Source organism: Lampris incognitus, chromosome 3, assembly GCF_029633865.1.
Source record: "Lampris incognitus isolate fLamInc1 chromosome 3, fLamInc1.hap2, whole genome shotgun sequence".
Classification (NCBI taxonomy): Eukaryota; Metazoa; Chordata; class Actinopteri; order Lampriformes; family Lampridae; genus Lampris; species Lampris incognitus.
Genome location: NC_079213.1, coordinates 111743834 through 111815040, shown reverse-complemented (window position 1 = coordinate 111815040; position 71207 = coordinate 111743834). Strand labels below are relative to the sequence as shown.

The 71207-nt window shown below is 45.5% G+C and overlaps 4 protein-coding genes and 1 long non-coding RNA gene across 6 annotated transcripts; 3 read left to right on the top strand and 2 right to left on the bottom strand.

Annotated features, from left to right (window-relative positions):
- The first annotated feature begins 18203 nt into the window (after positions 1-18203).
- meltf (melanotransferrin) lies at positions 18204-38088 on the top strand. Its single transcript, XM_056276202.1, has 16 exons — positions 18204-18663; positions 19208-19362; positions 23374-23479; positions 24679-24864; positions 25484-25634; positions 25854-25921; positions 26877-27061; positions 30447-30612; positions 30736-30887; positions 31079-31175; positions 31888-32082; positions 32391-32544; positions 34194-34261; positions 34392-34579; positions 34772-34964; positions 35964-38088. Exons 1-16 carry the CDS (start codon positions 18615-18617, stop codon positions 36029-36031), a joined length of 2181 nt encoding a protein of 726 aa, XP_056132177.1. The 5' UTR covers positions 18204-18614; the 3' UTR covers positions 36032-38088.
- Positions 38089-38452: 364 nt separating this feature from the next.
- Positions 38453-41613, bottom strand: LOC130108993 (uncharacterized). The gene is made up of 3 exons (XR_008809956.1): positions 41594-41613; positions 39886-40031; positions 38453-38616 (listed from the first exon to the last, which is right to left on the bottom strand). It is a non-coding gene; the product is annotated as an uncharacterized LOC130108993 (long non-coding RNA).
- A 6214-nt stretch (positions 41614-47827) lies between these two features.
- ncbp2as2 (NCBP2 antisense 2 (head to head)) lies at positions 47828-49748 on the bottom strand. Its single transcript, XM_056277515.1, has 2 exons — positions 49601-49748; positions 47828-49441 (listed from the first exon to the last, which is right to left on the bottom strand). The coding sequence occupies exon 2, from the start codon at positions 49377-49379 to the stop codon at positions 49071-49073; it is 309 nt and encodes a 102-aa protein (XP_056133490.1). The 5' UTR covers positions 49380-49441; positions 49601-49748; the 3' UTR covers positions 47828-49070.
- A 2513-nt stretch (positions 49749-52261) lies between these two features.
- fkbp2 (FKBP prolyl isomerase 2) lies at positions 52262-53770 on the top strand. Of its 2 annotated transcripts, none has more exons than XM_056277321.1 (2): positions 52262-52848; positions 53631-53770. In XM_056277321.1, the coding sequence occupies exon 1, from the start codon at positions 52386-52388 to the stop codon at positions 52800-52802; it is 417 nt and encodes a 138-aa protein (XP_056133296.1). In that variant the 5' UTR covers positions 52262-52385; the 3' UTR covers positions 52803-52848; positions 53631-53770. The 2 variants fall into 2 exon arrangements, with proteins under 2 accessions (XP_056133296.1, XP_056133297.1); XM_056277322.1 differs by having other exon boundaries at positions 52262-52835; positions 53631-53768.
- Positions 53771-56717: 2947 nt separating this feature from the next.
- Positions 56718-66155, top strand: ncbp2 (nuclear cap binding protein subunit 2). Its single transcript, XM_056277474.1, has 5 exons — positions 56718-56864; positions 59000-59086; positions 60410-60504; positions 62484-62622; positions 65557-66155. Exons 1-5 carry the CDS (start codon positions 56790-56792, stop codon positions 65653-65655), a joined length of 495 nt encoding a protein of 164 aa, XP_056133449.1. The 5' UTR covers positions 56718-56789; the 3' UTR covers positions 65656-66155.
- Positions 66156-71207: the final 5052 nt, after the last annotated feature.

Sequence of the window (71207 nt, the reverse complement as noted above, 5' to 3'; positions counted from 1 at the left end):
CAGAGGATCCTCCTTTTGCTCATGAAGATAAGCACGACTCGAGGCGTCTGCAGTGTGGAGCTCTTTCCCTGGCTTGTATGTCACAGAGATGTTGTACTTCTGAAGATGCAGCAGCATCCCTTGCAGCCTCATGGGAGCCAGATGTAGCGGCTTCTTAAAGATGCTTTCTAGTGGTTTGTGATCACTTTCCACCTGGCTCTCCCTGCCATATACATACTGATGGAACTTTTCACAGCCGTATACAGTAGCTAGCAGCTCTTTCTCTATTTGAGCATACTTGCATTGACAAGCCGTGAGTGCTCTTGAGCCGTATGCCACAGGGCATCGATCCTGCAGCATTACTGCTCCGATGCCCTCGTAACTTGCATCCACGGACGGCGTCACATCCTGGCTGACATCATAGTATTTCAGGGTTGGAGCTTCGGTGATTAGCTGCTTCGAGCTTTCATAGCTCCGTTGTTGAGCCTCCTTCCAGTGCCATTCTCTCTCGCCATAGCGTGATCCTCCCACGCGCTACGTCTCCCTGGCGAAACTCCTCACTGCCAGGTGAAAAGAAGTGGCTGGTGACTCCACATGTATTGGAGGAGGCATGTGGTGGTCTGCAGATTAGAGGTTTATAGGATGGAGTCACTACCAGTGAGATGTGGTCTGATAAGCCGAGGTGTGGAGATGGTGCGGCTTTATATGCTCCCAGGATGTTGGTGTAAACTTGGTGGAGAGTATTTTTGTCCCTGGTTGGGAAGTCTATATTCTTGTGGAGTTTGGGCAGCACTGTTTTTAGTTCTGAGTGGTTAAAGTCTCCTGCCACAATCACAGTTCCCTCTGGATCCACATTCATATTAGATCTAATGTTAACTTTTGATCAAGAAATCACAGTTACACAACGTGCGATTTTATTATCAATATAATTATCTGTTCAAATAAACTATCACTTATATATTTATAAAATTAGGGCTGTCTATCAGTTTAACAAATTTACTAATTAATTGCACAATTTGTTGTGATTAATCGGTTTTTTTTTCTTCTTAAGACTGACGCTTTTAATAATGGATATTTAAATGTAAAATCGTGGAATTAATGTAGAACCGAGACAAAGGAAGTATATTTAAATTCAAACACTATTGTTAAATAGCATCTTTTCAAGTTTGAACACAGAGCCTCTCCTGTGAACTACAGATTTCCAATAAAACCATCAAGGCCATGCACTAACAGAAATAATAACACAACCCAGGCCTATATGTTAAAGTGCCAGTTGAATTTAAACCATCATAAAGTTGATCAGCCACAGCATGAAGATTTGGGAAAGAGTAATAGAAACCAGGTTAAGAGGAGAGGTGACGATCAGTAAGCAGCAGTATGGTTTCATGCCAGGAAAGAGCACCACAGGTGTGATGTTTGCTTTGAGAATGTTGATGGAGAAGTACAGAGAAGGCCAGAAGGACTTACATTGTGTGTTTATGGGTATAGAGAAAACATATGACAGGGTGCTGAGAGAGAGGAGGTGTGGTATTGTATGAGGAAGTCAGGAGTTGCAGCGAAGTATGTAGGAGTGGTACAGGATATGTATGAGGGCAGTGTGACAATGGTGAGGTGTGCGGTAGGAATGACAGACGGGTTCAGGGTGGAGGTGGGATTACATCAAGGATCGGCTCTGAGCCCTTTCTTGTTTGCGATGGTGATGGACAGGTTGACGGACGAGATCAGGCAGAACTCTCCATGGACGATGATGTTTGTGGATGACGTGATCTGTAGCGAGAGTAGGTTGCAGGTGGAGGAGAGCCTGGAGAGGTGGAGGTATGCACTGGAGAGAAGAGGAATGAAAGTCAGTAGGAGCAAGACAGAATGTATATGTGTGGATGAGAGGGAGGACAGTGGAATGGTGAGGATGCAAGGAGTGGAGGTGACGAAGGCGTATGAATTTAAATACTTGGGGTCAACTGTCCAAAGTAACGGGGAGTGCAGAAGAGAGGTGAAGAAGAGAGTGCAGGCAGGGTGGAGTGGGTGGAGAAGTGTGTCAGGAGTGATTTGCGACAGAAGGGTACCAGCAAGAGTTAAAGGGAAGGTTTACAAGATGGTAGAGACCAGCTATGTTGTATGGTTTGGAGACAGTGGCACTGATGAAAAGACGGGAGGTGGAGCTGGAGGTGGCAGAGATGAAGATGATAAGATTTTCAATGGGAGTGATGAAGAAGGACAGGATTAGGAACGAGTATATTAGAGGGACAGCTCAGGTTGGACAAGCTCAGGTTGGAGATAGGTTGAAGATTGAGATGGTTTGGACATGTGTGGAGGAGAGATGCTGGGTATATTGGGAGAAGGATGCTGAATATGGAGCTGCCAGGGAAGAGGAGAAGAGGAAGGCCAAAGAGGAGGTTTATGGATGTGGTGAGGGAGGACATGCAGGTGGCTGGTGTGACGGAGGAAGATGCGGAGGACAGGAAGAGATGGAAATGGACGATCTGCTGTGGCGATATTATAATGATATTATATATTAATATTATACCTTTGACATTGAACTTTCTGGCTGGTTGCAGTTGGGTGTTTGTCCTCTTTGGCTTTCTGATGCAGATTTCACTCAGTCTGGCTGGCTGCACCTCTCTTTTGGGTGTGAGGAGCCACTTGTTTGTCCCTGAGGTACAAGACTTCACGTTCTTTCCATATCTGACCCAAATTTGAGCATAAGTGCAGCAGCATGCCTGCAGCATGCCCCCAAGCTGCAAGAAAACAGTGTAGAGATTAATTCCTAGCAATCCAATGTATTACACACATTGGTTTAAATGGTGTTCAGGCTAGATACGCCCCCTGCAGGCACAGCTGTATAATTGCAGCAAATGAGCGGTGACATTTTGTTTGCTACATTAACGACAGTGACTGAAGAGGTTCAATAGTAATGGAAAGCTAAGAGTATTTAGTAAATTAACTTAAGTTACATACCCAGCCATACAGGTGCAGTTCGCGGTCAGAATACAGTTGCTTCTCTTGTTCACAATAACCCAGACCTTGTATATCTCCATGTGTTGCCCTGTCTGGCTAGGCAGCACCCCAGTCCTCAGAACTAAGGTTTTCAACTCTGTAATCATGAAATGCTATGTCCTGGACATGACCGCTAGTGACATAGTTGTATGCATCCAGAGGCGTGCACGCTTTCAAGTTCTCCTGGGAATAAAGACTTGCTTAATCCACTGACCTGCGCCCAAAGCGTACGGGTCTCCAAGACGTGTCCCATTCACCAAGGTTAATTTCGTAGCATAACTGGTCTTGTTGCTGGCTGACAAGCTGTTGTAGTAGGTGGAAAACATTTTAAAACTTAAAGCAAAACTGTTGTAACATATGGGAAGTTCGCTAGCCGTCTTCATACCAAGCCGAGACGGTAATCAACGTTCTTCCTGCAGCCAAGCTGCGCGCGCATCCCCAGTGTCTGACAACAAGTAATTCCTCTACAGTCGCTCCACAAGTGGGCAGTATAGAGGGGGGTACAGTAGGCCCTAAGAAGAGCAGTTTTAACAACATGTGACATTTGCGTGCCAGCATGTTGGCTTGTGCATACTGGCGCTGCACATCATCGTCGTCACATAGCTCATCCCTGATGATGTGACCCAGATATCTTACTTTGTTCACCACATTTACTGCTTGTTCTGCCAAGAAGAATGAGGGAAAATTTTGCTTCTGATCCTCCTTGGTTTTAGCAGTCATGACAACACTCTTTTTAGAGTTAAATGTGACGTCATGCTGCACACCATAACTTGAGCAGACTCTGAGCAGTTGCTGTAAGCCAGCACTATGAGGGGACAGTATGACTAAGTCATCAGCGTACAGCAGATGGTTAATAAGACTATCCCCCACCATACAGCCAGACTTACACTCTTTTAACTTTTTGGAGAGATCATCCATATACACACTGAAGAGAACAGGCGACAGTATTCCACCTTGTCGGACCCCATTGGTCACTGGGAAGGGTGCAGATATACTCTTACCCCATCTGACTTGCATGGTTTGGTATAAATACCAAAAATGTAAGATCCTTATCAAATAAGAGGGGACCCCTCGCTCTTGTAGTTTAGCAAACAATTTACCATAATTAACTCGGTCAAAAGCTTGCACCCAGAAAACACCTAAATACTGTAGTGTTACGTCTTCTATACTTACTGACAACTTCCTTCAGTGCATAAATGCACAAATCTGTGCCGTGTTTATCCTCAATAACAGCATTTGATCTCACACAACTGGTACCTTGTTATACAGCATCTCATTACAAATCCAAAGCTATCAAGCAGTATACCTTCATTGTGGTCGGCAACTGTAATAACACATCCAAAGCAACATTTCAGAGCAGGGAAACCAGTTTCGTTCTTGGCTTTAACCTACAGCCAAAATAGCACGCCTTGTAATAATGCAAAGTAGACTCACCAGTGATGTTCATTGCTTAAAAAGAAAAGAAAATGATCTTTCATTGTCAATAATGTTCTGTCAAAGTCCACCAGTCCATGGATGAATTCATTTTCAGTTGATAGCATAGCAAGTACCTTTAACCCCTGTTGCCCCATGGTGTCAAATGCTGCTGCATGTCGCTGCAAAGCAACACCGATGCCAGAAACACTGAATTATTGATCATGTCATGCACTAGTGACATCAGGTTGGGTCAAGCCCCACTGGCCCCTAATGTAGAGATGCCGTTGAAAAGATAAGACCTCTGTTTGAATGCCATTGGATTGGTCTCAACCGACTTTGAGGAAAGCATGTCAAATCTGTGCTTTCTCCAAGGAATAATGTGATACTGTAGAATGTTAACAGGGCCCATGTCATTAACATAGTGTGTGATAATCTCAACATCAAGGTGGGCATAGTGTGAGTATGGGATAGGGTGGGGTGGGGCTGCCCCCTTTTTTTTTGTTTGAGCCCCCTGCCCACCAAAATATGTTTGCATGTTTCTGCAAGAGGGCACTTATCTCAGTTCATACAATAGGATAATAAACTCAGGGGCATTTCCAGATTCAGAAACAGCAGCACTGGTCGGCAAGATGGCAGCGTGAACTCACGTTGGCAGTGGCCTCGCCCAGTACCAGTGTGGGAGGATGGCAGTGCGAACTTACGTCCATACAGTGTCTTTGTTCACGTCTGCATCTCAGTTTGGGTTTTTTTTTTATGGTTGGGAGAGCTGGCACTGGATCGGCTGGGAGAGCTTGGTCTGCTGCATCCTTTAGGCCCAGGGACCATGGTCCTGTCCGGAGCTGAGCCCGAAGAGGAAACACCGAGGGGGGTCTGACAGGACGCAGAAGCGGGGCAGGCTAATCTAACTGCTAGCCAACGCAGACCGGCAGTTCCGACAGTCATCCAGGCTGGCATTCGCTCTCTTGGTCAGTGATTTTTTTTGTTGCTTAGTTTGGATATATGTGTTCTTAGTTTGGATATGTGTGTTCTAGTTTGGATATATGTGTTCATAGTTTGGATATATGGGTTCTTAGTTTGGATATATGTGTTCATAGTTTGGATATATGTGTTCTTAGTTTGGATATATGTGTTCATAGTTTGGATATGTGTGTTCTAGTTTGGATATATGTGTTCTTAGTTTGGATATACATGTTCTTAGTTTGGATATATGTGTTCTAGTTTGGAATTACGTGTTCTTAGTTTGGATATATGTGTTCATAGTTTGGATATGTGTGTTCTAGTTTAGATATATGTGTTCAAGTTTGGATATATGTGTTCTTAGTTTGGATATACTACGTGTTCTTAGTTTGGATATGTGTGTTCTTAGTTTGGATATACTACGTGTTCTTAGTTTGGATATGTGTGTTCTAGTTTGGATATATGTGTTCTTAGTTTGGATATACTACGTGTTCTTAGTTTGGATATGTGTGTTCTAGTTTGGATATATGTGTTCTAGTTTGGATATATGTGTTCTTAGTTTGGATATGTGTGTTCTTAGTTTGGATATATGTGTTCTAGTTTGGATATATGTGTTCTAGTTTGGATATATGTGTTCTAGTGTGGATATATGTGTTCTTAGTTTGGATATATGTGTTCTTAGTTTGGATATACTATGTGTTCTTAGTTTGGATATATGTGTTCTAGTTTGTATATATGTGTTCTTGGTTTGGATATATGTGTTCTAGTGTGGATATATGTGTTCTTAGTTCGGATCTGTGTGTTCTAGTTTGGATATATGTGTTCTAGTTTGGATATATGTGTTCTAGTGTGGATATATGTGTTCTTAGTTCGGATCTGTGTGTTCTAGTTTGGATATACGTGTTCTTAGTTTGGATATGTGTGTTCTAGTTTGGATATACGTGTTCTTAGTTTGGATATGTGTGTTCTTAGTTTGGATATGTGTGTTCTTAGTTTGGATATATGTGTTCTTAGTTTGGATATATGTGTTCTAGTTTGGATATATGTGTTCTTAGTTTGGATATACTATGTGTTCTTAGTTTGGATATACTATGTGTTCTTAGTTTGGATATATGTGTTCTTAGTTTGGATATACGTGTTCTTAGTTTGGATATACGTGTTCTAGTTTGGATATACGTGTTCTTAGTTTGGATAAATGTGTTCTTAGTTTGGATATATGTGTTCTAGTTTGGATATACGTGTTCTTAGTTTGGATATACGTGTTCTAGTTTGGATATACGTGTTCTTAGTTTGGATATATGTGTTCTTAGTTTGGATATACGTGTTCTAGTTTGGATATACGTGTTCTTAGTTTGGATATACGTGTTCTTAGTTTGGATGTATTTGTTCTAGTTTGGATATATATGTTCTTGTAGTTTTTGGATATACGTGTTTTTGTCTTTGTGTTGCGCTGTTGTGGGCTGGGGGAAACGACATTTTGTTTCACCTCATGTACACAAGTACATGAAGTGAAATGACAAATAAAGTGTTCCTGATTCCTGAAAGCCTACTGCTTTATTTTCCTGCACCAGACATATAGCTATACAGTGTGTGTGTATGTGTGTGTGTGTGTGTGTGTGTGTGTGTGTGTACATGCATAAGTGCACATTTGTGGGTGCATAACTGTATACACGTTGAGCTGAACAAAAACCAGGGCTGCATGGTAAGTAGAAGTGTATTTGTAGTGCCTATGCAAGAGTTTACAAGTGGTTGCATTTTGAAGGCAAATTTCTGATATGACAAAGAGATGATGTAACAGTCTTTAAATCAACAGAACACATAGGAAGAAAGAAATGATGTAGCCTTTGCTAAGCTCCTCTTTCCATGCTTGTGTCTGTGGGTCCATGAAACTGAATATGATGTAGCATGCCACAGTTACAAGTCTCATGATACCATGGAATTTAGACATGGTCCCACAGGTATTAAATTTGCCCATTCTTTTATTTTTATCATCCAGGCAGCTGGATGAGTCTGTCAGTTCTGTCAGTGCTCCTTGGATATTGTCCTGTACTGTGTTCGTACACTCTGTCTCACCGCGTTCAAAACATGTTTAAAGCCGGTTCATAGGTTGTGCGGTATCACTCTCTCAGATCACCGGGTTCATTTAGCTGCATCCCTGTTATCTCCGTAGGCTTCCTGCAGTAAAGTACAGTCAAGGTAATAGGTGTTATCATCTCAAGCTTATAAATTTTTTTAAAGCGAACCGGTAATTAACTCCCAAATGTAAAGATTAAAACATATTTTCTGCTGTGCAGAAGGAACTGTCCGGATCTCATAAAGCCGTGCTTTAATGGGTTCCTTATGTAATGGACACGTTATGGAGAATGTCCTGGATCCAAATGTAGAACTGAGAGTATTGGCCTAACCTCCTACAATATACAGGTCACTTAAATGTCACACAGACGTAGCAGAAGATCGAGCACGAGAAAATCTGCTGCCTTTGCTGAGACCTCCACCTCAAATGAGATGATGTCTGTGCATCGTGCTTGATTATCATCGTGCGAGGAAAGAATGGTAACTGTAACGTGATGTTTGACCTTATCAGAGTAATTTCATTGTCCACAGTAAGCACCACCATCATTCCTAACTGTAGTAATCATTTGGGTTGTAGTACTGCAGTACGGACTCAGTTCTTGCGCCTGAATTTGAAGGTCCGGTCTCGGACTTCACAGCATGATGACTAAGACTCGATTCAGTCTCAGAACGGACTCGTGATTATTTTTCAGGACTGGGCGAGTACAAGACTTCAGTTTACTCATTTCAGACTTCCCCTTGAGGAGAGCAATAGAATGCAACGTGACATAATCTGTTTACTTATTATTATTAATTTACGTCTCTGAAACATGGGAAAATTGGAATCTGAGATAGTTACAGTTACAGTTACAGTCTTGGTGTTTAACTGGGCTTGTACTGTTCTGGTATCAGTCTTCTCAGAAGTTGGTCTTGAGTTGGGCTCGACGCCTTAAAGACTCGGACTTGACTCGGACTCTGATATCCGATTTGACCTGGACTCGCCTCCCAAAAGACTTGGTCTGGACTTGGGTGGTCCACAAGGCTGGTAATCATTATGATTATCTGACATTAACTTGGGACAATTAGCTCTGAATTTCACATTTATGATCCAGAAACCAAAGACTCTGGGTCATATTTTGTGCCCTAAACTACATTTTTTATGAAGGAATTTGCCTTTTTGCAATGATCGATATTGAGAAATGGAGGAAAACTATTCATCTTGTGTGGTGATTGGCTTTGAGCGAAATATTGCTTGTGCAGAGTTTTGGCACCATCCTGACATGACAGCTTGACTTGAGATAACAGCGCTTCCGAGGCCGGTCTGGCGGGACGCGGTCACGCAGAAGCGGGGCAGGCTAAGCTAACTGCTAGCCCATGAAGACCGGCGGTTCCGATAACACTGAGGGCGGTGTGGCGGCGGCCTGGCCTAGCGTTGGCTGTGTTTCAGTGTCGTCGTGTGGAGTGCGGGGAGGTGTGTCGGGGGCGCCTGGCTGGGAGAGCTGGCGTTGGATTGGCTGAGGGAGCCTGGTCTGCTGTTTCCGGTGGGCCCAGGGACCACGGCCCTGCCTGGAGCTGCACCCAAAGAGGAAGCACCGAGGGCGGGCGGTGCGCCCTCGACAGCGGGGCAGGCTAAGCTAGCTGCTAGCCCATGCAGACCGGCGGTTCCGATAACACTGAGGGCGATGTGGTGGCGGCCTGGCCTAGCGTTGGCTGTGTTTCAGTGTCGTCATGTGGAGTGCGGGGAGGTGTGTCGGGGGCGCCTGGCTGGGAGAGCTGGCGTTGGATTGGCTGAGGGAGCCTGGTCTGCTGTTTCCGGTGGGCCCAGGGACCACAGCCCTGCTTGGAGCTGCACCCAGAGAGAAAGCACCGAGGGCGGGCGGTGCGCCCTCGACAGCAGGGCAGGCTAAGCTAGCTGCTAGCCCATGCAGACCAGCGGTTCCGACAGTCATCCTGGCTGGCGTTCGCTCTCTGGCCAGTGATGTTTTGGACTGTGTTGATAACTGTTTGTGTGTTGTTGTTGTTGTTGTTTTGTTGATTTGTTCTCTCTGTATGTTTTGGGGGGTGTCGTTTTTATCTTTTGTGTCGCACTGCTGTGAGCTGGGGGGAAATGACAATAAATTGTTCCTGATCCTGATCCGGATCCTGATCCGCCAATTCAAATTCTGTATTTCAAGGGTGATCTCGCAGGCCACGAGGGCAAGCTGTAACTCCATATGGGTGAAACGTCCAGGTTCAAATCTTGTGACTGGGGAAAATAAAGCAACAGCACCAATAAAAAGGATTATGGGGGGATGGTGCCGGACGTTAACGTGGTTTATGGTAAGGCTGTCTTCCTGTGTTTAATCTTGTGGTTGCAGAAAAGTTTTATGGCCACAATTTATACCTCCATATCCTGCTGTGCTATTCTTTAAATTGATATGATACACAGGACACCCTTATCATATCTGGCAGGCCTGGCCACTGGTCAGCAGAAACCACGCAGGACCTGCTGTGGCGGGGTCGGGACAAACTGAACCTTGTGACACACACGTGTGTCGTGTCATCGGAAAAAACAGGAGGCAGCCGAGCGTCATAAAGGTGTTCCGTCTCTGATTGGCCCCCATCCTCTTCGTTTCTTGTCACGACTCCGCTGAAACTGATTTTAGTGTTGAGATGAGAAAGTAGTCCCCCCGTGATAAGTCTGACTCCAACAGCGCAGTCAGACGTCTGTGTGTTTCTGGAGGAGAGTCGGGTCATGTGTCTGTCCGCCGTTTGATAAGAACGACCCTCTTTATTTATTTATTTGTTTTTATTTATTTTTAAGAACTTTATTAATGTAACCGGTTATTTTCTTGCCCGGTGCGGGATTCGATACGGGGTGTACTGCACCACAAGGCCACGTCACTAACCGCTCGGCTAAAGGGTCAGACCCGTTAGTTAGGGGCTAACGTGTCTTATTAGCAGTTTACATTAACAAAAGTGTACAAAAATAGTATACAACAATGTCAATCAACAATAGTCACATTACCAAATGTATACAACATTAACACATATATGATCATAAACATTAACATGGGGGATTGTATAAAGTAAAACAAATAAATTACACACTTAACTAAATATTTTGTAAATCATAAAGTGCTTATATGTTTTTACGGCTTTTTTTTATTTTCACTATCAGATATTGATGAAATATATTGTTTGATATAGGCAGACAGCTCGGGAAAATTAGGTTTCTGGCTAGAGAATTTAGATCTGTGAATATAAAATGTCGTTCAGATAACTGATAAGAACGACCCTCACCTCCTAACGCTCCTAACAGGCTGACGTGTTCAGAGCCCGCCATTTTCCTCTGCGGAACGGAAGGAGCCATTGACCTTTCGCAAAGTCCCGCCCCCCTTAGTTACTGTTGCTATGCCCTTCAAGCGTTTCAGAACCATCCGGGAAGTAGCGGGAAAACACCAAAACACGAAGGAAGAAATCAGCGCATTCCCAGAGAAAATAAGTGCTGTATTTTGGGGTAATTCATCCTTAATATCACCCCATGAGAGGCAGGGGGGGCTACAGTATGCGGTGGTGGGATACGTTCAGAATATTAACAGTAAAACTGACTTGCCTGGCCTCCGGGCTGCCGGGGGTGACTGTAATGGAGGGTAAAGCTTACCGGTCGCAATCAAAGAATGAGAAACCCCACCAACTAATCCTGAAACACACTGGGGACCAGCTGTGCTCTTGCCCTGCAGGGTAAGTTACATATTTCAGCTGTTATCGGTATATTTTTAATAATCCACTGTCAACATCCCCGTATTATGGTGTTGGTTTTGGCCAAGGTTCCCCGTGGCGTTCTTTTATCCAGGCTTTTTCGGGGGTCCTGTATGGGCTCCTGGGGGTCGCAGGGCGGCCAGGGACACGCCCCGGGGCCGGGGGAACCGCCCCATGATTTATTACCTTCGGACCAGAACCGGTATGACTTTTCCGAACAACGGGTCCCCACCTGGAGCTCCCAGAGGGGGAGAAACGTTTAAAATAGGCCGGATATGGGGAGGTCAGACTGGCCAGAGACCATCCCAGCCCACCCTCCCCGCGGGTCTTGATGCTCTGAAATGAAAGGTGGAACCTGGCTAACCTGTGACTAGCATAACAAAGCTATGTTAGTGGGCTAGCTGTCATTAGCTATCATTAAATTAGGTATCTCTGAACAGAGACTAAGCTGGTTACGTTCATCAGGTACATTAATAATGTTATTTTGTTAGTCAGTAACACGTTGATATGCTGATAATGGTAATAATCATTGTGTGGGTAAAAGTAACAGTAATAATACGTTAGCTGTATTAGCTAGCAATAATAGCTAGTAGTTAGCTTAGCTTGGAGCAGACAGGTATTTGTGTTGATTCTGGATGGATTAAGCTGGCCATGGGGTCTGCTATACTGCCACATCCATTGCCCACATCGCGCTTCTTGCAGTCAGGGTTTCGGGAAGGGAAAGAAAATTACACCCCTCCAAACTTTTCACATATCTAGTCTCCGATCTGCAGATCCCATAGGCACACCGTTTCAGCATTTTGCTGTGTGTTTGAAAGCTTGACGGACCTCCCTCACATAGAAACCGTTGCTAAGGTAGGATTGGACAAGCACCGATCTGGGGCGGTACTTTGCGAAAGGTCAATTGACAAAAAGAACCACTTATGAAGTAGTGATACTGTAGCGAATTTGGGGGTGGGGGGGCAGCCTGGGACCTGCCGCAGCCGGGACGCGAACCCGGGTCTCCGCACCACGGGCGACTACGTTAACCAGTCTCGGACCAGCGAGGCTAGTTATACTGCCCCCGCGCTTCAGCACATCACCTTTCTCACGCCTCTGGGCGCACGCGCTTCCGATTGGCTCACGATCTCACCATCCCGCTTCTGACACGAATGCAGCGAATTCGGGGTGGGGGGGGGGGGGGACCGCTGCAGCCGGGACGCGAACCCGGGTCTCCCGCACCACGGGCGACTATGTTACCCAGTCGACTAAAGGGTCCGAACCGTTAGCCAAGGGCCAGAGAATCTAGTCATCTGTGGTCGTTACCCCACCCCACCCATTTGTGATGTCGACACTCAACTGTGTTTACCTTTTATATTAACTTTTGGGGCAAAATAGGCAAACATTTTCAATAAGTGCCTTTAAGTCTAGTTTGGAAAAAGAAAACCATAAAATCCTCTTTTCTTTTCTTTTTGTTGTTGCTGGTAAAACCTACCTCGCACCGAGGAAGACGCTTGTTTGGAAGCTGAGTGGTGCAGAAAGATACCCGAAATAAACAGCTGTCTTATGTCAGCTACACCTCTGCAGGCCTTGTTTCATCAGTGAGCGGCAACAAAGTAACAATTATTGTAACAAGTGTAAGCAGTTATTTTCTTGCCCGGTGCGGGATTCGATACGAGGTGTACTGCACCACAAGGCGACATCACTAACCGCTCGGCTAAAATGCCAGGGGGCCAACAGGTCTTATTAATAGCTTACACAAGTATTGGTAACCTCCAAAGTAACAGGAAAATCACAACTTACTCAGGAAATTAAAAAAGGCGAGGTGTCCCCAGATGTTTGCCAGGTAGGCAGCGGGTTAGCTTAATGGGATCAGCTAATCCACCAGCGAGGACCACGTCGCGTTTCAACCATTTATCAACCATAAATGGTGTGCAGGTATTCCGCTTTCTGGCTGCGCCGTGGGGAAGCCGCTGTCACTGCCCGATCCGTACCGGAAACCCAATTTCTTCAACGCATGCGCGATACGACGGACCGCCTCGGGACCCCACGAAGGAGAGGAAGTAGAGGAAGAAACAGTAAAAGAGGAATATTTTTCTATACTAACTTTATTTCACACCATTAGCACACATTGTATAAAACCCCCTCAGAATGTGGTACAGAAAACCAAAAGCAAAGCGGCGTCAAAGAGAAGAAAAACAACACCCGGAACAACGTAACGTAAAATAAATGCGCAAACAAGCTGCGCAGACTGTGAGGCAAAAAGGGGCCACGAGTCTTGAGTTCGGAAGAGGTCGTCGCGGAGAAACTGATTTAAAACGAGACGAAATGACCCACAGTCGAACAACGAAGAAGACATGCGTGGATCCCTGCCGTCCGTCGGGAGGACCGGAAGACGTTGTCAGAGGAGCAGACATCTAACCCGAAGATGTGCGGAGAACGTCTCGTATCTGGTGTGTATCCCAGACATGTCCACAGACATGTCCTGGTGTGTACCGTTTCTCAAGCAAACAAGTGTTGTGACTGAACAGCCGTAAGTAACAGGTCGACATGTGATGCCGTCCTAGTAGAGCAGCAAACCACAGTCTGAGTGGTTGATGCCTAGCCTTCCTCAAGTCTGACAACGAGTCCATCAGCTTTCTTGTGTCGTGGTGTTTGAGGTCATAATGTGACTCCAGCCTCGACCCCATAACCGTACAAACACTTCACCCTAAGATGCTCTAAGGACGATGGGTGATATTTTTTCTGTCCTTTGTGTAAACTTACACGTGTGGCCTAAAAGGACCGGTTAAACTACGAGGGCTTGATGGAGCAAAACTTGTCTTCCTTCGGTAATGGACGGTAAAAGCAGTCTGGACATGTCCACCAGCAAAGTAATGGCATGCTTCTGCAGCAGGGGTGGCTAACTATGTGCCATGGAGAGCCATGTGTATGCAGGTTTTCATTCCAGCCGGACTCTACAAAACCACGTGGTGTGGAGTCCGGCTGGAATGAAAACCTGCATACACCCACGGCTCTCCATGGCACATGGTTAGCCACTGCTGTTCTAGAGACTCGTAAGCCTTCATTGGTTCTTTGGTAAATATACTTGGTGTGTCTGTGAGGTGTACGGTCACATCCCTCCAGCCGATGTTGGGCAACTTCGTGACGTCATTTGTCCGCTGGGCTTCATCAAGCAGAACCGGATCGGGAAGTTCTTCTCCAGTGCTTAGCGCAAGTTTGGGCTCGTAATGCTTTCTGTCTCCCTTGCTTACACATTCGCGGTATTCTGAGATTTCCATTTTCTCAAATTTCTAACTGTTCTCCGTTGGAGTTTTACACGCTTTCGTCTGCGGGTTTCATAGGTTCGCGCCTCGTTTCTCGGCCATGTTTTGCCACACGTCCTGCGCGCGCATCTTGTTTACAACGCAGCGTTTACGTCACGCGGTAAGGGGTCTATAAGTTCGCTTGCAAACTTTTAAAAAGATTGCAAACATCCATTGTTTTGGCATTGTTTTTGTTTTGTGGGGGGGGACTCGTTGACACGTATTGTTCCATTTCCTTCACAAATGCAAAGAATCGAGTTTGTTTTGTAAATTTGCATTGTGGTGACCCACATCTATATAACTAGAGACATTCACCTAAGAGGACAGTGTACCTTTAAGGGAAGAGGTGAGGGGTCAGATAATGCACTTCCGCTTCCGGTACACAGTTCAGTGTCGTTGTCGAACGTATGACATGCAAAGTTGGAGCTAGTAAACTACCTCGACTACGTCTACTCTCACGTCTCCTGTCTCGTTGTTTTCTAACTCCACAGCATATGTGAATGTGGAATTTCGCGAGAAGTGAAATTAAATCAGTAAGGAAAAATGCATTGTCATCTTTGTCACTAATAATCAATCAATCAAGTTGCATTTTATGAAGCGCTTTTCTAGCTGCAACAGCAACTAAATATATTTCTATTGTAAGAAGCAGAATCTCAGAAAATATTGAAATGACTAGCATCTTTGCACAGCACGTGTAACATTACAAAACCAAAGTAAAGTTTCAAATGTATGTAATTCACAGTAGAGCAGTTTATATTAATGTCCCTCTACTGGGTAGAACCTATGGGTCAACTTAAATGAAGCCTCTTTCACCTTATTTGTTAGAAGGAGCTATTGTGGTAAGAAGAACGAAATACGGCGGGGGGGGGGGCCCAGAATAGGAGACCGGAAGTGGTGCATTGAGACGTCATCCTGGCTCCTGAAGCTTCTCCAGGTAAATGAGGAACTCTGTTGTAATGTAATTCTGTGTCAAGCAAAACGTTTTATCCACAAGAATCTTGAAACCATCCCCCAAATGTGTCACCTCCCGAAACGAATTTGAGTTACACTTGAAGTCTTTAAAACTTGTACGAGGAACAAAAGCACAGAAATGATATGATGTTTTAAAATGTTCCCTTGCCAGATTAGATAACTAAGATAAAACTGAATTTCCCCTTGTCTGATAGTTTATATATTTTATATATTTATCCTACTTTGTCTTTTTTATGTATTTTAAGCCAGTGGTTCTCCACCTTTTTTGGGTCCTGGACCCCCTGCGTATTTTTGATCTACCCTGAGGACCCCTCCACCTGATCTTGGGGGAGGGGGGTTGCAATTTGATAGAAACAGTAGAAACTGCATTTTAAATTGCATTATAGCATTTATTCACTCTCTGGGGCAAAGATAAGAGCTTTCAGTTGTAACTTAGATATAGTTAACAAAACAGAATTCTTATGCAGTAACTTTCAGATATATGTAACAAAACAGAATATGTATTCAGTAACTTTCAGATATATGTAACAACACAGAATGTGTATTCAGTAACTTTCATATATATGTAACAAAACAGAATATGTATTCAGTAACTTTCAGATATATGTAACAACAGAATTTTTATGCAGTAACTTTCAGATATATGTAACAAAACAGAATATGTATTCAGTAACTTTCAGATATATGTAACAAAACAGAATATGTATTCAGTAACTTTCAGATATATGTAACAACACAGAATATGTATTCAGTAACTTTCAGATATATGTAACAACAGAATTTTTATGCAGTAACTTTTAACAATGCAAACGGGAGCGAGATCTCTTATTAAAATACAATAAATTACACTTGTGAAACAGATGTAATTAGAGAAAAAAGTCCTGTTACCCTTTATAGTTTAGGTAGATAAAGGTCTCAGTCACATTTGAGTAAAATAATCCTATTTCTATAAATGTCATAGGATCTTTTTTTTAAAAGATATTTTATTTTCACGGACCCCTTGCAATTACACCACGGACCCCTAGGGGTCCGCGGACCCCCGGTTGAGAACCACTGTTTTAAGTCATATTGTTCAGAACTTACTCGTTCAAAGCACCTTCTCTGTCTATGTGTATGGGTTTGGTTATGACTGTTTGCTCGGTTGTCGTTCCATTCGGCAGTCGCTTTGTCATTTTCAGATACCTGTTAAATGTCGTTGTTGCCGTGTTTGTTGTTGTATATTTTCAATTAACGAAAAAACAAAAACAGTCGTTTAAACGTGATGTGTTTTTCAGTATTGGGACAAATGTAAATACTGCTCAACTTGTCACACCGGTGTGATGACACATTAGTTATGAGCCAATGTGACAGGCGTCGATGGAGAGACTCAAAGAAGCAGACCCCTTTGAGAGTCGCCAGGTTGTCGTCTGTGTGGAGTTTGGATGTTCTCCCCTTGTGGGCAGTGGGGTTTATCCGGCTGCTCCGGTTTTCTCCACCATCAAAAAGAAACGTATACCCCTGTCTGTGCCCCTGTCTGTGGCCCTGTCTGTGGCCCTGACCGAGGCAGTGGGAAAAGAACTGGAGTTGGTCCCAGGGCGCGGCACGAAGGCGGCAACCCACTGTTCCTGGCTACACAGATCACAGCTGGGGTGGGGTTAATTTTACAGTAACTGAATTTCCCCAAGGGGGATTAATAAAGGGAAGCTAAACTTACGCCCCTGTATTGTTTATAAGGGTGGGGATACCTGCCGTCCGCTGAGACCGAACAGGTCACTCGGGAGAGCGATGAAGCGTATCTCTCGATAAAAGTTATATCCAGACGAACCGATTCAACCTGATTTAACTGAGGAAATGATCAGTAATGCGATATCCGGTAAAACTGGTTTCCCTGTCGAAAATCAACCCCGTGCGACTTTTGGGGTTTTGTCTTGGTTGTTGGTTCAGCAGCCAAAGCGGTGAATCAGCCTTGTTTACAGACTGATATTATTTCACAAAGGTCTGTCTGTTGGCCTGAATACTTTCCTTACCCCTGCCCAGCCCCGAAGCACAGTGGAAAAGCACTATGAACGGGGGAGGAGAGGAGGAGAAAAAGAAGGGAGAGAAGTGCCGAGGAGAGGAGAAAATGACAGGAGTTGAAAGTTAATTTTTAAAAGAGAGGGGGGGGGGAGGGAGGGAGAGATGTAAGGGAGGCAGAGAGGTGGTATCCTAACTATAACAGACCCTCTGTGTGTCCAGACCTGGCTGGTTTCCAGGTGCCCATAGCAGAGACGTGTCAGACCAGGTACACACAGGAAGGCACAGAGGCTGGCTGAAAAACACATCGGGTGGCTGTGTAGGCAGGAGCTCAGTAGCTAGGAGCTCTGTGTAGGTAGCAGATCTGTGTAGGCAGGAGCTCTGTGTAGGTAGGAGCTCTGTGTAGGCAGGAGCTCTGTGTAGGTAGGAGCTCTGTGTAGGTAGGAGCTCTGTGTAGGCAGGAGCTCTGTGTAGGCAGGAGCTCTGTGTAGGTAGGAGCTCTGTGTAGGTAACAGCTCAGTGTAGGTAGGAGCTCTGTGTAGGCAGGAGCTCTGTGTAGGTAGGAGCTCTGTGTAGGTAGGAGCTCTGTGTAGGCAGGAGCTCAGTGTAGGTAGGAGCTCTGTGTAGGTAACAGCTCAGTGTAGGTAGGAGCTCTGTGTAGGTAGGAGCTCTGTGTAGCTAGGAGCTCTGTGTAGCTAGGAGCTCTGTGTAGGCAGGAGCTCTGTGTAGGCAGGAGCTCAGTGTAGGTAGGAGCTCTGTGTAGGTAGGAGCTCTGTGTAGGTAGGAGCTCTGTAGGTAGGAGCTCTGTGTAGGCAGGAGCTCAGTGTAGGTAGGAGCTCTGTGTAGGTAGGAGCTCTGTGTAGGCAGGAGCTCAGTGTAGGTAGGAGCTCTGTGTAGGTAACAGCTCAGTGTAGGTAGGAGCTCTGTGTAGGTAACAGCTCTGTGTAGGTAGGAGCTCAGTGTAGGTAACAGCTCAGTATAGGTAGGAGCTCTGTGTAGGCAGGAGCTCTGTGTAGGCAGGAGCTCTGTGATTTACACACTGCATGGTAACGGACCCATCTGCAGACTCCTGGAAACCGAACGCCTTCCATGTTCAGGTGTGGCCTGTGTAACACGTGGCAGCTGGACTTTGACTGACTCGAGCATTGGCAGAAGTCATCGTATAAGAGACGCGCGGGGAGAAGGGAGTCGTTTCAGCCGCGCTGTGGAGGAGAGAGGAAAAGAGAGATGGCGATGTGGAAAACACTGGGACCTCTTCTTCTGCTAGCGCACGTGGGTAAGTACGCGTACGACTCCTGTAAATATGAATTTAGCACGAATGTTTGTTTTCAGCTGATGTTTGTGTGTTTCTCGGGCAGTCTTTAATCTGTGTGATTAGTTTACCAGTCGCGGTTTGGGGGAGACAGAGGGGTTTCAGCTGTAGGAAACTTCTCTGGCATCAGACCTGAAATAAAGTCAGCATGAAAACACAGTCAGGAACAGCTTATTGTGACAGAATCTTGGTTGTTAACCAAGTTTCACTGTTACATGTGTTGTTGTGCCATGTGACGTCGTTTTACAAAAACAAGACCAGCTGCAACAACATCCGGTTAACTTTACTGACCGACTCTCATCAGATAATAGACATCTGCTAAAAAAGCAATGTTTTGATGTTGTTACCCCCTCAAAATATCACATTGTGTACATGAATAATACATGGTTAAAAATACATGATTAATATACTGATGAAGCAAATTATATATATATATATATATATTAAAAAAAAGATGAATTTAGTCTCCTTCTCTTTTCCATATTTCCTCTTACTCTCTCCTCGCCAGTCTTTGGCCAGAGCAGCATCAGATGGTGCACCATCTCGGAACCGGAGCAGCAGAAGTGCAACGCCATGTCGAAGGCCTTCGCCGAAGTCTCCATCCGTCCCTCCCTGGAATGTGTCAACGGCGCCACCGTAGAGGGCTGCGTTCAAAAGCTAGAGGTCAGATTTGGGAAGCGGAAGACTTGAATTTGAATTTTCCTTTGAATGCCAAGCGGGCCTCTTGTTGCTTAATCCTGTCGCCCCCCCCCCCCCCGGAGCCAGACCTCGTTGTTGCCCGATGACTTTGCTAGTTCTGGTTTAAGGGGTTCTGCTTTTAAGCTTCGGCGGCTCGGAGGTGGCTGCCTCGGCGTGCCACAGTTCATCAGCGGCATCTGACTTTACACAAATGCACTGTATTGTGCTGTAAACTGATGTTGTTATTTTACCTGTTTATCTATTTAGGATTATAGGTTTGCCAAATCATTATGCGGGTTGACAAGACCGGCGTCGGTGCTGTGCCCTCACAGGGTACCGATCAAACCCACTGTGGCGACCCCTGGGAAACGGGACAAGCCGAAAGAAGAAGAAGGGTCTATTTAGGATTATAGGTTCAGGAGGGGGATTGGGCAACAAATGGTGCACTAAGTAGGGATAGTAAAAAAAAATCCATAGACGCGGAGAGAATCACAACACACTACACATACCGTTGTGATAACAACGGATCACAACATACATTTAGTCAACAGATAACAAGGAAATATCAATGACACAACCAATTAGGCAAACCAGGGAGTCCACCGGCACTTGACCTGTTACTAGGCGGGTCATTCATTAGCGAGGCAGAGAGCTCGCCTCCTCAAACTGTTCAGGGTCACTGGGAGCAGGGCAGCGTTATAAGTACACACTGAGCAAAGGAGGACAAACACACATATCAATGTGAACTCTCGTTTCCCTTTTTCAAGTGAAAATAACAGAAAGGAGCCGATGGAAAATACCTACGGAGAGTCAGTCTTGGAAATATTTCATTGAAAATTGAAGTTGTCCGGTGTAATGCACCAGATAACTTCAGTGATATGTGATTAACTTGACACAAGCAAAGGGAGTCGCTCTATTGGGCCTTTTTTCAAGACTCGGACACGTGTCTCACAGAATTCCTAAAACAAGTGCACCGTCCATTAGAAAACAGGATAACTACATCCGATTCAGGCGGCTGTCAGCTATGTACACAAAGGTAACACTTCTAGCTCGCATGAGAACGGCTCGCGAATGTCAGCTTTCAACTGCGAATCGAATCCTGCAAGCTTGCGTCACTGGGAAATACCTGAGCCGTGGAAGCAGCTATGATGTCTCAAGACAGGTGCCGCTAACAGAAAAGTCAGAATCAAGAACAATTTATTGTCATTTCTATCATGCACTTAACGTACACAAAACACATGAAATTTCTCTCCACCCACCCCACAGCAGTGCAACACAAAAGATGAAAACACATATCCAGAATTTCCAAAAACACCACCACCAAAAATATACAAAACCAGACAGAACAACGAGGGTGGGTGTTTGAATTAAAATAGGGAGCGGTTGGCCACTAAATTGGGAGAAAAAGGGAAAAATCAGAAATAAATAAATAAATAAACCCTGACAGAACAAAGCAAAAAATCACAAACAGCTAACAACACAGTCCACTCAGCGCAACACAGTCCAAAAACTCCACTGGCCAGAGAAGGAACGCCGGCCAGGATGACTGCTGGAACTGCCGGTCTGCATGGGCTAGCAGTTAGCTTAGCCCGGCCCGCTTCCGAGTCCTGTCAGACCGCCCTCGGTGTTTCCTCTTCGGGTGCAGCTCCAGGCAGGGCCGTGGTCCCTGGGCCCACGGGACGCAGCACACCAGGCTCCCTCAGCCGATCCAGCACCAGCTCTCCCAGCCAGACACCTTCAACACCCGCACGCCACACGACGACACATACGCAGATGCAGACAAAAACACTGCACAGTCGACGCTAGGCGAGGCCGTCACCAGGCCATCGCCAGGCCACTCCGAGCAGGGCCGTGGTCCCTGGGCCCACAGGACGCAGCAGACCACGCTCTCTCAGCCAATCCCATGCCAGCTCTCCCAGCCATCCATCCATCCGTTAGCCGAACCGCCATCAAACGAAAAAAAAATTGAAGCTCAAAATAAAAACTTCACACAATGACACAAACTTAGACGTGGACACGGAGAAAGACACGCGCAGTCGGTACCAGGGGAAGAGGCTGCAAACGTCAGTTCGCGCCGCCATCTTCCTCCCCTGTTTTGGTTTTGACCTTTGTCAGCCAGGTCATTTCTGCTAAACCGCTTCTCTAGATGAACTGAGTTTGTTGCATGACTCCATCAGGTAAAGGTGCACTGATAACAGCGAGGAGCAGAGAGGTTTCTGACCTGAAGGACGGGGTAGACATCCAGTGACTTTGTGTCTTGCAGAATTTCCAGTTCCCCAAAGTCTCTTTTTTTTTTCTTCCCTAAATTTATTTGCGATTTTTCCCTGTTTCTCCCAATTTAGTGGCCAATCGGTCCCTATTTTAGTTCAAACCCCCACCCTCGTACTGCATGCATTCGCCAACGGCATCTCTCCGGCCGGCAGTCTGGAAGGAGTCGCCTCGCCACTTCCGTGACGAGGCGACTCCAGGCCGAACCACTGCTTCTCCACACACACAGACACACACACACACAGACGCACTCATGTGACGAACACAAACCGACTCCAGCCCTCCTCCCGAAGACAGCGCTGCCAAGTATTGACCTTTCGCAAAGTCCCGCCCCCCTTAGTTACTGTTGCTATGCCTGTCAAGCATTTCAGAACTATCCAGGAAGTAGCCGGAAAACACCAAAACATGGAGGAAGAAATCAGCGCATTGTGTGGGTAAAAGTAACAGTAATAATACGTTAGCTGTATTAGCTATCAATACTAGCTAGTAGCTAGCTTAGCTTGGAGCAGGCAGGTATTTTTGTTGATTCTGGATGGATTAAGCTGGCCATGGGGTCTGCTATACTGCCAAATCTATTGCCCACATTGCGCTTCTTGCGTTCTGGGTTTGGGGAAGGGAAAGAAAATGACACCCCTCCAAACTTTTCACATATCTAGTCTCCGATTTGCGGATCCCATAGGCACACCGTTTCAGCATTTTGCTGTGTGTTTGAAAGCTTGACGGACTGTTGCTAAGGGAGGATTGGACAAGCCCCGTTCTGGGGCGGTACTTTGCGAAAGGTCAATTGCTGCTTCATCGAGTCCGGCCATAGTCGGATCTGACGAGACCGAGGCGCGAACCCCGGTCCCCAGTGGGCAACTGCGTCGACAATTCCCCAAAGTCTTTATAACAGTCTGGCACCTGAAGCCTTGAGCTGAACAGGCAGGCGACCTTGGCCAGTATGATAACCGAGCGGCTGTAATAAAACTCATGTTTCATTTACAGACCTCTCCTGTCAACGCTGTGCAGCAGCCCTTCCTGAAGGTCTTTCTATGAAGTTTAGCCTTGGCAATACTTTGGCCTGGATAGATTTATGAAGTAAAGTCAGTTCATTCAGTCTATTCAATAATGAATATATGATACAATTAGATGTTAAATTTAATTGCCTTTACAAGGTGTGGCATTACTTGAGCCATAAGAGAATTCCCTTTGACCGAGGCCATAAATTCCATATGGATCCAAAGTATTTCCATACCTGTAAGCAGATAGCCAACAGATAGCAGTTTCACAGCATAAATCATATAAATCATTTCTTGGGCATTATATGTAACTTGCAGATAGAGTACAACGATGACAGGTTACACACCTGTAGTCATTTACCAAGTTTCCCTCCCAATTCTGCACGGATGTTCTGTGACAATACTTTATCACTTCTGTGATAGCAGAGCTAATGCTATTATGCAGCTTTACAGAACAATATTACCACTTCCTGTCAGCATGAAGCGGTATGTCTGCTTGTGGGCACAATTATATTTGAGTTATACTGAATGGGCATCATGGTCTATAGTTCTCTGTACTGGATTCTTCAAAAAACTCAAGCCCTTACAATTCCCACTGTTTCTTTATAGAGCTTTGATCAAGCTAACTGGTCCATATAAGACCATTAACATTAGTCGAAGATGTTGCTACAGAAGAAAAATGCCACCACTCATGGCATCATTAATATGACCGTGTCCTGCTCTTCTCTAGAGAAATGAAGCAGATTCTTTCTCTACGTACGCCTCGACCATCTACACCCTGGGGAAGACGGCTTCCTTCAAGATAGCTGCAGCAGAGTCTGCAGGAGGCTCTGATGGTAAGAACAAATCAAACAAGGTGGGATTTGGGCCATAATGAATCACCTAAGGAGAATTCCTTTTTTCATTTCACCATATATCTTTGTTACTTTATTTTTTAAACAATTGTTTCAAATCTGAAGGAAAGGGGAACATGTCCCTGGAGAGCCTAGGAGGTAACATGTGATCTGATGGTTACTGTTAAACCTCGAGAAAGCCAATGAAAACACCCCCCCCCCCTGAATAGTTTCTATTAAAGTGCCCCTGAGCAGAACACACACCAGCTATCTGCCCCAGTGGGGTAGGTACAAAATCGTGCTTTTACTGAGGTGCTGCCAAAAGTGAGTGACATGTGTGAGGAGTCATGCCGTTAGTCCGGAAATCAAATTAACTCTTTGAATAAATGAGCTAAAGATGAGTTAACTCTCATTATATCTCACTCACTCACTCACTCACACACTCATTCACTCACTCACACACACTCACTCACTCACTCACTCATTCACTCACTCCCACACGCTCACTCTCTCACTCACTTGCTCACCGTCTCTCACTCACTCACTCGTTCAATTACACACTCTCTCACTCACTTGCTCACTGTCTCTCACTCACTCACTCGTTCAATTACACACTCGCTCACTGACTCACTCTCTCACTCATTCACTCACACACTCACTCACTCACTCACACTCACTTTCTCACTCACTCACTCGCTCATTCACTCGCTCATTCACTCACTCGCTCACTCACACACACTCTCACTCATTCACTCACACACTCACTCATTCACTCACTTGCTCCCTTACTCACTTGTTCACTCACTCATTCACTCACTTGCTCACTCACTCATTCACTCGCACACACTCTCACTCACTCACTCACTTACTTACACACTCACTTGTTCACTCACTCATACTCGCTCACTCACTCACACACTCGCTCACTGCCCAGGGAGGGCTTTAGTTTCTTGTTTTGTCCAAATATTCATCCAGTATGGCAGCAGATACCATTAAATTAGAGTGAGCATGTTGCTTCATGGACGCTGTGCAACTTCAGGTCCAGCATAATTGTTGTAACAGAACAAGTCAAGGCATGGGGATATCAAACAGCACTGTACTACCCACAGTCTTACAGGTTCTGCACACAGTAAAACAAAAAAACTGATGCTGCATCTGTAGCGCTGGCAGCTAAACCACCACGTATCCCGCTCCTGTCTCAGATAAAGGTACGACCTACTACGCCGTTGCTGTCGTGAAGAAGTCCAATTCTGCCATCAATATTAACAACCTGGCCGGGAAAAACAGCTGCCACACCGGGAAAGGCAGAACAGCTGGCTGGAATATGCCGGTGGGGTACTTTATAGACCAAGGCACCATATCTGCGATGGGGTGCAATATTCCACAGGGTAAGAGGCATGTGCACACGCTGTACATACATACACAAGCAAAGAGAGACTGTAGTACAGCAAACACACACACACACACACACACACACACTAGAAGAACTCACACTCATACTTGACATGTAGCAGGAAATGGTCTTTGGGCAGACAATACACAAGGTAATTATGGCTGTCCCAAACAAATGAATGTATGATAGTGTCTGTGTCTGTGTTTGCATACGGTGTTGGTGTTTGTAATATAGATACACAGAGTGTATCTATATTACAAACAAGCACACACACATCGACACACAAAAAACAAACTACAGGGTATGGCACATATACACGTGCACTTGCACATCATACACAGTGGGGATTTTTAGAAAGGGCTAGTCAGGACTGACAAAATCAAATATCACGATATTTTTGACTGAGAAGACGTCGATATTGATAATGTGATTCTATTTTGAGAATGAATATCATAAGAAATTATTTACACACAAGAACGATCATTAGTGATGTTGATATGATATATTGCCCGTTTCTACTGAAAATGTCTTTGTGTTCACACTACAAATACATTGACACACAAACATATCACAGCTGCTCAGTGTAACACATGTGTGGTTGTGTGTATGATCAGGAGTTGCAGATTTCTTCAATGCCAGTTGCATACCTGGGTGCCAGAGTGACCCCCCATCTCTGTGTGCGCTGTGTAAGGGAGATGTCAATGGAAATTTCAAGTGTGAGAAGAGCCCTAAAGAGCAATACTTCGCTTATGAGGGAGCCTTCAGGTAACACACACACACACACACACACACACACACACCGTGATGACCTTATTGACCTACATTGTGACATGGTTCTCATTGATCAAGCCATTTGCCATTAGAGTCAGTTAAATGTGAGGGTGCTGACTGTAAGTGGTCTCTGTCCCTCCGTGTCTGGCTTTGCATGGATGGAAAAACTATTATTTTGATAATAATAATAATAATTATACACTTTTTTTGTAGGTGTATGGTTGAAGGTGCAGGCGAGGTTGCCTTCATCAAGCACACAACGGTCTTGGACCACACAGATGGTAACTGTCACTTGCCTATCCAGAGTGCGGGTTGTTCGTAGTATATAACGCACAACAAGAGTTAAAGTGAAATAAGTAGGGTTAATAAGAAAGTAGGAACAAGTAGTCGTACTCATTTACATACTAAAAAACTAACATCCCTACACAATTTTAGTGATTTTGCTGGCATCTACAGGATAAACACCATGTAAAGGTTAAAAACAGGGCAGCCTGCTCTTGGTACTCTGTGATGTTAGCATAGCAAGATAAACACAGCTACAGCTAATAACATTAATGCCAACGATGCTAGCATTGACAGTACTGTTGACAGTTGTTAGTGCTGGCTCCGTCTGTCTGTCTGTCAGTACAGACAGATGTGGTAGCATATCTAAATGAAACAGACCCAGTAATGTTTTCAAAGGTAATTGTGTTTATTCTGCTGTGCTAGCATCACAGAGTACCAAGACCAGCCTGGCATCTTTTTAACCTTCACATGGTAATTAACTTGTAGATGTCACCAAACTCATTTAAATGGTGCAGGGTTTTGTTTCTGTTTGAGACTAATTTTAGTATTTGTTAGTATTTGGTGAGCTATTATTTATGGTCAGTCAATTGTTTTTAGATAGGTGTTAGAGGGAGTCCCTGTCTAGTTCCTCACCCAAGATGATGCTGTACTCTAGCATTTATATCAACAAATAAGTTACATTTAACAGATATGTGAAAAGATATTGTTTTTACTTTTAGATATGGTAACGTTTCAACATTTGTGAAATGCAACGGTGCTGAATTGCAAGTTTCATATGTTTGCTAGTCACAGCTAATCAGTCAGCTTGCCACTTGTGCGTAGGTTAGTTTGCCAGTCAGCTGCCAACTTATTCAGGTGATTAACCACCAATAATTTACTCACCAAGTCAACCTGTCCATTAATTGTTTAAGCAGCCTGGGTATTTTCTATTTGTTTCTTTGTTTTTACCAGGAAAGGGCCCCTCCTGGGCACAAGGACTGAAGTCAGAAAACTATGAGCTGTTGTGTCGTGATGGGGTCAGAGCTCCTGTAACTGCCTGGAATCGATGCCACCTGGTCCGCATCCCATCTCGTGGCATCGTGGTCCGCAACGACATCACCCCCTCTGTGGTCTACAACATGTTGCAGGATGGCTTGGTAAGTTTAATCAGCACATAATCTTATAATAGGGACAATAAAGTTCACCCAGTGCGGAGCCTGTCTTCTCACACACCACAGCAGCATCAGTCACATCGCTGACTCCACAAGTCAAGCAGTCCCTTTACACCTGGCTTTAACATGGAGTTTTTCATAACTAGGGAGGGTGAAAATTTGTAAAATCTAGTTGTTAATGCTACACAATCCATTAAAGAGCTGCTCAGTCAAACTACCTTCATATCATGTCAGACTTTCATCCATATTACTAATGGAGGGTGAATACACTTCCTCTCTAGTTAACATACTGTACGTTAACTAGAGAGGAAGTGTAGGGGAGGTGGCGAGTATTGGGCCAGATGCCCTACTTGCCAAAAGGAATGCAAAGCGGTGCAGTGGCCTCTCACTTCCCGGTGTAGTGATCGCCGCGGGTCCATCAAGACCTTAGCATATGGCCGCTCCTACGCAAATGTGTCCACAGCAGCACCTTCTCGTGGTACCTCCTGTTTTCTCAAAGTCTGCTGCGAGGGCGACCGGGTTCCCGGCGGTATAACTGGGTGGGTCGATTGGACTCATTAGCCTTGGTTGGCAGCCAATCTAGGAGAAGGACAACTCTGATTTCAGACCCAGGTAGATGAAGCTCGTTGGCCTTGTCAGGCAGCCAATCTAGGAGAAGGACAACTCTGATTTAAACCTCCGCTGCCTTGCGGGTATACTCGTCTATGGGAAAGGCTTTGGGAAGAAACCCTGAGGAAAAATCTGCATCCGTCTCCATCTCCAGTCGTCTCGCTAGTCTTGCCACTGGTAGTAGGTGGTCTCGGATGAGAGAGTGGGGTTAATGATGCACAACTCTTCCTCACTTTAATCATCATGCAAGTCATCAGTCACCCATCACAGGATGACTAGATGGTCTTTGTTGCTGCGACAGATGAATAACAATAAACATAACTTTATATGTACAGTAAATAAACCTTATTCTGTGTACCCAACTCAGATAGGACACAATGTCATGCAATAGACAACTTGGCATACTACTTGTCATAAATGGCTTATCAGGACAAGCGGAGGATGAAGAATAAGCAAGATGATGTAATAAGCATCAGTTTTAAAAGATGTTCATATTGTGAGGAGAAGGGATTTGTGCGGCAATCTGCATTTTATTTAGGAATAAAAAGGGAAATTGGAGACATGGTAGCAAAACGCATTAGCGTTAGGTGTAAAGGGGTCCAAGGAGTTGAACCCATTTGACATCCACTGTGGAAATGTCGGTGTTGCCTTTGTAAATCCTGTAGTTGTGCATCACTACTTTATTGTTCGTTGGGATTGACATCTCCTCAGCACATATTTTCATGACAAGTGCTTGTATAACCAAATCAACCCCGTGTCCTTGTAGTGACGAGGTAAAACTCCTTACCAGCAGTGTTGTTGGCTGATGTGGAAAAATAAAATAAAATAAAACAATGCTATTTATTGAGTAATGGTCATTTGAAAACGGTGGTTACGATTTTTGATGTTTAGTTGGTGTCGTCAGCAAAGGTATAAAGTTGATCAGCCACAGCATGAAGATTTGGGAAAGAGTAATAGAAGCTAGGTTAAGAGGAGAGGTGGTGATCAGCAGCAGCAGTATGGTTTCATGCCACGAAAGAGCACCACAGATGTGATGTTTGCTTTGAGAATGTTGATGGAGAAGTATAGAGAAGGTCAGAAGGAGGTACATTGTGTCTTTGTGGATTTAGAGAAAGCATACGACAGGGTGCCAAGAGAGGAGGTGTGGTATTGTATGAGGAAGTCAGGAGTTGCAGAGCAGTATGTAGGAGTGGTGCAGGATATGTATGAGGGCAGTGTGACAGTGGTGAGGTGTGCGGTTGGAATGACAGATGGGTTCAAGGTGGAGGTGGGATTATATCAAGGATCGGCTCTGAGCCCTTTTTTGTTTGCAGTGGTGATGGACAGGTTGACGGACGAGATCAGGCAGGAGTCTCCGTGGACTATGATGTTTGTGGATGACGTGATCTGTAGCGAGAGTAGGGTGCAGGTGGAGGAGAGCCTGGAGAGGTGGAGGTATGCACTGGAGAGAAGAGGAATGAAAGTCAGTAGGAGCAAGATGGAATACCTATGCGTGAATGAGAGGGAGGACAGTGGAACGGTGAGGATGCAAGGAGTAGAGGTGACGAAGGTGGATGAGTTTAAATACTTGGGGTCAACTGTCCAAAGTAACAGGGAGTGCAGAAGAGAGGGAAGAAGAGAGTGCAGGCAGGGTGGAGTGGGTGGAGAAGAGTGTCAGGAGTGATTTGTGACAGAAGGGTACCAGCAAGAGTTAAAGGGAAGGTTTACAAGATGGTAGTGAGACCAGCTATGTTATATGGTTTGGAGACAGTGGCACTGATGAAAAGACAGGAGGCGGAGCTGGAGGTGGCAGAGATGAAGATGATAAGACTTTCATTGGGAGTGATGAAGAAGGACAGGATTAGGAACGATTATATTAGAGGGACAGCTCAGGTTGGATGGTTTGTGGACAAAGCAAGAGAGGCAACATTGAGATGGTTTGGACATGTGTGGAGGAGAGATGCTGGGTATATTGGGAGAAGGATGCTGAATATGGAGCTGCCAGGGAAGAGGAGAAGAGGAAGGCCAAAGAGGAGGTTTATGGATGTGGTGAGGGAGGACATGCAGGTGGCTGGTGTGACGGAGGAAGTTGCAGAGGACAGGAAGAGATGGAAATGGATGATCCACTGTGGTGACCCCTAACAGGAGCAGCTGAAAGAAGTAGAAGTAGAAGTAGAAGTAGTAGTAGTAGTAGTAGTAGTTGGTGCCTTCAACAAAAAGGGTACCTTTAGGATTCTAGCTGACGACAGATATGCCAAGCAACATCAGAATTGTAGACAAGGTTTACTAATTTTTTAGCACATGATGCACTTGAATATGCCTGTACTGTCACTAGTTGCAAGTTAAGTTAAAAATGTTGGTATCGATGGACAAGTCAGAACAGCCGTTAAGTGGAGTGATACATGTAGCGAAATGTCACAGTGTTGTTGTACTGTCAAGGCTCAGCGTTTTCGCTTTTTACTGATTTTCACCGAAAAATACCCAGGTTTTGAAACTGATCTTCACCCGGATTTTATGTTTCCACGGATCCAAAAGTTGTTCCTGTCCGTGTGAGGTTATGTAACAGTGTCCTCTTGTGGCGAAATTCGGCATGCTGGATGGCTTTGAAAAATAAAAACCGAAAACGCTGAGCCTTGTGTACTGTATATAAGCGTTCACGAAAAGCCTCTTGTCCAATCGCATTACTCGACTGGAAGTAACTGTAGCATAAATGAATATATAATGAATATTGTGTAGCTATTAATGTGTACGACACATCTGATCTCTGACTTCCTGTTTGCAGAGCAAGTCAGGGTTCCAAATGTTCTCCTCCGGGTCCTACGGGGAGGGAAATCTTCTGTTCTCTGAATCCTCCACTAAGTTCTTGAGGGCAACATCAGAAGACCCCAAGATGTGGATGGGCACAGAGTATTACAACGCTTTGCGTGCTATGGACTGTAAAGTGGAAGGTAAAGTACATAGCTGTTCATTTGTCAACTTGTGTATGTATGTACACACGTGTAATTTTGTACACTGTGTGTCGACCTTTCCGCCTCCCTCAATTCTGTCTCTTACTTCGTCTGTGTGTGAAGAGCTCCCACCCTCCCTGCGCTGGTGTGTGACGTCCAGTGGTGAGCAGAACAAATGTGCCGCGATGGCCCAGGCCTTCAGCGGTAAAGGTCTGACTCCGACTATCAAGTGTGTCTATGGAGACTCCCCCACTGACTGCATGAAGAAAATTCAGGTGACAGAAAGCCTACTCACTCTAGCGCTCTCTAGTGCTCACCCTGGATTCATTTAAAAGTTGTGAGCCACAACAAAATGAAATGTGCCACCCGAAATAAGGTGGGACTAACAAACGGGGGGGGGGGGGGAAGCAAGTAAAATGCAACTCTGTGTGTGTGTGTGTGTGTGTGTGTGTGTGCGCGTGTGCAGAACAAGGAGGCCGATGCAATAACTTTGGATGGAGGCGACATCTACACAGCAGGCAAAGACTACGGTCTGGTACCTGCCACTGGGGAGAGCTATACTGGTAGGAAAGAACTACGCAAACACACGCACAACACCGACTATCAGCAGTGGTGCACCGGCAACACTGCCGACCAAACAAACATAAGCGTCAGTGCTTCATTTGAAATGGTCAAGGAAAAAGAAATCCCTGTACAGCCTGTTCAGTGTTAATAATTTGCCAGTGTTCATTTAATCACATGTTGTACAGTAACTTGCACATAAACATTGTTTCATTTAGTAGCATAAGGATTTAGTTGTTGGTATCTGTGAGATTCAACCCGACAAGGGTCTGATCTCTCTCTCTCTATGTATCTATGTCTTTCTCTCTCTCTCTCTCTCTCTCTCTCTCTCTCTCTCTCTCTCTATGTCTCTCTCTCTCTCTGTCTCTGTCTCTCTCTATGTCTCTATGTGTTGCTCTCTCTCTCTCTATGTCTCTGTGTTGCTCTCTCACTCTCTCTATGTCTCTCTCTCTCTCTATGTCTTGTTCTCTCTCTATGTCTCTGTCTTTCTCTCTGTCTCTGCCTCTTTCTGTCTCTCTGTCTCTCTCTGTCTCTCTGTCTCTGTCTGTCTGTCTCTGTCTGTCTTTCTGTCTCTCTCCGTCTCTCTCTCTCTCTCTCTCTCTCTGTCTCTCTCTCTCTATGTCTCTCACTCTCACTCTGTCTGTCTCTCTCTCTGTCTATCTGTCTGTCTGTCTCTCTCTTTCTCTCCATCTCTCTCTGTCTCTCTCTCTCTAGAGGAGCGTGACGGTTCTACCTACTATGCGGTTGCTGTGGTGAAGACGAGTAATGCTGACATCCGTACCCTTGACGACCTGCGCGGTCGCCGTTCTTGTCACACTGGCTACGGTCGCACAGCTGGATGGAACGTTCCCATATCAACACTGATGGAAAGAGGCCTGATCCAACCTCAGCACTGTCAGATAGCCCAAGGTGAGGCATGTGTGTGTGTGTGTGTGTGTGTGTGTGTGTGTGTGTGTGTGTGTGTGTGTGTGTGTGTGTGTGTGTGTGTGTGTGTGTGTGTGTGTGTGTGTGTGTGCAGAGACCGGGACGGCTCGGAAGAGTGGGGTAATTGGCTGGATACAATTGGGGAGGAAAAGGGGAAGAAAAAAAAATCTTGTTGGAGCAACTCATTTTCAATTTTCTGAATTCCAGTCGTTTTTATTGTTTGTTTTGTGTTTTCTTACTCAGCAGTGATAATAAAAACAGTTGATGACTTCTTTTTTTCCGATGGCGTCTAGCGGCGGGGGAGTTTTTCAAGCAGAGCTGCGTGCCGGGTGCCAATCAGCCTGGTTTCCCTACCAACCTGTGTGACCTGTGTGTGGGAGACCAAGCGGGTCAGAACAAATGTGAGAAGGGAAAGGACCTTTACGACGGATACAATGGAGCCTTCAGGTATCAAATAGCACAACATCCACAAGAACCTCCCCTTCACAAGCTACAAAGTTTCAATATGTTGACAGGGATACACAGCTGACCTTCGACCAGGCAGTCGCTATAAGATGTTGTTGTGGGTATACAATTCTACAGTGTTTCTCCTCGGCCTGTACTCGGGAATGTGGGAGGAATCACTGGCCAGTATGTGTTGGGGTTCTGGATTCAGTATTACAATGATATTCTCGTGCCAGTCCAGTACATATTGCTATTTTACTAATATAACAACATATCCACCCCCCCATATCTGATGCAGCCCCGTTTGTTACCAAAGCTCATAACATTAGCATGCTTCCTTTAGGAAACATTCAGACAATTCAGATTCAGACATGCAGAGATGTGGAAATCATAACATCACACCTCTTCACATCTGTCCATTGCACTTCAGGGCAAATGCTGCAACGTTAAAATCCTAACGGCTTAGTATTGCAATTTTGCACAGAACTGACCCCCCCCCTCCCCAAAAAAAAGTGCTATGCTCTTTTAGTGAGTCAGTATTCAGCCACAGTCATCGTGAATGTCAAGTATTTTTATTGGACAGTTATTTGAGGAATATTTATTGTTGAGTTTAAGTATCTCAGACATGGACAGATAGAATTACAAGCGACAAAGCTTTACCAAATCATGATATACCTGTCAACTGTAAGGGCGGCACAGCTCACAGGTAGAGCGGGTCGTCTAGTAATCAGAAGGTCGCTGGTTCGATCCCCAACTCCTGCAGAGAGCGTGTCGAAGTGTTCTTGATCAAGACACTGAACCCCTAGCTGCTCCCAATGAGCAGGTTGGCGCCTTGCATGGCGGCCTCCACCATCAGCGTATGAATGTATGGGTGAATGTGAGGCGTACACTGTAAAGAGCTTTGAGTGGTCGGTAGACTAGAAAAGCGCTATATAAATGCGCTCCGTTTGGGAGCATCCGGGTAGTGTAGTGGTCTATTCCATTGCCTACCAATACGGGGATTGCAGGTTCGAATCCCCGTGTTACCTCTGACTTGGTCGGGCGTCCCTACAGACACAACTGGCCATGTCTGCAGGTGGGGAGCCGGATGTGGGTATGTGTCCTGGTCGCTGCACTAGCTCGTCCTCTGGTCAGTCAGGGCGCCTGTTCGAGGGGGAGGGGGAACTGGGAGGAATAGCGTGATCCTCCCACGCACTACGTCCCCCTGGCGAAACTCCTCACTGTCAGGTGAAAAGAAGTGGCTGGTGACTCCACATGTATCGGAGGAGTCATGTGGTAGTCTGCAGCCCTCCCCGGATGGGCAGAGGGGGTGGAGCAGAGACCGGGACGGCTCGGAAGAGTGGGGTAGTTGGCCAAGTACAATTGGGGCGAAAAAGAGGATAAATATAAATAAATAAATGTAGTCCATTTACCATTTCACCATAACTCTGCCTAATGAACATGCCCTCATTAGAACTCATGCTTATGTGACCCACTGATGTTCTGCTGTGCACCACTTACCGTTTACCATACACCAGTGCCGTGTGTTCACCGGGGTTTAAGTTTACTCTGACATGAGGTGCCAGTCAGAGGAAATGTACATATTATGGCTTTTTAACTTCTTCCTCTGTCTGATTGTTCACCGGCCTGTCTGTCTTCCTCTGTCCATATAGATGTCTGGCTAAGGGAGAAGGAGACGTGGCTTTCATCAAACATTCTACTGTCTTTCAAAACACAGATGGTAGGAAATCTTCAGTTTCAGATATCTGACTTCAGTTACATTCAACTCTAATAGCTTTGTTAGCATAGCTACGTAATGCTGTCCCCCGCTCTCTCATCAACACACGGGCACACACACTCTCTCCGTGCAGGTAATTCAAGTGAACCATGGGCGAAGGACCTCCTGTCCACTGATTTCCAGCTGCTGTGCTCCCAGGGCAGCAGAGCTGAAGTCAAGCAGTACCGGAACTGTCACTTGGCCAGGGTTCCCTCCCACGCTGTGATGGTACGACCCGACACCAACATCCACGTTGTCTTCGGACTCCTGGACAAAGCTCAGGTTTGTGTTTGTGTGTTGATCCACTGAGTTCTCGAAGAACTTTTTTTTTGTGGGAAGGAGGGGGTACATTTTAAAACCACATGTCAAAACTCATTAATTTGAACAGGAGGGGTTTTATCTTATTTTCTTGTTCTTTCTCTCTCGCTCTCTGTCTGTCTGTCTGTCTGTCTGGCTGGCTGTCTATCCCTGTAGAGGTATTTCGGCAGTGATACAAATCCAGACTTTAAGATGTTTGATTCATCAGCCTATCAAGGCTCAGATCTCATCTTCAAAGACTCTACAGTTCGCTTAGTTGGTGTGGCCGACAGAAAGACCTATAAGGAGTGGCTCGGTCAGGAGTACCTGGACTCGCTGGTCGAAATGGATTGTAACTCATCCAGTGCAGGTAAGCACACTCATGGAAATGATGGTTGAAGTAGCACATCAGTGTTTTGGCAAGCAATCTCTTTGGAGAAATGATAGCAGTTTGAAATGATAGCAGTGTTGCACACACACACACACACACACACACACACACACACACACACACACACACACACATATATATATATATATATACAGACAGATAGATAGATAGATAGATAGATAGATAGATAGATAGATAGATAGATAGATAGATAGATAGATAGATAGATAGAGGGTGGCACGGTGGCTCAGTGGTTTGTGCGGTCACCTCACAGCAAGAAGGCCCTGGGTTCGAGCCCCGGGGTAGTCCAACCTTGGTGGGTCATCCCTGGTCGTCCTCTGTGTGGAGTCTGCATGTTCTCCCCGTGTCTGCGTGGGTTTCCTCCGGGTGCTCCGGTTTCCTCCCACAGTCCAAAGACATGTAGGTCAGGTGAATTGGCCGTACTAAACTGTCCCCAGGAAGGAATGTGTGTGTGTGTGTGTGTGTGTGTGTGTGTGTGTGTGTGTGTGTGTGTGTGTGTGTGTGTATGTTGGCCCTGTGATGGCCTGGCAGCCTGTCCAGGGTGTCTCCCCGCCTGCTGCCCAATGACTGCTGGGATAGGCTCCAGCAAACCCGCAACCCTGTATATATAGATAGATAGATAGATAGATAGATAGATAGATAGATAGATATGTGTGTGTTTGTGTGTATGTGTGTGTGTGTATATATATATATATATATGCTGCAGTGCATGCTACTGTGCGCTGTAAATGTTTAGTGCATGGTGCAAGTTACAGGTGGCAACATCTCATAAGTGCTGGCCACTGCACCACAGCAAAAGAAGTAAATACCAAGTAACTCAACAGTGGAAAATACTGTGAATCATTTCAAAGTACACGGGTCGTTTTACCAAAGAACTTGTCAACAAGCCCATGTACAGCTGTCAGTTGTTCTTTTTATTCAAGCTCGCTCATCCGTGTCTGTCTGTCTTTTACACAGTGATGTCATCTGTGTGTCTGCTGCTGACAGCGCTGTTCAGCTCCATGCTGGCCAACCTCTGGATGTAGACACAACACCACCGTCCTTCCCCCTCCCCCGTCTTCCCCGAGACCCCTCTCCCTATACCCGTTCTTCTCTCGCTTATCCTAGCCCCTGCTTTGTGGTGTCACTCTTCACCGCACAGCTGAATTGTGTGAAATTTACACGGCCTGACTGCTGTCCGGTCAAACGATCGTTTTCACTGCCTCTGTCCGGCCCGGCTGAGACCTTCAGCGTCGGGGATCTACCCCCCATCCCTGATTCTGTGGCTTTATCTGATGATTGTGTGAAACTACTTCCACACGCTGTATGTTGTACCTTACATCAGGGAGGATGGCATGTTGAAACGGCCTTTGGGTTTAAATGGTGTCGGTGTTTTGGCGCTTAGAGTCACTTGTCAGTGTGGCGGAGAAGAAACTGGTGTTTGCTCTTTGGCTGGGCCACATGACAGTCAACCAAATGACAAACGACAACAGCGATGACGCTGCTGGGTGAGCTGCCGTGTCGGTGCATACGCCGGTTTCATGTCTGCTGTGCGGTACGCTCCTCTGTGTCCCGGAGACGAGACGTACACAGAAACCGACCCTCAGTTCTTCACCTCATGCAGCCCACCGCTGACATTTTCCTTTCTGAGAGTGGAAACGAGTGGATTTTCCTTCCATTTCAGTGGAGAAACCATTAAAGCTTAGTCCCACTGGGCTGATGTCAGCGCCCACCATCGCAGAGCGGAGCGCCCAGTTAGAGTTAGTGATGCATGGCTCTCGTCTCCATGACCTTTTCCCTCCCATTCACTGCAGCTGATCCAAGGTTGTTTCTCTTGTTCCTAGAGGCTTCAGTGCAGATTTTCTATTTCTTATTTTATTTTATTTATATATATATATATCGGGCCAACGACTGTCGCTCTGCTCTAATGCAGTTGGCTTCATGTGTACTATCGAAGCCTTGTCGTGTTTAAGGCCATGATTCTACAATTCGCTCACGCCATGTCAGTAGCTACGCCCGAGCGCTACGCCCGAGTGCCGCCCTCCATGTGACTGCTGGGAATGATATTAAGGACGAATGTCGGTGACCAACTGACCGGCCACAGGCTGTTTGCTTCATGTATTCTCCCTAAAGGTTGGAAACAAGACAACATATATCTGCTTTTCGTTTTTTTCCTCTCTGCTTAGAATAGTGAGCTTTTATAATGTTACTAGGCCGGTATAATTCTGAATTTGCAAATCGTAGTCCCAGACAGCTGATGAGCACTTTTGTGAAACTGTTAAATTTGGGCTGTGTTTTTAGTTATTGCTACTAATCTCCTGCTTTTTATGGAATTTGGGGCACCTCTGGCAGACGGTCTGGCGACTCATCTCTTCTTCCATTTCATGCCCCGTCAGGAGTTTAACAGTTTGGGGCGAACGTGGAGAAAACCTCCTTAGTTTCCATTTGAGAATGAATGTTTTAATCCAAAGTCAACCCCGAAGGGAAATAATTGAGAATAACAGGCTTTTGAGAGCTGGTTAAAATGAAAACGGTGGCATGTTTGGCACGAGACGGTTGTCCTGAAAGGTAGTTGAGGATGAATGTGCAATCACATACTGGCTCGAATGAAAAGGGACCCCGGCTTTGGCTTAAAAAGAGACGTACGTCCATAGATATTTGAGGTTATAAGGTGCCATACAAATCAAACGCAACACCAACACAGTAATAATGTTGAATGCTGGAATTTTCCCGAGGAAGACGGAGAGTCTTAAAATGTGTCTCCCTAAATCCAACCACTCAGACCAGCAGCGCCTGCCATGTCCGCCTCGTGCTGATTGATGCCGTTTCCTGTTTGAAATGTTCGGATGTTTATTTCATTTACTGAGAGATTTTATTTTTATATGAAGTTCAGATGCCATATCAGTGTATATGTACTGACTCATGCTGTCAGAGAATACTGTCTAAGCTCTTTCTCCTCCTAATAGGTTTGTTTCTTGTGAAATGGTAAGCATGTAACTAATATTTAGTTGCCAGGCCAGTGCGTCTGCATAAGTATAGCTACATAAAACTGTCCTCTGTTTTCTACTTTGTGTTCAGACAAAATAAAGCGACTGCCTGTGTAACCAAGCGTGGGTTCAAGTCAATTCAATTCAATTTATTGTCATTAAAAACAATGTGCAGGCACATGGTAAAAAAGGAAATGAGGGTTGCTCGTCTTGTTAACGTGATGATATGAACTGAAGCCCCCCCCCCCCTCTTTGTGACGGCGAACATGAAACCGGTCCCTGGTGTCGGTGGTTATTAAATGGCCATCTTTTCAACCTTTGACTGAAACGATCACAGTGGTTAAAGCGGGGCATCCGGATGGGTCTATTCCGTGGCCTACACCTCCGGCAGCCGGATGTGGGTGTGTGTCCTGGTCGCTGCACTAGCGCCTCCTCTGGTCGGTCGGGGCGCCTGCTCAGGGGGGAAGGGGAACTGGGGGGGGGGGAATAGCGTGATCCTCCCACGTCCCCCTGGCGAAACTCTTCACTGTCAGGTGAAAAGAAGCAGCTGGCGACTCCACGTGTTATCGAAGAGGCCCCGGATCGGCAGAGGGGGTGGAGCAGCGACCGGGACGGCTCCAAAGAGTGGGGTAATTGGCCGGATACTATTGGGGGAGAAGAAGAGAGGGGGGGTCATTAAAGCACATCAGTAGCCGTGGACTAGTGTGGACCCAAGAGAGAATGAAAGCTACTCTATTGGACACTGTATTCATCCTCTGCATGTAACCCAGCCTGTTGTGTTGGAGCCTGTTGTGTAGGAGCCTGTTGTGTAGGGGCCTATTGTGTAGGAGCCTGTTGTGTTGGAGCCTGTTGTGTAGGAGCCTGTTGTGTTGGAGCCTGTTGTGTTGGAGCCTGTTGTGTAGGAGCCTATTGTGTAGGAGCCTGTTGTGTAGGAGCCTGTTGTGTTGGAGCCTGTTGTGTTGGAGCCTGTTGTGTTGGAACCTGTTGTGTAGGAGCCTATTGTGTTGGAGCCTGTTGTGTAGGAGCCTGTTGTGTAGGAGCCTGTTGTGTTGGAGCCTGTTGTGTTGGAGCCTGTTGTGTAGGAGCCTGTTGTGTTGGAGCCTGTTGTGTAGGGGCCTATTGTGTAGGAGCCTGTTGTGTAGGAGCCTGTTGTGTTGGAGCCTGTTGTGTTGGAGCCTGTTGTGTTGGAACCTGTTGTGTAGGAGCCTATTGTGTTGGAGCCTGTTGTGTAGGAGCCTGTTGTGTAGGAGCCTGTTGTGTTGGAGCCTGTTGTGTAGGAGCCTGTTGTGTAGGAGCCTGTTGTGTTGGAGCCTGTTGTGTAGAAGCCTGCAGCTGCCCGGGGACCAACTCGCTTACACTTCACATCCGGCTGGGTTAACTTGTCCACGAATGTACATAGGACAACACACGAGAGTTCAGCAGAGATTAATTAGCATGTAATGTTGTGTGAACAGGTTGGGGAAACCATTCTGTGGTGTGAAACCTGTTCCGTTTGAACCAATTCAGCTGTATGATGACAACCGTGCATAGGGAGAATATTAAGAAGTATAAATAAAAATGAGGGAATATTTTAGTGTTATTTCAAGAACATATCCAATATGAACAGCGATTTGTTTTCTCTGGTAATATGCAGCTCAAATTAGGATCTCTGGCTAAACGTGTTTGTTTTATTTATACGGGGTAGGCTGACTAAACATGCGTGCTCTTTTACAGCCAATACCAATTTCTTATTTTTCCTCAGGAGCATTATTCACGTTCCTGGCAGGAACGTGAATAATGCTCCTGCTAAATGATGATCTGATAGGGGGGTTGGGGAATGTAATGGCAATGAACAGTCAGAAGTGGATGGAATTAGTGGGGGGGGGGGGGAGATTTGTTTTTCCTGCCTGGGGCCCCTCGGACTCTAGACTCACCTCTCTCTGGGTATATCCCAGAGCCTACTGACATCAGCAGACATGTTCTCCCAGAGAGGGAAGCTCAAACAGACAGCATGGAATTAACCACACTTGCCGTGTCCCAGCAGTGAGGAACCACACAAAAGCTGGTTCGGTGAATCAGCCTGTAACCCAGTAGAGAATTGGGCTCTAAACTTATTTTGTTTCTAATATTATTTCCTGTTTGCTTCGTAGCTCTTTTTGTTGTTGTTGTTTTGTTTGCTTCGTAGGTCAATTCTTTAACTTGATGTCGATTTATCACCGGCTATATCAGTACACTTGATATAGTGTATCGATATAGCCCATAAAAAAATCGAGGCACCTGATTGGAGAAGGGAAATAGGCCCCGCCCCCCGGGAGACGTTCGACAGTAGCGTTAGAGACGCAGCGTCGTCATGAACGCTAACGCGGGACTTCTACTATGACGTCGTGAAACTTGGCTAAAAATAAAAGCATATTTATAAGAAAGAATGCATCACCATCTTTGCGATTAAAATTATGAAACCCAAAAATAACATTCTTATAGTAAAGGTGCAAATCAGAAAAGACAAAATCAGCGATAAACTTGTGGAAGTCTCTCCAGAATTTATGTGAACTGACATGAGCTGAATAAGTGGACACGTGTTTCAGGAAGCATTTGGCAAAAAGAACATTCAACATCTATATCAATTTTAAACTTTGATAAATATTGTTTTGCAGGGGAGCAAGGGCCTGACGTGCGCCTCCCCGAAATCCTAGACGCACGTCGAGGCGACGTAGCCCGAGCGCAGCGGCGTTGGTTGTGATTGGTCCACTAACCACATCCGCCGGAGGCCGCTTTTCCGGTTTCTGCTCGAGAAACGCCGCCATTTTTATTATTTGTAATAGCAGTATTTCTTCCTCGGTTTCGATCGTTTCGCGCTCCAACGCCAACCTCTCTTCATCTGGCTCTGCCTCGGTCGCCATCGTTCACTGTGACTAGGCCAATAGCCGGGAGATAAACAAATAGGCTACGAGGCTGACGACGACATACATAAGAGTCTCGGTCGGTCGGTCAGTCTTTACAAAAATCAGCGCCCTCTACCGGTGTGGCATTGAATTGCATCTCGACACGTAAACCCCACGCAGAACCATCACGGTCTCATGACGGCGTCCGAGCAACGGCGCGGTTCTTACGTGGCCATCACGTGATCACCACGGACGACCATAACACAGGCTTAAGCGTGTCCTGACGCGACCCGTACGTGCCACACGTGGGAGCGCCGGTCCAAGGACCAGCGCGCCAGGACCTACTCGCTTTTGGCAGCGTCCTGGCCAGGTTTTGGGATTCCCTGGAAATAGACTTGGATTTTGGATTCTCCTTGACGAAGGAGATGGCTTGGCACGACCCAGTCTGACTCAAGCCAGCCGAACTGACCGCAACAAAAGAACCGAGCTGGACCGAAGGAATTCTGAGCTCCGCTGAGCCTCAGAGTCGCGTCCTCCCCGTGGCAAGAGAAGCGTGCTGAGTAACCGGTGACCAGGAGACGAGACCCCTTCTCGGTTCGGTTGGACCGCAGCCGTGGGCTCGCCTGTCTCCTCCACTAAACGTGAAGTGCACAGTTCGCGACTATAAAGTCGGGCTGCTCGACATGCTAGCTCACAACCCCCCAAAAACCCGAACCCCGCGTCTACCCACAACCCCCCTTCTGCTCACCCCTGAACCCACCGTCCTGAAGGGAGAGTCTGTGGTCCACGTGGTGAGCGCCTCCCCTGCCTGCAGCGGGTCACTGCAGCGGCTTTACCTCGGGGACGTCACTCGGCATGACGTCACGTTTGGTGAATTCATCTCATACGGGTTTTGGGGTACATATGGACTGAAAACACAAAGTGACAAAGCGTAATAATAAAAAAAGATGTTGTGTTTTATGAAGAACGGATTGTCCACAACATCTCAAACGTCGTGTCGCCACCACCGCCATTTTCTTTCCCTACCCGTTTTCCGGGAACTCTGCCTCTGATTGGCTAGTACTCGTTGAGAGAGCGTTCACCTGGATTCCGGGAAGACCCGCCCCTACGCTATCTCTGATCGGCTAACCCCACCCCACCCTACCCCTACCCCTAACCTTAACCAACCTAATCAACGGAGTTAATGACTACTAGCCAATCACAGGCAGAGTTCCCGGAAAACGGGTACGAAAAAAAATCACGCGTCCCTCCATTACATTCGCACGTCCAACGTTGTATCAGCTTCCGGACGCCGACTCCGGTGACTCTTCCTCTACGGTTACAGAACATACACTCTGAACAGCATAACGATGTCGCCGCCTAGTGGACTCCTCAGTAATAACCCATAGCGTTACTCTACAACAGGATTAACCAAGGTGAGTATGATTATGTATTATTTAGTATTCTTCGTAGCCATTAGCAGGGATGTATTTATCGTTAGGAAATAACAGTATAAATGCTAGGATGCTACATCTCCCCCACCTTTAAGTCAACAACTCGTTACTTATAGAAAATACCAAATACCATAACGCTTTAACTCCCAATAACCACATTACAATATACAGTGCATCACATTACAATGCTCTGGAACCCCCCCCCCCCCTTTTATTTTAATGTCCTACTGGAAGTCTTTTCATGTTTGTTTTTCAGACTTGGAAGGTCCGCCGTTCCAGTGAGATGAGAGCTGTATTGTGGCTCTATTCCTGGAAAAGCTCTCACTAACTACCAAAATCCCTGAGGTGTGTAGGTGAACGTCTCTCCCTGTCTGGGCGTCGCACCTCTGGAGCAGCAGGGGAGTCTGGTTGAGCCTGGATATCCGGAGCAGGCTGTGGCTCCGGATAGCCAGAGTGCCAGCTGCTTATTTACATTCATTCATTCTCTCGTTCCACCCCTCCTATGAACTTAGGTACTGGTCCTAAATGTATTTGAGGACTCGGTGGACCATAGGTGGGTTACAAGCCCGTTTGCTTTTTTGGGGGGTTCCTTTTGACGATGCAGGTAAAACAACAACAACAACAACAAAATGTTCAGTATTTGAAACCAAATGATTTACAACAATAAAGGAAGGCGGACTCCACCAAGTTACTCTGAATAACGCTCAGCGCTCACTTGGTTTATTACTTGAAACACCAGTTAATGCTAATCCATGTCTGCGGTTCGATGATTCATTCTGATGACAAAAGTTATTCTCTCTCTCCGCCCTGGACAGACAGGTGAGGCGGTTAAGAAAAAAGATGGACGGCCACTGGTCTGCCCAGCAGCAGAGATGAGGACGGGTGAAGGTGATTCAGGGTGTCTGGACGTAAGAAGTTATAGCCGTTGGCGTGGTTGGTGGACTGACGACAGGTTCATGGTAAGGGCACCTGAGGTCTTTCTGTTTGTCTTGATGGACAGACATGTCACAACATCTGAGGTATTGTTGTTTCACTGGGGACTTTCTGCTTCCTACTACCCCTGTGTGGCGGCTAGGGGGATATGGAGGAGTTGATAGAAACACATGAGAGACAGACAGACAGACAGAGGGGGGGACAGACAGAGGGGGGGGGCAGAGGTATGTGTTTGGCTGCAGAGGTAATGAGTAAGATTACAGATAGGGCATTCAGTTGTATTGCTTGTCAGGAAGTGAAACGACAAGAAAGAAAGTGTTGAAAGACAGAGTTAAGCTTGTTACTGAGGGGAAGCATGAAGAGAAAGTATCACACACACACACACACACACTAGATAGGCTACATAGGCTTTATAGTATGTGCCTAGATGTGAGACAAAAGACTGATAAATAGCGGCAGTAGAGAGTCTTTCTTTGTGGTGCAGAAACCAACACTGTAAGGCGGCTGCTGGTTAGACAGAGAGAGAAAAAAGAGAGGGTAAGAGAAAGATGGTGAGATACTGCATATATAAAAAGAAACGGCAGTGGGTCTGTTGGTGAGAGAGGAAGCATAATGTGAAGAGCTTTTCACTCTTTGACCTTGACGGTTGTTTTGATGCAGCATCACTGCTCCTTTTCTGCCTCCTCGCTGTTCACTTCTGCCTCGAACCCACGGCGAGACATGCGGGTCACTACAGGAAAAATCATGCCGATGATTTGAATATTCAAGTTCTAGTGGTAAGGTCAGTGTGTGTGTGTGTGAGTGTGATATAATGTAGAGCATCTTCAGATGTCTGGATGACGTTGGACCTTTGTGTGACAAAGGAGCAAATGTAGGGCTGATGGGGGGGACCTATACCCTAAGTCAGGGGTGTCAAACTCCAGGCCTCGAGGGCCGCAGCGTCTGCAGGTATTTGTTGCGACCGTGCACTACACCACCCTGATTAAACTAGCTCCTTTCCCTCCTCCATCCAGGAGGTGAGCTAATTAGTTAAATCAGGCGGTGTAGTGCACGGTTGCAACAAATACCTGCGGACGCTGCGGCCCTCGAGGCCCGGAGTTTGACACCCCTGTCCTACGTTGTCTCAACCAGTGTGAGTGACGGCTCAAAAATGTGTGCATACCAACGCCGGGCAAACCGCCCAGGGAACACGTCCCTCGGCGCCGTCTCAAAAAGAAACCAGCTTCTGAACGTACGGTTATACTCCCCCCGCCTTCGGCCTCAACAACACAAGGATGTTACACCATCCCGCTTGTGTTTCTTCCCTCAGAACGTGCACACGGGGCTTGGTGAACATCACACCTGCCACGCACATGTGGATAAGGAGGCACATCGGCGTTCACGGCAGATGATTTATGGTTAGTTTCTTGTGATAATTTAAGACCTGCCAGATGTGTTGGCATTGGAAGTCCAGAGCACTCTGCAGAGTTCTGGAGTGCTTCTGTCTGGAATCATGAATATTGTTCATGATACAACAGCTCGTTCCAGCCAAGTCTTTTGGCTGGACAGGAGGCTTCCCACGAGTGCTGATATTCACTATAACAGCACTGGGACTTTTAACTCTATGTATCACTCCGCCGCACATGTGCTCTATTAATAACCAGTAATTGGGCTACATTAACAGTCGTTATCAATATTGATACAAAAAAAAAACTTATGTGTGTTGCACGTCGGAAAGCTCGCTAAAAAACTACTGGAGACCGTCCACCGAGAGCAGGAAAGGATGGAGCAACGTGCTGCCTGACCGCCCATCGGACCCACGCATGCCACCCAGGCGACTGTCAGTGTCGGCAGACTCTTTCTTCACTGGTTGCACAGTAAACGGAAACGTCCGGATTAATGTACAAGATACAAAGTAGCTAGCCAGCGGTAACGTGTGTACGCCTATACAAAGTAGCAAGGAAAATGATTGCGTTCAGGTTGCCTGGCAACGGTCCAAGTTCAAGAGCGCAGCTGTGGGACTATTTGTTGGCGGAGCTATATAAATGATGAAATAAACAAACAAATCATAATCTGTTGTCACATATTACTGTTAACTAATAAGTGGCGATTGTAGAACTGTTGAATAAAAGCAACATCACACTGGGGGTCGTGCTGTTATACTGAATATCAGCACGGCTGTGATTATCGACTGAATCACTGTTACACGGATATTCAGTAGGACAGCACGACCTCGAGTGTGATGTTGCTTAGTTGCAAATTGGATTTTGTTATACAGACAAAGACATTAATATTTCCTCTGTGCTTTTTCTACACTTTAATCCAATTCAGGGTCATGGGAGCCGGGGGCTGTCCCAACAGACCACCAGCAGAAGGCAGGGAAGATGGCAGGTTGCTATTCCAACACACACACACACACACACACACACACACACACACACACACACACACACACACACACACACACACACACACACACACACACACACACACACACACACACACAGAGCAAGTAAAGGACATTTAGTCTCCAGGTCAGTTTGCATCCCTACAGCATTTGGGTTTGGGCTGGAGGAGGAAACCCCTTGTGAGGAAAAGTGGAAACTCCAAACGGAAGAACTGAGATTGAATCCCAGACCATTTCGTCGTGAGGCAACAGTATTCCAAATATTAAGCAACCAAGGTGTGAGACCAATTATAACAAGACCCTAAAACATTGATATATAAAGTACAACAGCCTCAATGACAAAAATAATCATATCAAAAATAGAGAGTTTTCATGACATTTGTTTAGCTTACTTCTTGATAAGTAAAAAGTTAGTTTATGCGTTTGTGTAGCTGCGGTTTGTGTAAATGTGTCTCTACATCCCAGGTTCAACATCCCTTTATGTGTCCCGAGGGAAATGTGTCTTGGACATAAAGGCTGCCACATGACAGTACATACATTATAGCGCAGTAACGGACATTAAGTGCAGAGCGCAGACAAGTGCAGACATGAAGTGCATTCAGACACGTGCAACAAGGCCCCTCATTTCACCCGCTCCTCATGTCCTGAGTTTAGCAGGAGATCACTGATGGAGGGATGGGTGAAAGAGTTTTATACCCGCTCAGGCTTCTCTCCCTGTGTTTAATTGGCATCCTGTTTAATTGTCTACCTGATGGCAGCAGTTCGTATTCTGAATACAGGACACGAGAGGGGTCAGCGGTAATGTTCCCAGCCTGTTCAGCTGTTTAGTCTTCTCAAAGAGCGTTTGGAGGGAGGGAGGGAGGGAGGGAGGGATGCTCCCTCACCCCCATCTCCATCACTTCCCTCGCTGTGGGGACCAGTCTGCTTATTTGTGGTTCTAATTGAACTGATGTTACCAAACCAAGCTGGAATTCTGTAACGTAATATACTCTCTATCACGGCCTGACAAAATAACACCCCACGTGCAACTGGCTTTCTATTGGACCCCATTTACACCCGGTAACGTCATGCGGTCTGAGTCCAGATGTAAACCGGATCGTCGATCCAATCGCTCCCTTCGCATATACATACCTGCTATTTACTATATCGTTGTCGTGTGTAAGAGGGGAGGCAGGCGTCACATGGGGTTTGAATCGTTTACGGTGCATTTTTTAACTTAACTTTCACCTTTTAACTTTTCTTTTTTTTGTAAGGGAGGACCCAAAGTAGGTCTTGAGGGCGACAGGAAGACGAGGTTAATGTTAGGACTGGCACGTTAACGTTCAAAATTCTAACCAAGTTTCAGTGATATATTCAACATGGTAAACATGATTTTTAATGACCAGGCACGAAGGAGACTGGAGGTGGTTGTTTCTGAGTAGGAATTATCAAGATGTCCTCTAAAGGTGGTTCATCAGATGCTTTTACATCTCATTTGTTTTGCAATATTTTCTTTCTAAATACAAATGAATAGAAAAAAATCCACACGTACTTGATTTGCATGGATTATTAAACTGCAGTGTACTTTATCAATCCTTTGGGAGGCTATATGTGATGAAAAATTGTATAAAACTCATTTTTATGGTTTTTTTTTCTGGGTACGTTAGGAAAGAGTCGTCTTTTCTTGTCTGTGTACCTTTAAACAAAAATCTCTTCAGATACCATTTTGAGCCATGTTGTCCAGTGGAAAGCTTCAGGGGTCATTCGACCCATTGTTTAGACTGAACGCCAAGCCGAATACTGCAACGCACACGTGTTCTTCTTCTTCATGCATTTTTTTATTTGAATAAAAATGATTGAACCTTTACATACATACAGAACACCCACACCTGGATAACAGAACCACCTGCAAGTGAATGCAGAGTCATGTAGGCTTTATGATACATGGTGACACCATCATCCTCTGGGTGTGGAGGCAGCTGGGTGCAGATTGGGGTGGTGTGATTTGAGCAGCAGGGTGTGTATAGTCTTCTGCTGGTTAACACAACAACTGATGTGTCCGTCTCGTTTCCACGACAACTGTGAGCCATGTAACGTCAATTTGCAAACACACCACTTCGTCGCAGTCATAAATAAGAGGCACTTTGAGGATGATGTGTTCTCCTTCAGAGACGTTTGAAAAATATTTTTTAAATTGATTTTTTTTAATTCACATTTTAATGAATGGCTTTTAATGTAATCAGGGTTCAAAGCAAAATGTAAAATTACATTTTAAAGAAATTCTCATTTCCTTGTGCTTTTGTACAAGGAATGTAGACTTCTAAACTCTGAATGCCAGGTTTTCCAAGGTGTGTAGGAACCCTATTTCAACCGAGCTACTAGCACCCTTATTTATGATGAATTACTTGCTCAGTGGTGACAGCTAACAAAATAGTTATTTATAGTCTGGTCTTAAACTGATGTCAGTTCATACCAGCAGATATTACACACAACATCCTGAGTGAGGATCAAAGTAGTGTCCAACATAATCCAAGGATATTCCGTTTGTTTGTGTTTTTGTTTTTAAACTTGGGTCTTACTTTCCCATAGTTATCGCCATCATGCATATTGATTATGATACCATTTACTCACTGGCTTCATTTGGAGATTTTGCATGCAGGACCTCCGCTAGGCATCACCTTACAACAGGTGGGGCAACTGAATACGAGCCTTAAACCTGTCCTTTCAACCAAAACGGCAACATCAAAAACCCCCACAGCCTCAGTTAGACTGTGTGCATGACTTCCCATTATCCATGACTTCTGAATTACCCTGACTGGGTAGGCGGTCGATGAATATTACAACCTACACCAAGTACAGGCTGCTCATTCCTGCAAGTTGAACCAAAAGTAGCTTAGCAATGTGACTGAATATTTGACAGAATATTTGATAACTTTTAACTTGCACTTTCATTTTCACTTGGACACCTGTTCAGTTGCACCATAAGATGCCATTGTAAAACAGTCCAGCTGTGGTGCTGTGTCCAAACGCTTGACAATGAAGCTGATGAGTACAACTACATCATAACCCATATGCACAATGGCAAAAACTACAACAATAAGACCCTGGTCGTAAAAAAACGGAATTGTCCTTTAAACCACGGTCTTACAGCTTCGCTTGGTCATTCAATAATTGTTGCCATTGATGTTTTCTTTTTTCATTAATCACAGTTCCTTTGTCTTTCACCCAGTGACGTTACAGCAGTCAGTGAGGTTGTGAGGTTGAAGTCCAAAGGAGTTGAATCAAGTGCAACTGGACCTGGTATATATGCAGTTGCATATATGCAGTTGCACTTGATTCAACTGCGTTGGGTAACCATGAATGACCCGGATGAAGGAGAAAATTCACAGACACGTGAGGTTGAAGGGTTTCAGTGTTGTCCGCTTGTGTCGAGTTCATACGTTTCTCATCGGGGAAGGGCAGAGCGGGGTTTCCGTTCACGTCAGGAAACGTCCTCGGACCTCTCCTCACTTCTTGATCCGCCTTGAGCCGTCCCTTAGTCCCTCCTTCACCTCTTTGAAAAACGTGTCTCCGACTCTCTTCATGCGGGTCCCCATCTCTCCCACGTCCCCGGGGATCTTCTCGGTTTCCCGGCGCACCTGCCGCAGCGTGTCGGACCTCAACACCCGCTCCGAGGTGTCCCGTCCGACGATCTGGGCTTTGGTGATGGCGTAGGCGGCGATCTGGGCCGCTCTGCGGATGGGACGAGACTCGGACAGCTTCTCGATGACGCGGGCGTTGTTAAGGAGGGAAAACAGCATACGGATGACGGCCATCTTCCCAACGGACAAACCTCCCGGGACGGGCTAGCCTAACCTGCTAGCCTCCGTTAGCTTAGCTGTCCAGATTTAAAAGAAGAAAAAAAAGACAAATGTTTTGTAATTATTTGGATGTTAACACACAAATCCTTGATATTATATTTGTCAAAACAGGCGCGGGGGGATAAACTGTCATGTTTGTAGGCCGGTGAAGAAATAACAGGAAATTTGTGACTTACTTCAGGTGACTGTGTTGACCGCTGGCTCCCGATTCTTCTTCTCTGGGTTTGACGGCGCTTGGTACTCGGCTTTGACGCTCACCACTGCCACCTCCTGTTCCACAGTGTGACTCGACTTGTCGTGGACGCTAATTGTATATACCAGTGTTTCTCAACCCGGTCCTCAAGGGACCCCCTATCCTGCAGATTTGCATTGTAACCCTGCATAGGTAGCCCTGCTTGTACTTGCTCGACCAATCATGTCGCAGCACTTAATTATGCAAGGTGTGCAACGTCTGACAAACTTCATTGCTGATTGGTTGAATAACTACAAACAGGCACCTATTCAGGGTTGCAAAGAAAATATGCAGGATAGGGGGTCCTTGAGGACTGGGTTGAGAAACACTGGTATATAACTTTACATGGCGGCGATTTCACGTCCACCTATTTCGCTCATGACAATAAAACTAATAATATTCCCACGCGAGCAGATCTCCTCTTTGTTGTGGCTTTGGACTAGTCTCACTCCTGCTCCAACTGCACCTTGTTCTACCAACAGTGTATAATTATACACAAATGAGCTTCCATCTTTAAGTTGGCACTAATCAGGTTTCATCTGCATATGCTGTCATTTCTCATTATAGTTCCCCGAATTATTATGCGAATGTGAACCCAGTAAGCGCCGCTGGCTTTTATTTATATATATATATATATATATATATATATATATATATAGAACATTGTTCATATTCATGTACAGATTCTTGAAGAAAGTTCATTATAAAACAAACATGGCAAATATACATTCCATCCAAAAATACATAGAGATATCCAAAGTGCCAAAGGGAACAGTATGTAAACACTTCTATACAGTATGTCAGGAAGTGCATAGAGATTGAATGTCACGTGACAAATATACGGTAATGTATTATGAAAATGAGGGTACAAACAATAATAAATTAAATACATGACATGCACTAATTGAAAATAATAAAACATAGTCCATCATACAAGGGGGGATTAATAAGGATATCAGTCTTCTGATTCAGTGGGAAACTGTTTTAACACCTCATAAACCTTTAGAGCTTTTGTATCGGTGATTAGTTTTAAAGATTTCAAGTATAATCTAAATTCATTTAAAAAAACAACAAATTTGGGTGATGACTTAAAGTATCTATTTTTATGAATAAAGAATTGGGCTAAGCAGAGGATTACATTACAACAGAGTTCATCGTTTTTGTTTTGCAAAATCCTACCAAATGTTGGGTAACACTTTAGTATGGGGAACGTAGTCACCATTAATTAGGTGCCTATTAGCATGCAAATTAGCAACATATTGGCTCTTAATTGGTCATTATTACATACTCATTAATGCCTTATTCTGCATGGCCTTATTATACAACCAGTAAGCCATTAACTATGAGTTTTCCCTCTATAACCTCAGAATTATTGCTTATTAGTAGTACCATCTCAATATGCTTTGCTTAGTATGGCCTTTATAAGGTGGTGGTACCACAAGAAGAGTTATTCTCCCTTACTAACACTTAATGAATATGGTCTGTTCTTACATAACAACACACAAAACTACAAGTGTTCATAGTGTTAAATTACTCTAAATTAAGTTTTTGTTACTTAGAATATGTACCCCATACTAAAGTGACATCTTGATCATTACTAATTCACTAGTAATTAAGTTTTTGTTACTTAGAATATGTTCCCCATACTAAAGTGACATCTTGATCATTACTAATTCACTAGTCATTAAGTTTCTTTATGTTCCCCATACTAAAGTGTTACCCGTGGAAGTTATCCACCAATGAACTATAATCTTAAAGTTCCAGTGTCCTCAGTTTGTAGAACAAATACTTTTTTGTAACCGGATATGTGCCATAGTTGGGTTGAGCCATTGGTCAATATGAGCATAGACATCTTATTGGAAAACTGGGCAACACAATTTTCCAATTTGCTCTGACCAAGAGAGGATATTAAGAATTCACAGAAGTCTCTGTGGTTTGCACTTACCACACACCTTGGTTCTAATTAGCAGTCTCCCAATAAACGCTTATACTCCCTTACTAACACTTAATGAATATGGTCTGCTCTTACATAACAACACACAAAACTACAAGTGTTCATAGTGTTAAATCACTCTAAATTAAGTTGTTGTTACTTAGAATATGTTCCCCATACTAAAGTGACATCTTGATCATTAGTAATTCTCTAGTAATTAAGTTGTTACTTAGAATATGTTCCCCATACTAAAGTGGCATCTTGATCATTACTAATTCACTAGTAATTAAGTTTTTTTATGTTCCCCATACTAAAGTGTTACCCAAATGTTACATTGTGTCTAGAAATCCAAGCTGGGAAGGACAAAATCCTTTGCTTTACCCATTTGTGACTGTCAAGCCAGGACACAAGCGCCACACCGCGTGAGAAAACTACATGGTCCGTAGCTTCTACGTCATTTTCACCAAACGAACATATATTATCGTCAAATCCAAACCGTGATCTAAGTAGTTCTCTGGAGGGATATAATATGTTGTTCATCATTCTGAAGTGTGTTTCCTTCGCTTTGGTGGGGGGGGGGGGGGGGGCGACGACTGGCGTGACAACGTAACAGACGACTGGAATGTTTCGGGTCGGTTGTATTTGCTGGCTGGACCAGCTTCCGGTTTACGCGACACGCACTTCCGTTGTCGGTAGAAAGTCCACTTCCCTTTCTTGCACAGATTTTACCGTGTGCCAGTGCTATCAGGTCCCCCCACCGCCCTCATTTAACCCACAAAGAGGTGCCGCCGTAGCCATGCGTGTGTGTTTCCTGCTTGCGGTGACGTTTATGTACGTCGGCCCGCTGTCGGTCAGCGGAGGCGAGAAGAAGAAGCTGCAGATCGGCATCAAGAAGCGGGTGGACAGCTGCCCCGTCAAGTCCCGCAAGGGAGACGTGCTGAACATGCACTACACCGGCAAGCTGGAGGACGGCACGGAGTTCGACAGCAGCGTCCCGCGGGACAGGCCCTTCACCTTCACCCTGGGCATCGGGCAGGTGATCAAAGGCTGGGACCAAGGCCTGCTGGGGATGTGCGAGGGGGAGAAGAGGAAGCTGGTCATCCCCTCGGAGCTGGGATACGGAGACAGGGGAGCCCCCCCCAAGATCCCAGGGGGAGCGACGCTCATCTTTGAAGTGGAGCTGCTCAGCATCGAGAGGAGATCAGATCTTTGATGAGGGGGAGAGAGAGAAAAGGAGATGGGAAGGGTACTTTCAAAATGTAATTAAGTATCTGTCACAACTATACTGTAATTAACTATGCATCTCCATATACACTGCATATCTATGCCTGTCGCTATACGTCTCGTCCGTAGACAGATGCTACAGATATACATCCCAGTACATACTACTGTAGTAATCTGTAACGTAATGGGTTACATTTCTGTAAATGTGGGGTTGCTGTTGCTGCCCGAGTAGATGAATTCCCTCGAAGCTTTTAGCTCCAAACCATAATGTTCTCATTTACCTTTACATTTACTCATTTAGTGTCATTTATCCACAGTGGCTTAGCAGTCAGCAGATCAATTCTTTACCAGCAGGCATCATAGATTGCTAATAGCAAGAATATCAGGATGATACATACAAAAAGTAATCCTACTAGTAATGTATATAAATAACAATCCTCTCATAGTACTACATGAAGAAGTAGCAGTAGCAGCTACATTTGCTAGCACTCATCTTGGCCAAGAATGCGTGACATGTCGAGTGGGCCTTTAAAAGGTTTTTTTCTTTTCCTTATCTCTGAATTTATTCATTCATATGTGCCAAGTTTGCTGATACGTGTAGACTTTAAATATTACTGAAAACAAACCTACTGAATCTCAGTGTTGGGACAAATGTATTTATGGACAGCAGGGATAAAGAAGGACCTGCATCAACTGCAAGGCAAGCTTTTATGTCCTGCCTGAGCAACACATATTGCATGCCTGCTCCAGGGACACTTCTTAAACTCTTTCACTAATTTCAGCTGCACTTTCCAATTTAATTTTTGTTTCATTTCAGATTCCAGGAGGTGCCATGGTATTAGGTGGAAATTTGACTGCTGATAACTTGAACGACCAACCTGGGGATGGAGTTCGGTGCTCCTTGCCAAACCGCTGTCATCTTACCTCCGGCTCTGTACCTGTTTTGATTTATTAGACTTAAGATAGTTATTCATCTGCAATGTCGTCAGTATAGTTGTTGATTAAAAAAAACCTGACAGTATTTCCCAGCTAAAATTAAGTTTGAACTGACAGTTAATAGCCACACCAATGGCAACTTGTTCTCGTGGCTAATAATGTCAACTTGTGTCTGTTTCAGTTGTAGTATAGGTGTACTTAATTTTGTTCTAATTTTCAATGATTTTAACAAAGTAAATTGATGTCCGGTCAGTATGTACGATGCAGATTTGTTAATATTTATAAGGACAATTTAGCAGACGATAAGTGACGTTCTTTGTTTAATTAAAACATTGGATAGGGTTAATAAATCTTTGGCCTTATGGAAACATTGACGGCTTCCTTCAGTTTCTTTAAATGTTCTTTGTTTTCAGTATACGACAGCATACCAGCTGTCCCTATGTGAAATACACAAACTTGGTCCAAAAGGGGTTGCTCTCTAAATGTACAAATACTTTACATATTTATATCAATATCAAACTTTTTTTGTTGTGATACTCTTTTTTTTTTTAACATTTGAGCTACACTACAGTTTTTAAGGGCCATTTGACCCCTGGGAACATTTTACTTTAGTAAAAGGTGGAAGGCTTATTTACACTTGCACATTATGAATTTTCATTATTTGATACTTTTACAAGTGATCTGTGAAGTGACCTACACACAAATATCTAAACACAATCGGGATTATGGGAACACTTGAGGGTTGAGTTTTTAGTTTACATGATAAAGGCCCCATACTTGTTCACCACTTGCAAGAAGGGTTGGCGCCTGTGTGACGTCACTGACGTGCGTCAGCCCAAATCTAAATAAAAAAAGAAAGAAGGAGATCTGATGGCGTCTAATCAGACCCACAGATTTTTAGAAATGTTTATTCGGGCTCAGGAAGAGTACACGGAAGAGATGCAGAGTTTGGCAGATTTATTGGGGGTCTTTTCACGCATAGTGCAACCAACCCGATGTGACAGCAACGTGACTTCTGGGATCCGTGTCGCTGCAGCCGCACCTCTGCAACTCTCTCTCTCTCTCTCTCTCCCCTCTCTCTCTCTATCCCTCTCTCTATCTCTACCCCCCTCTCTCCCTCTCTCTATCCCTCCCTCTCTCTCTCTCTCTGTCTCTCTCTCACACACACACCTCTCTCCCTCTCTCTCTCTCTATCCCTCCCTCTCTCTCTCTCTCTGTCTCTCTCTCTCTCTCTCTCTCTCTCTCTCTCTCTCTCTCTCTCTCTCTCTCTCTCTCTCTCTCTCTCTCTCTCTCTATCCCCCCCTCTCTCTATCCCCCCCTCTCTCTGTCCCTCTCTCTATCTCTACCCCCCTCTCTCCCTCTCTCTATCCCTCCCTCTCTCTATCCCTCCCTCTCTCTCTCTCTCTCTCTCTCTCACACACACACCTCTCTCCCTCTCTCTCTCTCTATCTCTATCCCCCCCTCTCGCTCCCTCTCTCTCCCTCTCTCTCTCTCTCTATCCCCCCCTCTCTATCTCTATCCCTCTCTACCCCCCCCTCTCTCTCTCTGTCCCTCTCTCTCTATCTCTATCCCTCTCTATCCCCCTCTTTCTCTCTCTATCCCCCCCCCCTCTCTACCCCCCCCCTCTCTCTCTCTATCCCTCTCTCTCTATTTCTCTCTCTCTCTCTCTCTCTCTCCCTCTCTATCCCCCTCTTTCTCTCTCTATCCCCCCCCTCTCTACCCCCCCTCTCTCTCTCTATCCCTCTCTCTCTATTTCTCTCTCTCTCTATCTCTATCCCCCCCTCTCGCTCCCTCTCTCTCCCTCTCTCTCTCTCTCTACCCCCCCCTCTCTATCTCTATCCCTCTCTACCCCCCCTCTCTCTCTCTGTCCCTCTCTCTCTATCTCTATCCCTCTCTATCCCCCTCTTTCTCTCTCTATCCCCCCTCTCTACCCCCCCTCTCTCTCTATCCCTCTCTCTCTATTTCTCTCTCTCTCGCTCTCTCTCTCTCTCTCTCTCTCTCTCTCTCTCTCTCTCTCTCTCTCCCTCTCTATCCCCCCTCTCTCTCTCTCCCTCTCTCTCTCTCTCTCTCCCTCTCTCTCTCTCTCTCTCTCCCTCTATATCCCCCCCCCCTCTCTCTCTCTCTCCCTCTCTCTCTCTCTCTATCCCTCTCTCTCTGTCTCTCCCCCAGCTTTGCTTAGTGGCGGTAGCGACGTAGCCTATGAGGTTTATCCACGGCGCGGCTGTTGCTGGTTGAAACTGTACCCGTCCTCCTCCGCAGCAGAGGTGTCAGAACCAGGTCCAGAAAGTAAAAGTCCAACCCTTGTATTTGCTCCACTCATGCGCTACACCAGAGAGTCTAGTCAACACCCCTCCTCTACTAGGTGGGGAAACTAGCTAATGAAATCAGCTGGTTTAGGAACATGGTTGGAGCAAATACACGGTTTGGACCTTTACTTTCTGGACCTGGTTCTTACGCCTCTGCTCCGCAGTGAAACAAACTGGACTTAGTAACACAGACAGAGCTTTTTAAAGCACGGAGAATGGACGTCCCGAACAACGTCAGATTATTTGGTTCCGTTTTATCGAGTGTGTAACTCAGGCCACAAGACTGGTGCAGGTGTAACCGGTTATTTTGTTGCCCGGTGCGGGATTCGAGACGGGGTGTACTGCACCACAAGGCGAGGTCACTAACCGCTCGGCTAAAGGGTCAGCTCCGCTAGCTAGGGGCTAACGTATCTTATTAGTAGTTTACAGAACTTAGCTAGGGGCTAACGTGTCTCATTAGTAGTTTACACAGGGTTTTTCTTTTTTTAACTCTAATTGTTTCCCCCCAGTTTCAGCCACGGAAGCTGTTGTCCCCCCCGTCTCTAACTGAGACTCAGAAGTTACAAGGGCTCCGCCGTCGACGCGGGATGTGCTGATACGCCGAAACAGTAGGTGGCAGTATTGAGTTTGCTGTCACCTTTCCCCCCCCCCCGTATTGGACCGGAAACAGATGTCATTTCCGGCGAGGCTAGCTTGAGACGCTGGCACCGAGGCGGCGGGCTGCGCTGGTCAGGATGTCTGCGAAACTGAACGCGTTGTACAGCGACTCCTACGTGGACATCAGTCAGTACAGAGATCAGCACTTCAAGGTGAGTCGCTCGGAGACGCGGCGACGGGTCGGTTTCTGGCCCAGACGCCGGTAAACACGCCCGCTCCACCGACTTGCGCCGTCGGCTAAACCGAACCGGGAGCCGGTCTGCCGGGGACACTTGGCTTTGGGTCGAGCTTGTCGTTGGAACCGCGCCGTACTTTTCACGAATCCGTCGTTGGTGTGAGTTGGGTTTTAGGTGAACGAGTCAAACGTTCGGTTAGTTCGGTTAGTACGACTCATGCCAGGACACCGAGGGTCTGCGTGTCTCGAGTGTCTAACCACCTCCCTCACAAGCGTGTAACCCAAAGACGCAGATTCTAAACGGGCCAGAACGTAGCCAGTTGCTCAAGTTGCTCTTGACGTTAATATATAGATTCTATACTGTTCTGCCTGGCGAAATGTGTTGCATCTGTCGGTACATTAACATATAAGTTCATCTCCATAGATATGTGCATATAAACATTAACACATGGAGACACAAAGGTTGTATATGCGTACATGACATTCAGTGGGACATGGGTGCAGGGACATGGGTGCAGGGACATGGGTGCAGGGATATGGACAGGGACGTGGGTGCAGGGATGTGGGTGCAGGGATATGGACAGGGACATGGGTGCAGGGATATGGGTGCAGGGATATGGACAGGGACATGGGTGCAGGGATATGGACAGGGACATGGGTGCAGGGATATGGGTGCAGGGATATGGGTGCAGGGATATGAACAGAGATATGGGTGCAGGGATATGGACAGGGACATGGGGGCAGGGATATGGACAGGGACATGGGTGCAGGGATATGGGTGCAGGGATATGGACAGGGACATGGGTGCAGGGATATGGACAGGGATATGGGTGCAGGGATATGGACAGGGACATGGGTGCAGGGACATGGGTGCAGGGATATGGACAGGGATATGGGTGCAGGGATATGGACAGGGACATGGGTGCAGGGATATGGACAGGGACATGGGTGCAGGGACATGGGTGCAGGGATATGGGTGCAGGGATATGGACAGGGACATGGACAGGGATATGGGTGCAGGGATATGGACAGGGATATGGGTGCAGGGATATGGACAGGGAAATGGGTGCAGGGACATGGGTGCAGGGATATGGACAGGGATATGGGTGCAGGGAAATGGGTGCAGGGACATGGGTGCAGGGATATGGACAGGGATATGGACAGGGACATGGGTGCAGGGATATGGACAGGGACATGGGTGCAGGGATATGGACAGGGACATGGGTGCAGGGATATGGACAGGGACATGGGTGCAGGGACATGGGTGCAGGGATATGGACAGGGATATGGACAGGGACATGGGTGCAGGGATATGGACAGGGACATGGGTGCAGGGATATGGACAGGGACATGGGTGCAGGGATATGGACAGGGACATGGGTGCAGGGACATGGGTGCAGGGATATGGACAGGGACATGGGTGCAGGGACATGGGTGCAGGGATATGGGTGCAGGGATATGGACAGTGTATTTCTTTAATGTAACTAGAACCAAGTCACAGAAAGTTGAATCAGTGCACCAGGACACAGCGTTTATTGGGAGACTGCTAACTCGAACCAAGGTGTGTGGTAAGTGCAAACCACAGAGACTTCTGTGAATTCTTAATATCCTCTCTTGGTCAGAGCAAATTGAGCAGCTTTATTGGAAAATTATGTTGCCCAGTTTTCCAATAAGATGTCTATGCTCAGACTGACCAATGGCTCAACCCAACTATGGCATATATCCGGTTACAAAAAAGTATTTGTTCTATAAACTGGAGGACACTGGAACTTTAAGATTATAGTTCATTGGTGGATAACTTCCACGTTCCTCTTCAATTTCAGCTAGATTTCGGTAGCATAGAATGACACCAATAAAGAATCCAGTACCCTATTAGACAACTGACAGAATCCTTGTGTTGATGTCTCTTTTCTGGAAGTAAAACTATTTGGCAAATGTATACAAATGCATTACAGTGCTGAGAGGCCAAGTTTGTTATAGATCAAATAGGACTAAATATTTACCAAACTGCTGTTTTGGACCTGAGATGAATGGTGCTGAAAACGACTGTGAATAGAGGAGCCGTCTCTCATCTGATATTGTGTGTTTGTTTGTGTTTACAAATGCATGCAGGGTAACCGCTATGAGCAGGAGAAGTTGCTGAAGCAGAGCAATACCTTGTATGTTGGAAATCTGTCCTTCTACACCACCGAGGAACAGGTTTGATTTGTTTTTGTTTTATTTATTCTTTTTGTAGTTGTCAGTTTAGTGTTGTCCTTGGACTCAGACTTTTAATAGCACTGAAACACACTGCTTTCAGTTTGTCCTTGCCCACTACATTTTTGGAGAGATGCGAATAAGTTGGATGGATGGGGAAAGATTCAAGATTGAAACGTTAATTTGTCACGTACATCACGTACAAGTACAGTGAGTTGTTAAATGCTCTTTTAGCCAACTCCGAACTGTGCAACAAGAAGAAGTAGCACAAGAAGAAGATAGGAATAAAATTTAAAAAGTAAAAACTCTAGAAAGTATACAGCAGTTAGCCTCCAGTAAATATCTATACAAATTTGCAAATAATGTGCAAAAGTCTGTATGAAGGAAAGTGTCAGAGGCAGAGTTTCTGTTTGAAAAGTGGGTGTTTTTGCTCTGATAAAGAGAGTCGCCTAGATTCTAAGTAGCTTGCCAACATGCTTTGCAAATGGTGAGGATAGAGATGGCTTTGGATCTTAGATGATCCAAAGTCATATTAGTGTGAACTGTCAGCTCAAACTTGACCTCGCAATGCAATATCCAAGTGTTTAGGGACCAAGACAGTGTAGGCGCTGGCAGATACTTGCGGTTTACAGTGTTTTTGGATAGCATTCAAACCGATTAATGTATATAAATAAATGTGCCTACATTAGCCATGTTGATTACTCTGACAAAATGTCAGTCTTCGTTATAGACTGGCTTGGTGATATCAAGATTCTGCTCTTCCTCACCTATTTTTTTTCTCTTTTTGCTGCACATGTGTTATCGTGTTTAACTTCACCTGGAAGAAAAGGTGTTATGAGGCGTTTTTAAGGCATATTTTAGAGTCCTGGAATACTTGTAGCACTGTAATATGAAGTAGGCAACACCTTGTCTGCAGGCTTTCCTCATATGAAGCACAACTGAGCGTCACATGTCTCAAGTGTGGACGGACTTTATTTTTTTAATTCATATATGCTTTTTCTCAATGCAGTAATTCAAAATGTTTATTACCACACAGGTCTGGGTGGGGCTAAAAGACCAATGATCAAGACCAGGAAGTTGTTTAATTTTAACCAATAGGGGGCAGGAAAACTGTAATTTTGGTGGCCTAACAATGACTTGGTTATTGGAGATATTCAACAGGCATCTGTTATGATGTACCCTACAGTATAGAATTCATACTCAAAAGTTTGCAGCTTTAAAATATGGCTTTGGGTGTTAAAAAAAATACAAGAACCGCCTCTTTCCTTTTCTTTTTCATTTTGATTATTTGCGCTAAAAAAATTTTTTTTTAATCACTCGTGGCAGGTATATGAGCTGTTTTCCAAAAGTGGAGATGTCAAACGCATTGTCATCGGCCTAGATAAGATCAAGAAGACCGCTTGTGGTTTCTGCTTTGTGGAGTATCCTTTCATTATGCACCACCAGCTCCTAGTGCTCCAAAACAAGTTAACGTTATTTTTTATTAGGTAGCCACAACAACCCTGACATACAAAGAAAGTCTGAAATCTATATACCTTTACCAAGGCGATTGAGAATGGCAGAGCTAAGATCCTGTGGGGCTTCAATTCCAGACTAACAAGCAGGTGCTGGCTAACCAACCAGACACTGTGGTGGTCAACAAGGAACAGAAGACAGCAGTAGTGATCGATGAAGCAATCCTGAGCGACGGCAACAACTGGATGAAAGCGCATGAGAAGCTAGAGAAATACCAAGGGATGAAGGAAGAACTAGACTGGATGTGGAAGGTGAAATCCACAGTAGCTCCAGTGGTAATAGAAGCACTAGGGACTGTGACCCCCAAACTGGGAGAGTGGCTCCAACAGATTCCAGGAACAGCATCTGAGGTCTCTGTCCAGAAGAGTGCAGTCCTAGGAACAGCTAAGATATTGTGCAGAACCCTCAAACTCCCGGGCCTCTGGTAGAGGACCCGAGCTTGAGGAAAAAACACTACCTGAAAAAGGGTTAGATGGGAATTTTTTATATATATATATTTCTTCTTACTTATATGTATGTCTCTGGTGTGTGTGTGTGTGTGTGTATGTGTGTGTGTATATATGTATATATATATATATATATATATATATATATAATCCAGTGAGTCAAGTAAATTCTTTATGAGACAGTATTTACTTGACTCACTGGATTATTTTTCTCCTTATTTGTTGAGCACTTGCCCTACTGTTGAGTGCTGGGATAGGCTCCAGCACATAATGGATGGATGGATGGATATATATATATATATATATGTGTGTGTGTGTGTGTGTGTGTGTGTGTGTGTGTGTGTGTGTGTGTATGTATGTATGTATGTATGTGTGTGTGTATGTGTGTATGTGTGTATATATATATATGTATGTATGTATGTATGTATGTGTGTGTGTGTGTGTATATATATATATGTATATGTGTATATATGTATATGTATATATATATATATATATGTATATATACACACACACACACACACACACACACACACACACACACACACACACACACACACAGCGTTTTTTCCGAAACTGTCAATGGTGTTGTGAGTGCTCAACTAATGAGGAGCAGAATGTCAATACGGGTGCAGGAAAAAAGATTTTAATACATGTATTAGATATATGTATTAAAATCTTTTTTCCTGCATCCGTGTTTATATATATATATATATATATATATATATATATATATATATATATATATATATATAGCAGACAGGCCAATCTGAGCACAGCATGGATTAACTACAAGAAAGCCTACGATTCAACCATGTCTACATAAATGTTGCTGTTTTCACTGTGGATTCAGCGCTTGTGCAAAAGATATGAATGTCAAAATTATCCGATACAGGGCGGCACGGTGGCGCAGTGGTTAGCATGATCACCTTACAGCAAGAAGGTCCTGGGTTCGAACCTCCGGGTAGTCCAACGTTGGGGTTCGTCCCGAGTCATCCTCTGTGTGGAGTTTGCTTGTTCTCCCCGTGTCTGCATGGGTTTGCTCCGGGTGCTCCGGTTTCCTCCCACAGTCCAAAGACATGTGGGTCAGGTGAATCAGCCGTACTAAATTTTCCCTAGGTGTGTGTGTGTGTGTGTGTGTGTGAGAGAGAGAGAGATGGTCTGGCGGCCTGCCCAGGGTGTTTCCCCGCCTGCCGCCCAGTGACATCTGGGCTAGGCTCCGGCATCGCCGCGACCCTGAGAGCAGGATAAGCGGTTTTGGATAATGGATGGATGGAATTATCTGATACATTTGCAACACACACTTGTACGTAGTGAGAACTTGATTTGCCATTTTTAAACCACTTGAAGGTTGCATACACAGATCTCGAATAACATAGTCCATGCAATGATATTTAAAACTAAATTCCAGAGAAGAACCTTAACTCATGCTGTGCAAGATATTACACACGTGGTGATGCAGAAAATGCCATGCGCTTTATCAATGGCACGCGGTTAGACGACCGCATCATCCGGACAGACTGGGATGCCGGTTTCAAGGAGGGACGGCAGTATGGCCGTGGCAAGTCTGGAGGACAGGTGAGGACTCCTTTACTCTGGGCAATTTAGTGTATGCATGGTTATGACGGTAAACATGGAGGTAAATATAGAGTTTATCAACCTCCTTTCTAATATGAAAACGCAACAAACATAATAAAACATTATTATTATCAACCACTGGGCGGCACGGTGGCCCAGTGGTTAGCACTGCTACCTCACAGCGAGAAGGTCCTGGGTTCAAACCCCAGGCTGTCCCAGGCCTTTTCTCTGTAGAGTTTGCATGTTCTGCCTGTGTCTGTGTGGGTTTCCTCCGGGTGCTCCGGTTTCCTCCCACCATCAAAAAGACATCAGGGTTAACACTCCTGCCTGTGCCCTTGACCAAGGCAATGGAAGGAAGAACTGGAGTTGGTCCCTGGGTGCTGCAGGGACTGCCCACTGCTCCTATACACGAGGTGCTCACAAGTCATTTTTTTGCAAGTCCAAGCCAACTCTCAAGTCTTTGATGGGCTATGGTGCATCGCTATATCTAAGGAATTCAAAGCACGTACTGCATTATCATCCCGCCTTTATCTATTGGCATACAGTATCAGCACTGATTAGTTGTTTGGTGTATGATCACTTTAAACAGGCTATTGCAATGCACTGTGAAAAAAAAACACACAAAGCTTTCCTTTAAAATTAATAACTGTATTTTGCAAATTTTTTTTGTTTTTTGTTCTGCACACCAGGATACATGGTGTTGTCCGTCTGTGTTCAGCATCGATTATAAAAGAGCATCAATTATCAGTAATTATTGGCTGGATGGCACAACCTTCTCATGCTTAACATTTTTCAGTGTTTAAATTTTGAAAAAAAAATCTGAATCCAACATAAACTGACCCCAGCCATGGTGCAACAAAAACTGATGACATCATTTGCCAAGAACAGAATATTTAACACTGATAAATAATAATATAATAAAACTATTACAATGATGAAGCCTGCAGTAAGATCAGACTGGCTGACCACCTTCCTCTCTTAATACTCTGGGTAGGGGCCACAGAACATTACACATGGTTACGTTTCAGAAAGATCGAGCTTGACAGGGCCGTTGCAGTAAGCCTGGCTCGGTGAGGGCGCGTTATAAGGCCTCCGTGACTAAATACCCTCTCCACTGGTGCACTGGTGGCAGGAACAGCGAGCACTCTCATAGCCACAAGATAGAGCCTTGGGAAGACCTTTGCATGCCTTTTCCAGAAATGCAGGCACTCCAGTTCTTCATCAGAGGACACCCGGATGTAGCGAATGAGCTCAGCCTCGACAGATGAGCCATGCTCTACATTCTTCTTCTTGCTTTATTTTCTGCCATTGTGATGTAATAAACAAATTTATACATAAATGTGGCGAATTCAGGGGCAGCCGGGAATCGAACCCGAATAGCCCAGACCACGGGCGACTGTGCTAGCCAGTCAACTAAAGGGTCCGACCCGTTAGCCAAGGGCTAGAGAGTCTAGTCGTCCGTGGTTGTTACATGTGCAAATAATACAAATTTGTTGTGTTGCCGTGACATGTAGCGACTTTCATTTTGCATGTTTTACACAAAACCTCTTCCTGCTCTGCATCGCTGAGCTCGAATCCAAACTTATCGCCGTATAACAGAGGTCACGGTTCGTGTTTTTGTTTTGTTTTTTGCCACCAGTTCATCAGCGTTAACCCGCTCGTTGTCATCGGTATCCACTTTTTCCTTCTGTCTGGTCTGCACACAACACACTGGATAGTCATGTGACCGTAGACTGCACACGCTTCACTGCCTCAACAGAGACTGACTGGTCATCTCTCAGTTATGGGCGTAGATATGCAGACTTAACAAACAGACGTTCACACACCCACATCTTATTATTCAATTAAGTCACGGTCTTTTGCGGTTATATAATTGCGCAGGCTGACATTGCCATGAGATAAATCGTGTGGCACTAAGCTGCAGGGGTGCTCGCCATGGTCACGGTGCTGCTGCAGCTTACAGTCATCTGTGGATAACAAGGGAGGGAGTGGCATTCAGCTCGCCGGACAGTTCCTTTATGTTAATGCGCCAAAAAGTAAAATAAAGATTGTTCACGAGTCCCAAATCTCGAGTCTGAGTCGAGTCTCGAGTCTTTTGAGGACGAGTCTCAATCAAGTCTCAAGTCGCTGTGTGTGTGTGACTTAAGTGCGACTCGAGTCCAAGTCGCAAACTCCGAGTCCCCATCTCTGCTATACAACTGGATGGGTTAAAAGCAGAGAACAAATTCATTGTAAGAATACAATGTCAAATAAACTGGCTCTCATTCGTTCATGATTATTATTTTTGTTATTTGGAAAGTCAACATACTTGACTGTGGTCATGAAAAATTACACTGTTGTCCATTAAGAAGTCGGATATCTTAAAAGGGACGTGATCACGAAAAAGTTTTTGCAGAATGTTTTGATTCTCGTTACTCTGTTGGCTTTGAGGACACTTGCAGGAAATGTTCTCGTTTAGCGAACAGTTCTACTACACTTTCCACCTCGACTGGAAAAGTAGATGGGGCGTGCCTCCCGACACCCCATCTCTACAATATAGTGCTTAATACTGTAGTTGGACATCAGAGACAGTCATGTATCGTTAGACCTAACGACCCTACTTTATCACCAGCCGTCATGGAATTGATGCATTTTGTTTTGTTGAAAAGCTGAACTGTATGTGGAGGTTTCCCCCCTTTACCCGAACTGCAAGGTTGCATATATCTTTGGCAACAAAAACTGCACCGTCAAGTGAACAAGGCTGAATAAGTTGTATGCAAGTGGTTATATCCATGCATTGGCGTTAATCCGATTTGTTTGGAATTATGGGAACATCGAGTTGTTGTTTCTGAATCTTAGGTTTCCAAATGTAATACCCCTTGACTTGTAATGCTTTTATGTGTCTGATTGTGTCCTTGTTTTTCTACCCCTTTTGTGTCCTTGTGGCCTGTTTAGGTGCGAGACGAGTACAGGCAGGACTATGACCCAGCCAGAGGAGGCTACGGTAAACTAGCCCAGCAGCACAGGGTCCCAGAGGGACGTAATAGTTTTTAGACTGCTAAGTAGCATTCCCCCCGGAGCGACGAGACGCCCACCCCCAGCTCAAAGAAAACCGCATCCTACCACAGTTTGCCTGGCCCGGTGCCGTTTCCATCACGTGCTCTTCGGCACCTCCTCTCTTTGGACCATCAGAGATGGGAATTCAGCAGCTGTTATTTATTTTGTCCTTTGTTTTAAGCTTCATCGGTTTACACTGTTCCACGTTGAATCATTGAACCCCGACACCACAGTATGGGATTTAGTCATGTTTTCAAAAGTAGAATCATGCTTCTGCAACACCATCAATTTCCCTGAAAGGTTCAAATGTCTACACAGACAAGTAGAGACTGATGTGAATTTATTCTGCTATCAGTATTGTTTCTGCAGGGAGTCTCTCCAGCCATGTTGTTGTATTTACAGTGTCTATATAAGGGAGGAAAACGATGCATGCTGTTGTTAACATTCTTTTCATTCATGATTTTTGTATCCCAAAATGTCCCTACATTTTTTTTAATAAAATGTCTTTTTTATTGTATTGGTAGTCCGTGGTGCTGTGTTTATGGAGGCAGTCTGGTCAGGTAGTGTATCTGTCACTGCAGAAGGTTACGTCTGTACTTTTATGGGGCCGGTTTGCCATCAGTTCTCTATGCAAACCTAAATGTTCATTTGTGAACCAGAGCCATCTTAGATTCTCAGCTCAGACGCTGATGGCCTTGTTTTGTTTTGTTTTTTAATATGTACATGAGCGTGATCAGTGCCACCCCTGCAATGTGATTGGCCACCCCAGATGCCACACCAAAATTTTATGCCACGTCATTGGCCTCCAGCTCGCTGTGGGCGGGTGTTTGGCCAGCAAGTTTCTTTCCACCGAGACGCTAACTTTTCCTAGGATGAATCCGGAAAGCTCCCGCCCTCAGGCGCTAGGATTGGCCAGATCTGCCTGTCAGTCAAGGCCGATGCGAACGCGCAACAACCCTAACCCTAGCCACGTTTGCTAGCTAACTGTTAGCCATTAGCCACGTTTGAAACCAGCTAACTGTGCCAACTTAACTGTGTGTACGGTAAGCGAATATTTTTTTTTCCTAGGATGAATTCGGAAAGTTGACTGACAGCCAGAGCTGGCCAATCCTAGCGCCTGAGGGCGGGAACTTTCCGGATTCATCCTAGGAAAACGATATTGGCCTACCGCGCCTGTACCTTGTACGTCTGAGACCCACGGAGCAGGATTTGGGGTTAGCGAGGTAACTTCAGGTTTAACGCGGGGGTTTCAGTGTCACAACGGTGGGTCACTTTTTACTGGGGTGCATCGCTATGGTAACGCACGTTGCACACCTAACGTGCTCGGGAGAAGGTTGGCTGGCGAGTCTGACCCTTTAGTCTAGCGGTTAGCGATGTCTCCTGCGGTGCGGGCGATACGGGTTCGCCTCCCGGCCGCGGCACTTCCTGTGGTTGCGTTGTCCCCTGAACTCGCAACATTATATTCGCGATAACAGATAAAGGTATAAAAGCGCCGCCTGCTGACCAATCAGTTCTCTTGGAAAATGGCACCGCCATTCCTAGAAGATCCCGCCGACCTCGGTGCGCTAATAGTGAGAGGGTCTCTTAGGAAGGCGGGAGTTCTTCGAGACTGACAAAACCCGGTCTTTCTCTGACAAGCAAGATATAGAGAAGATGTAGATCCTCGGCGGAGGGAATGGCTTAGCTTTGTCAGCTGCTTAGCTTTGTCCGCTTGTTGAGCCGCGTGTTGCCGGTGCAGCACATCGGAGTTGTGCACTTGCAGTCCTGCAGACGGTCTGCGGTGGCTTGCTTCTTCTTTTCTTGGTGTTGCTACCGGTACTGTTCTGTAGGCTGTGGGTGGTCAGAAGCACCTTCAGCTCCGCAGTTCGCCAGGTGGTTCTTGCTCTAACAGCTATTCGATGCGTATGCTGTGTTCAAGGGATGCACGGTGATATCAGCATATCATCGGTATCGGCAGTGTAAACTACTAATAAGACCCGTTAGCCGAGCGGTTAGTGACGTCGCCTTGCGGTGCAGAACACTCGTATCGAATCCCGCACCGGGCAAGAAAATAAGCGGCTACACCATTAGAGTCAGGCCTGCTCGTGCCTTGATGATGGGGTGATTTACTCCTTCACACCGTCGGTAACATTTTGCCGTCTTTCCTTCCTGGCAAGCAGCGAGTGTGTTGCTTTTAGCCTGGATTACACATTTAGATTCCTCCCGTTTGTTTGACATTATAGTTTGCTCATCCTGTGTAAAATACGAGGCTCTGCTCTGGCAGACTTGTCCGTCCATGCCGGCGGCCCGTCATAGGGCGTAAACCCCGCCCCTTTTACGTCAACGCGCTCCTAGCTAGAGTGGGAAAACCTGGGATTTGGGAAAACCTGGGCTTGGGAAAACCTGGGTTGGCTGAACGAGTTGATAATAACCTCCGTCGTGACACCGAAATGCGGGATGCGGTTGTGAGGCTCATTGGAGCCAGCTAGCGGAAAGATACCCTGGATATGTGGAAGTTGCTCCTGGTCTGTCCCACTTTTCCTGAAGAGGCTCCTGGCGACAGATGACGTCAGCTGCCCGCGCGGCAGATTCAGGTAGTTCCCTCCCATTCCCTCCCGGAAGCTGTGATGTTCGCGAGACAGCCACATTAATAGCGATTTTTCAGTTTTCTCCAGTCCACTAATTCTGTCCTGATATAGCCACATAGTGCATCAGCTAGTGTTTCTGTGAACTGAATTTCAGCTCTGCCCTTGACAGAATAGGGCTGCTCTGATTGCCCAGTCTATTGTGTATCATCGGAGCGCCCCCAATTATTTTGATGTCTGTTGCCCAAATCCACACCTCTCCTTTCACAGTCTGCAAATTCTGGATTAGGATTATTTACAGGTTCCAGTGATGTGAACAGGCCCCTTGATTAAGCTAGGTAAGAGATAAATACTAAAACTGTACAATGCACTTGTTCATCAGATACCTATTACTTCTACAGTAGTGCTTCTTGTGCTGTTGTTGACGTTGCACTGTTCTCTGATCGATGTTTTTGCAGTCTCTAATCGCACGTCAGCAAGGCATCATTTCTTTACTACATCAGCCATAGGCCTTGCTATCATCCCAAAATCACAAAATGCATTGGCTTGTCATAATAATCAATAATTTTTACGGTTATTTAATCTCAACCATAATGTGTGGCATACCTGTCTTGCAAGCTCTTGTACTGACTCGTATAAATAGGCCTAAATATTTTTATATCATTGCTGCCTGTCAGATTTAATCATTTGTCAGTGTGCCATATCGGGGAATATCTCTAATGACAATATAATTATGAAACTGCACAACTGATTACTGTGAGTTGGGGTGCCTTGTGATTTTTGTTTGACTTTTTGGCCCCAGAAGGTTGAGAACCACTGTATTAGGCTGCAGTGTGTAATGTATACAACCAAGACCACAACCTGAGACAGTCTGCCACAACTTCATGTCTAACAAATAGCCTGGGATGATATCTAACATCAGTGTGAATATGTTCATGTGCTAGCTAAAGAGGCACTTCAGCCTGATCTCTAACGCTATCTCATCTGAGTCTGATCTTTAACACTCTCTCATCTGAGTCTGATCTCTAACCCTATCTCATCTGAGTCTGGTCTCTAACGTTATCTCATCTGAGTCTGATCTCTAACCCTATCTCATATGAGTCTGATCTCTAACACTAGCTCATCTGAGTTTGATCTCTAACGTTATCTCATCTGAGTTTGATCTCTAACGCTATCTCATCTGAGTCTGATCTCTAACGCGATTTCATCTGAGTCTGATCTCTAAAGCTATCTCATCTGAGTCTGGCACGTCGCCAATCTAAGACTATCGAGATATGGCTTTCATGAAGTCGTCTTATTTCAAAGTAGCCTGCCTTTTGGTAAAAAGCCTCATAAGCTCTTTAATGGCTTGTCGTAGATTAATGACCACAAATACTTGTACAGGTTGGGTTACAGGTGAGAGCATTATTTGTTATAATGAAGCCCAGGAACCTGAGGATGATAACAGACCCAGCTGCATTGTAAACAGTGTTGGCTGTAACTCCACTACTTTTTGCGGTAACTAGTAGTGTAACTAATTACTTTTCAAATTCAATAACGCCGTTACAAGTACTGAAATATAAACGGGCTCGTTACTCCGTTACGTTATGTGAAAATAGCCGACAACTTCAGAGGATTAAGGTTTATTATCATTCAACTTGGTGGGCGAAACCTTAACGTCAACACAGCAGCATTCTGGGGGGGAAATATCATGCACAGCAAGCCCACACATTGCACACAATGGCTGATGATCGTTCAGGCGTGAGCTTTCTATCATGGAAATACCAGCATTATTTTCCCTCCTCGAGACAAAGGACGAGGACATGGTGGTGAACTGTGATCTGTGCAGGAAGGAAAACTTGGTCCACAGCCAAGAAGAGCAATTCTAATCCCCTTAAGCACCTAGCAAACAACACGCTTCTATTAAGCTAGCTGCCAAAGAGCCCGGCCCAGCTAACACCGGTGACCCAAGTGCAGCCCACATTAGCTCAGCTGACCACGGAGGAGCCGCTCCATCCAAACAGCCAAGGCTTGGTTTTAAATCACCCTCTGCCCCTCAGTCTGTGAGCCAGGCAGAACTAAACAGACTGAAGGTATGATGTTGAAGACATGCTTCCCATAGCAACAGTTGAGTCTGTTGCCTTCATAGAATTAACTAGCCAAATACCGGTGAGAAGAGCGGGTGGGCCACCATGCAGAAAGACATTTAACAAATACCTGGACAATGAATGTGCTAAAATGGAGGTCGAGCTCAAAAAGACATCCGAGGAGTTAGAACATGTCTCCACCACAGCAGACATTTGGACTGCGCATAATAAAAGTTGTCTTGGTGTAACTGGATGAATCCACACAACGTGCAGCGTGGGAAAGCAGCGCTGGCATGCAGAAGATTTAAGGGTCGGCCTATGTATGACAGTATTGCAAGTGAGCTTGATATCATCCACTCGTCCCATGGCCTGTCTCATAAAATCACAGCAGCTGTCAAGGATAATGGCTCTAAGGCCTTTCAAGCATACCAGCCACCTGAGGACTCTGCAGATAAGGAGGACGAGGGGACTTTTACGAACATCGGGGATGTGCTGCCCAGTGGCGCTGATGATGTGATTTCTTTACCTCCACATCAGAGAAGCACATCCCATACATTGAATCTCATGTCATGTAGATAAGTGGCTGGTGTCAACACCTGAAACGAAAGCCATCTACAGAAACACCACCGCAAAATGTGCAGGGCTGTGGAACGAGGCAAGTCGGTCCACAGTGGCCTTGGAGATCATGGGTGACGTTATTGCAGAGAGTCTACTAGTACCGTGTACGACGAGGTGGAATTCGTTTTAGGATGCCCTGGCGCGAATTTCTGAGATACCTAGTGGCCGAGTTGAACACCATCTCCTCCAAACTATTGATGAAGTGTGTCAGTGGAAGGGAACATCAGCTTCTCAGAGAGTATTGTGCTGTCATGAAGCCACTTCCTGTGGCACTGGACATTCTTCAGGGAGAAGACGGTTG

Coding starts and splice junctions, on each gene's coding strand:
- fkbp2 (XM_056277321.1), top strand. CDS start 52,386: ATGCGTGTGTGTTTCCTGCTTGCGGTGACGTTTATGTACGTCGGCCCG.
- ncbp2as2 (XM_056277515.1), bottom strand. CDS start 49,379: ATGGCCGTCATCCGTATGCTGTTTTCCCTCCTTAACAACGCCCGCGTC.
- meltf (XM_056276202.1), top strand. CDS start 18,615: ATGGCGATGTGGAAAACACTGGGACCTCTTCTTCTGCTAGCGCACGTG. Junction 32,083..32,390: donor GCACTGTCAGATAGCCCAAG/GTGAGGCATGTG, acceptor GATGGCGTCTAG/CGGCGGGGGAGTTTTTCAAG. Junction 34,580..34,771: donor GACTCCTGGACAAAGCTCAG/GTTTGTGTTTGT, acceptor CTATCCCTGTAG/AGGTATTTCGGCAGTGATAC.
- ncbp2 (XM_056277474.1), top strand. CDS start 56,790: ATGTCTGCGAAACTGAACGCGTTGTACAGCGACTCCTACGTGGACATC. Junction 59,087..60,409: donor TCTACACCACCGAGGAACAG/GTTTGATTTGTT, acceptor CACTCGTGGCAG/GTATATGAGCTGTTTTCCAA. Junction 60,505..62,483: donor TGTGGTTTCTGCTTTGTGGA/GTATCCTTTCAT, acceptor ATGCTGTGCAAG/ATATTACACACGTGGTGATG.